Source organism: Orcinus orca, chromosome 16, assembly GCF_937001465.1.
Source record: "Orcinus orca chromosome 16, mOrcOrc1.1, whole genome shotgun sequence".
Classification (NCBI taxonomy): domain Eukaryota; kingdom Metazoa; phylum Chordata; class Mammalia; order Artiodactyla; family Delphinidae; genus Orcinus; species Orcinus orca.
Genome location: NC_064574.1, coordinates 31,647,966 through 31,720,054, shown reverse-complemented (window position 1 = coordinate 31,720,054; position 72,089 = coordinate 31,647,966). Strand labels below are relative to the sequence as shown.

At 38.9% G+C, this 72,089-nt stretch overlaps 1 protein-coding gene across 1 annotated transcript; it reads left to right on the top strand.

Moving 5' to 3' along the window:
* Window positions 1–36,625: 36,625 nt before the first annotated feature.
* Window positions 36,626–37,116, top strand: LOC101282379 (60S ribosomal protein L27-like). The gene has a single exon (XM_033415702.2). The coding sequence runs from the start codon at window positions 36,656–36,658 to the stop codon at window positions 36,989–36,991; it is 336 nt and encodes a 111-aa protein (XP_033271593.1). The 5' UTR covers window positions 36,626–36,655; the 3' UTR covers window positions 36,992–37,116.
* The last annotated feature ends 34,973 nt before the right edge of the window (window positions 37,117–72,089 follow it).

Here is a 72,089-nt window from a genome sequence, read left to right as displayed (position 1 = left end):
GATTCCAATCTACGTTATCTACTTTTCTATGATGCCAAGGGTTTCTGGAGAAAACCAGTCATTACAAATCCAAATTCTCCAAACTTAGCTGGGCCCCAGCTGCCCTGAATTAAGCAATTCTGTTATTAATCCTTGGTAGTAGAGTTCATCTCCCACTGTCCCCAACTATTCTAACATTTTTTTCCTCACAAAACCCCTACTCAACTCTTTCCCCACTTCCCACCCTCAGAAAATGACCTTGACTTCTACCTTATGGAGAAAAAATGTCATCAGACATGAACCTCAATTTCCTGGCACACTTTTCTACCTCCACAGTCAGTTTCCTTCCCCCTGTACAAGGCCATGCCCTCAATACACTCATTGCTCTTTCCCTTACACTTTCCATTTGTCTTTCTCTACTGGCAACTTCCTTTCAGACTCTAAACAAGCTGACATTGTTTAAATAATGTTTATTTCATATTGCCCTCTATCTGCTCTGTAATTCCCCTCCTTTCCCACTCATCTACACCTCCAAGAATACTTGTTACTGTTTTACCTATGAAATCAGAACCAAACCTGCTCCTACTATCCTTCCACAAAAGTCACACATTATCTCTATACCATGATCAGCCCTAAGGTTGCTAGATTTCTTTACATCTTTAGCACCCCTTCCTCCTTTAAAAGCTCCATTCTCTTCCCTTCCATATCATTGCACCCTTCTGGTAGCTTTCTGGCCCTTCCTTCTCTATTTTGGGGCACCCTTTTCCTTTGCTTTCCCCTTGAAGATCAATCCAGACCCACTGCTCTCTGTCTCCTGCAATGACCTTATACTTTTCTAGTTTTAACTGCCACCCATATGCTGATAACTTCCAGATCCATCCCTCCAGTCCTGACCTTCAACAATTCACAGCAGATTCAGAGTCCTAAGCATTTCCACTTGTATGTCCCATGGATACAGATTTTAAATGGCTCTCAGTCTTCCCCACCTCAAAATTGCTTCTTGTTCTAAATTCTCTATCTCAGTGGCTTCACAATACACCCAGTCAACAAGTTAGAAACTTGAGGGTCATCCTTGAGCCCTTAATATTTCCAACGCTCTACATTTATTCTCTGACTCCAGTCTATCAGTTTGAGTTCCTCAAAGGCATTCAACTGAACAATAGCATGAAGACATTTAAACATTGAAGGGATTTTCAAATACAGTACAATTACCTCCTTAGTAAATTAAATGAGTCCCACATCCCCAACCAGAAAGAGTGTAAAATAATGCTTTTCAAGATGAAACTAATGAGGTTCTTTCTAAATGTAGAGAAAAGATTAAACCTACAGAGGCAACATTCAAAATTTCATCCCTGATACAAAAAAATATCACACAATTACCAAGAAGCTGATAAAACCAGTTTCATAGTTTTAGCTTTCCCATTTTTGGTCTATGGTTCACATCAAATCAATTTTTATGCATAGTGTGAGGTAGGAGTTAATGGGATTTTTTTCCATATACATATGTTGTTCCAGGACTATTTTTGAAATAGACTTTCCCATTCTCCATTAGATTGTTTTCATGCCTTTGTTGAAAATTAAATGACTATATAAGTGAGGTCTATTTCTGAGTTCTTTCTTCTGTTCCATATATCTCTTTGTTGATCCTTATGTCAGCATGACACACTCTTGATTACTGTAGCTTCATAGTTAGTCTCAAAGTCATGTAGTATAAGTTCTCCAATTTGTTGTTCTCTTTCAATATTGTTTTAATATTCTAGGGCCTTTGCATCTCCACATACAACTTAACAATTTATCAGTTTCTGGAAGAAAAAAAAAGACCCTACTGGGATTATAACTGAATGATACAGGATTTCTGTGAATGTGTCAAAACTCTTGCTCCAAATTTTCAGCTGTGCCTTTAGTAAAACTAATGCCACAAGTTACATTGGGGCAGCAATGGTTCCAAGTCCACCAACCCCAACCTGTATACTTGATTTCTCATGGCATTTTGTCGAAAAACCACTCAGGATTGTCTAACACTTTGACAAAGAGTCAAAGACCAAAGGACTATAGCTGACAAAAGCCTCAGTCAGAGCCGCCTTCTCTACACACTAAATGGTTTCCTATAGGGAAAAAATAGTATTAGTTTTCAAAGGAAGAAAGTTTCATTTGTCACTATGGTAACCTATCTTCTTCAGGCATACTGAATGACCTTTTTCTTGAAATAGCTATTCTTTCAAAGTTCCCAGTCCTGAGAAGCAGGGCCTGGCTGCTCTCTGATGTTCACTGGAGGAGGCCAACACAGGACAGAATAAGGAGATATGTCTTAAGACTTTACCCACAAGGGGACCTGTTTGGGAGAGAAAGGTATCTTGGACACTCTAAGGAGGCCATGAATTGCAGGGGTTAACCTCTCAGAATTTTGAGTGTGGGATGGGTGATAATGTGCATTGGTTCAAACTCATAATTCTTACCCTAATGGACCTTTCATTCTACTTAAATAATTAAGAGAAAAACAAAGCAATCCAAATTGTTAAAAGGATACATTTTCCTTTCTGCAGAAAATCTCAGAGTCTTTAATAGATATATCTGCCTTGTGGCTCCCAAGAAGGAACATGGCATGTACAATTTCCCAAACTTATTTGACCATGGAACTGATCTATTAGAATGTTATTTGTATCATTCTCTTTCAGGAACCTCAACATCCCTGAGTGACAAATAGCCAACCTCTTTGGTAAATTCCATAGGCTGAAAAATTGTTTATAATCATGAAATAGTCTTTATTAATATTTCCTCTTGGAAGAATTCACAATATTACCTCCATTTGGTGTTACCCCAGAGGCCCACGATGACCCTTAAATGGTATGGATTTTGATGGTATTGTCCTATAGGCCTGTGTCCCTTAACATAATATTTATTTGAAGACATACAACAAAAGTATACCAAAGATGTCCCAGATGTTTAGACATGTGCCTTATATCCCAGCTAGAACTAATCTAGGCTGGAGCAGAAACTGGATCATAAAGGTTGAGAGAAGCCTTGCCAAAGGACCCATGCAGGTAGTGTCTTTCAGGGGTTGCTGGAGCATCTGTTGAGGAAGACCTAAGTTAGAGAGATTTCAAGGCTGAGTCCAAGAGAACAATTCCCATATCACATGATCTAGAGGCTGGAAGGAGAGTCCCCTTCTTAAATTTGTCCTGGGCCTTGAATGCCCTGCCATTAAATTTTGAAGAAAGTATAATTGGGACCTCAATTAGGCAAGAGGTGGAAAACATTTGTTTAACAAGGGTATTGATCCACTTAAAAGTTTTATTGAGGTTTAAAAGGAATAAAAAGCAAACTTGTTGGATTAGAAACACCCTCAAAGGAAATTGAGCCCTCATCTGTCAACGCCAGTAGTCTTGCTATAACTGTCCACCACTCTGCCTCTTTGGCCCTGCCCTGGCCCCTTAGTACCAGAACATTCCCTATATGCAGTAACTCTAGTGGGGAACAAGCTGAACCAAAAGTCTCTAATTCAATATGACAACCAGCCAGGATATTCAGGTTTTTATTTGGAAACTGCCCTGGTCCACAAAGGTGTCAAGATCTATTAGCTATCCATAGGGCCAGGATTCCCAGTCTGAGCTCCCTACCTTTGGAAATCTGAATAACAGGAAAGAAGCTTGGGTTATATGCTGGGTACTTGCATTGGAGCCATACATTCTAAATTTCCTCAGCCAATCTGATTTTCTTCTGAAAAGAATCAGTTTTTGGTGTCTGAACAGCTAGCCCACATACTGAGAACTCCCTTTACTGAGGGCACCCCTCCACACACACAAAGAGCCCTCCTTAATTATCCCAGCACCACAGTATTCCTTTCTCAAAAGCCCTGCAAAATTTGCTAGGCCCAGTTGTGTCTTAAGGCTTGAGTTTTATCTGAACTCTTCATCCTTAGTATGGACAGGTGGGGAGGAGAATCAATTCACTCTAGAGTAGGAGTGATATATATATATATATATATATATATATATATATATATATATATATATGTATATATATATAGCACCATTACCCCCATTTCCCACGTCTTTATCTGTGACAGACAATATTAATCAATCATTGTTCTTTTCTGCTGAGCCCAGATATGGCATCAAAAATCCTCTGCACAGAAATTGATAGGAGCTAGAGTCTAAGATAAAGCATATTTTCCATCCCTGTTCTAGAGATTACAGTGTGCTATTAGAATGTACCATGAAAAAGATACAGGTTATGGTTGTTCTGATGAGGGAGAGATTTATTCATTTACTTAATTCATCGGATATTTATCGAGCATTTACTTTATGCCAGACACTGTGCTCAGAAGAGGAAGGTAGAAAGTGTCATAGAAGTACAGAATAGGGGCAATCAAATCAGACTCGGGTTGGGGGGTCAGAGGAAACTTCCTAGGGGAGGTAAATTTTTTAAAATTAATTTATATGTTTTAATTTATTATTGGCTGCATTGGGTCTTCATGGCTGTGCGTGGGGGCTACTCTTCATTGCGGTGCACAGGCTTCTCATTGCAGTGGCTTCTCTTGGTGCGGAGCATGGGCTCTAGGCATGCGGGTTTCAGTAGTTGAGGCACGTGGGCTCAGTAGTGTGGCTCGCGGGCTCTAGAGCACAGGCTCAGTAGTTGTGGCACACGGGCTTAGTTGCTCCACAGCATGTGGGATCTTCCCAGACTAGGGCTCGAACCCATGTCCCCTGCATTGGCAGGTGGATTCTTAACTACTATGCCACCAGGGAAGTCCCTATGGGAGGTACATTTTTAAGGAAGAAAAGAAATTAGATAAATTTGGAACCAGGGTTGTGGAGAGTGTAGCAGACAATAAGAACAATTTATGTAAAGACACAGATATACAACAGATATCCAGAAGTTTTGATGATTAAGGTAAAGGATATCAGATAGAAACAATAGGAAATGAGTTATGTGTATTTTTCAGAACACTAAAGTCACAAAGTATAGTAGAGGGAGTGTTTAAGAAGAATTCATGCTACTGTGTATGTGGAAGTGCATTGCAGAGAGGGTGACACTCTAAAACAGCACTAAAACAGTGTGGTTTGTCAAACAATAGCATCAGCATCACCTGGGAACTTGTTAGAAATGCAGATTCTCAGGCCCCACTCCAGACCCACTGAATCAGAAACTCTGAGGAAGAATCCTAGAGATCTGGGGTTTACCATGCCCTCTGGGGATTCTGATGCACCCTAAATATCCAGAAGCACTGCTCCAAAATAATAGTTGATGTTATTACCATCACTGATCCCACCCACTTCCAAGTCCCTTCACCATCCCAAATTGGAAAAGCATTTCCCCCACTGCACTCAAATTCACCTACTCTTGATTTACCTGGCTCCATCAGCACCAGTGCTGCCCAGGATTTCAGACTACATTTCAGTATGACTTTGATTCCCTCCTCCTCCACACTACCCAACACATCCCATCTGCCCTTATGCCCTGGAAGCATATTAGTCTGACTAATAACCTGAATCCACTAAACACAGATTAAAGTTCAAGAGATGAAGTGACAGTGGGCATAATAGAAAAGGTCATGTCAATCTAGTCTACCAGCCAGACGCACTTTTCCTCAACTTCCCTCTGGGCAAGGATGGAGAGCACAGGCTTTAAGCCAGCCTACATGGCCTCACATCCTGCCTTTTCCTCTTTCTTTCTGTGTCACTTTGGGTGAATTATCTAAGATTTCTGTGCCTCAGTCCCCTCAGCTGTAAACTAGAGATAATAAGGTATTTATCTCATTGAGTTATTATGGAGATGAATGAGTTCATACAGGTAAAGTACTTTGAACAGTGTCTAGCTCAATAAGTAGTAGTAGTAGTAGTAGTAGTAGTAGTATCACCATTACATTATTCACCTATTGCACCAGTCTCCTGTCCTCCAGTCTGTCTTCACTGCTCTTGGTCTTGCATCCTGGCCCACTGGAAGTTGTTTAAATGGCAACTTCATGTTGAACATGTCATTCCCCTCATCAAAAGACTTCTGTCTTAGGCCGTCATTATCATTGATTTTAAATGCCCACCTCCTTTTTTAAAGAAATGGAATCCTTTGCTTCTAATGTGCTCTTACAGATAATAGTAGAACTGTTTTGATTGAAGTCAGGGAATAGGAAGTCCCTTCCAGCTTCTCCCTTGACCTTCATTGCACCTCAAGAGACATCCCTGTGGAACTCTGGGATATGAAGGGCCCAGCATATCCTCTGACCTGTGAAATCCAAACAGCAATCAAGTTGCCCATTTGCTACAAGATTATCTCCTCTCCAGAGAGGTACACCACAATGTGAAATTGCACCTTGTGAATTTACTCAAGCTGCTCACCTGTTCTACCCATGATGGACCAGGATGCCTTTGGCTTGAACTTCCCACGTAACTGTCTGGTTTCACTCTGCTATATGTCCTCCCGGTCAGCCTAACCCCAAGGCACCACTACTTCCTCTTGGCCCTGGCCTCTCTTGTGCTTGTCAGACACCCTACTGAAGGCAAGGAACAACAGACCCTGGGGATCCCTGAGAACAGGGAAGCCCAGGAGGAGCTATGTCTAACTTAGAATGTTTTGGCCAGTTGCCGAGGCTTTGTTCCAATTTCTGATGTTCTTTAGAATCTTCTCATTACATCACTAAGAGAAGTACAATTAAGCTCTAATCTCTCCCTCTCTTTTTAGTAAATTTTAATTTGTTTTCTGATTATGAAAGCAATATATGGCTAATATATTAGAGTAAATATGTAATATACAGAAAATTATATTTTAAAAAATGCAAATAAAAATAAACTATAATGCCTCCACACAGAAACAGGCATTGTTAATACTTTGGTAGGTTTCCTTTGACTATTTTTGTATGAATACATTCACAATCATTCACACTCTTTGGAGGATAATCGTATAACTATAGGATATACATCATTGAAAAGTCTTCAAAAACAGAATTTTAAATAGCAAAATGATATTCTTTCTATTGGATATACATTAATTCAATAAACAATAACTAACATTTATTGAACACTTATTATGTGTCAGGTCTTGTGTTTGGTATTGATATATACAGTAATGAACAGACAGGTGTTGTCCCCATGGAGCTAATAGTCTTAAGTGGGAGGTACATTTATAACAAATGAACATGAAAATTAAAATTAAAAATTACAAGAGGCTGGAGGGGAAGATGGCAGAAGAGTAAGACACGGAGATCACCTTCCTCCCCACAGATACACCAGAAATACATCTACACGTGGAACAACTCCTACAGAACACCTACTGAACGCTGGCAGAAGACCTCAGACCTCCCAAAATGCAAGAAACTCCCCACGTACCTGGGTAGGGCAAAAGAAAAAAGAATAAACAGAGACAAAAGGATAGGGATGGGACCTGCACCAGTGGGAGGGAGCCATGAAGGAGGAAAGGTTTCCACACACTAGGAAGCCCCTTCGCGGGTGGAGACGGTGGGTGGCGGATGGGAAAAGCTTCGGAGCCACGGAGGAGAGCACAGCAAAAGGGGTGCGGAGGGCAAGGCGGAGAGATTCCCGCACAGAGAATCGGTGCCAACCGGCACTCACAAGCCCGAGAGGCTTGTCTGCTCCCCCGCCGGGGCAGGCGGGGCTGGGAGCTGAAGCTCGGGCTTCGGTCGGAGCGCAGGGAAAGGACTGGGGTTGGCGGCGTGAACACAGCCTGCAGGGGGTTAGTGCACCACGGCTAGCCGTGAGGGAGTCCGGGGAAAAGTCTGGACCTGCCGAAGACACAAGAGACTTTTTCTTCCCTCTTTGTTTCCTGGTGCACAAGGAGAGGGGATTAAGAGCGCTGCTTAAAGGAGCTCCAGAGATGGGCGCGCGCTGCGGCTAAAAGCACGGACCCCAGAGACGGGCATGAGACGCTAAGGCTGCTGCTGCCGCCACCAAGAAGCCTGTGTGCAAGCACAGGTCACTCTCTACACATCCCTTCCGGGGAGCCTGTGCAGCCCGCCACTGCCAGGGTCCCGGGATCCAGGGACAACTTCCCCGGGAGAACGCATGGCGCGCCTCAGGCTGGTGCAACTTCACACTGGCCTCTGCCGCCGCAGGCTCGCCCCACACTCCGTGCCCCTCCCTCCCCCTGGCCTGAGTGAGCCAGAGTCCCCGAGCAGCTGCTCCTTTAACCCCGTCCTGTCTGAGCGAAGAACAGACGGCCTCTGGCGACCTACACGCAGAGGCGGGGCCAAATCCAAAGCTGAGCCCCTGGGAGCTGTGAGAACAAAGAAGAGAAAGGGAAATCTCTCCCAGCAGCCTCAGAAGCAGCGGATTAAAGCTCCACAATCAACGTGATGTACCCTGCATTTGTGGAATATATGAATAGACAACGAATCATCCCAAATTGAGGAGGTGGACTTTGAGAGCAAGATTTATGATTTTTTTCCCCTTTTCCTCTTTTTGTGAGTGTATATGTGTATGCTTCTGTGTGAGATTTTGTCTGTATAGCTTTGCTTCCACCATTTGTCCTAGGGTTCTATCCGTCCGCTTTTTTTTTCTTAATAATTATTTTCTATTTTAATAACTTTATTATATTTTACCTTACTTTATTTTATTATACTTTATCTTCTTTCTTTCTTTTTTCTTCCTTCCCTCCCTCCCTCCTTTCTTCTTTCATCCTTTCTTTCTACTTCTACTAATTCTTTCTTTCTACTTTTTCACCCTTTTATTCTGAGCCATGTGGATGAAAGGCTCTTGGTGCTCCAGCCAGGAGTCAGGGCTCTGCCTCTGAGGAGGGAGAGCCAACTCCAGGACACTGGTCCACAAGACACCCCCCACCTCCATGTAACATCAAATGGCGAAAATCTCCCAGAGATCTCCATCTCAACACCAGCACCCAGCTTCACTCAACGACCAGCAAGCTACAGTGATGGACACCCTATGCCAAACAACTAGCAAGACAGGAACACAGCTCCACCCATTAGCAGAGAGGTTGCCTAAAATCATAATAAGTCCACAGACACCCCAAAACACACCAACAGATGTGGACCTGCCCACCAGAAAGACAAGATCCAGCCTCATCCACCAGAACACAGGCACTAGTCCCCTCCAACAGGAAGCCTACACAACCCACTGAACCAACCTTAGCCACTGGGGAAAGACACCAAAAACAATGGGAAATATGAACCTGCAGCCTACAAAAAGGAGACCCCAAACACAGTAAGATAAGCAAAATGAGAAGACAGAAAAACACACAGCAGATGAAGGAGCAAGATAAAAACCCACCAGACCTAACAAATGAAGAGGAAATAGGCAGTCTAACTGAAAAATAATTCAGAATAATGATAATAAAGATGATCCAAAATCTTGGAAATAGAATAGACAAAATGCAAGAAACATTTAACAAGGACCTAGAAGAACTAAAGATGAAACAAACAATGGATGAACAACATAATAAATGAAATTAAAAATACTATAGATGGGATCAATAGCAGAAAAACTGAGGCAGAAGAACGGATAAGTGACCTGGAAGATAAAATAGTGGAAATAACTACTACAGAGCAGAATAAAGAAAAAAGAATGAAAAGGACTGAGGACAGTCTCAGAGACCTCTGGGAAAACATTAAATGCACCAACATTTGAATCATAGGGGTTCCAGAAAAAGAAGAGAAAAAGAAAGGGACTGAGAAAATATTTAAAGAGATTATAGTTAAAACTTCCCTAATATGGGAAAGGAAATAGTTAATCAAATCCAGGAAGCACAAGGAGTCCCATAGAGGATAAATCTAAGGATAAATACACCAAGAAACATATTAATCAAACTGTCAGAAATTAAATACAAAGAAAACATATTAAAAGCAGCAAGGGAAAAAAAACAAATAACACAAAAGGGAACCCCCATAAGATTAACAACTGATCTTTCAGCAGAAACTCTGCAAGCCAGAAGGGACTGGCAGGACATATTTAAAGTGATGAAGGAGAAAAACCTACAACCAAGATTACTCTACCCAGCAAGGATCTCATTCAGGTTTGATGGAGAAATTAAAACCTTTACAGACAAGCAAAAGCTGAGAGAATTCAGCACCACCAAACCAGCTTTACAACAAATGCTAAAGGACCTTCTCTAGGCAAGAAACACAAGAGAAGGGAAAGACCTACAATAATGAACACAAAACAATTAAGAAAATGGGAATAGGAACATACATATCAATAATTACCTTAAATGTAAATGGACTGAGAAGGCGGAAGATGGCGGAAGAGTAAGACGCGGAGATCACCTTCCTCCCCACAGATACACCAGAAATACATCTACACGTGGAACAGCTCCTACAGAACACCTACTGAAGGCTGGCAGAAGACCTCAGACCTCCCAAAAGGCAAGAAACTCCCCACATACCTGGGTAGGGCAAAAGAAAAAAAGAAAAAACAGAGACAAAAGAATAGGGACGACACCTGCACCAGCGGGAGGGAGCTGTGAAGGAGGAAAAGTTTCCACACACTAGGAAGCCCCTTTGCGGGCGGAGACTGCGGGAGGCGGGGGGGGAGCTTCGAAGCCGCGGAGGAGTGCACAGCAACGGGTGCGGAGGGCAAAGCGGGGAGATTCCCGCACAGAGGATCGGTGCCGACCGGCACTCACCAGCCCGAGAGGCTTGTCTGCTCACCCGCCGGGGCGGGCGGGGCTGCGAGCTGAGGCTCTGAGGCTCAGGTTTCGGTTTCGGACGGAGCGCAGGGAAAGGACTGGGGTTGGCGGCTTGAACATAGCCTGAAGGGGTTAGTGCACCACAGCTAGCCGGGAGGGAGTCCGGGGAAAAGTCTGCACCTGCCGAAGAGGCAGGAGACTTTTCCTTCCCTCTTTGTTTCCTGGGGCATGAGGAGAGGGGTTTAAGAGCGCTGCTTAAAGGAGCTCCAGAGACGGGCGCGAGCCGCGGCTAAAAGCTCGAACCCCAGAGACGGGCGCGAGCCGCGGCTGAAAGCGCGGACCCCAGAGGCGGGCGGGAGACGTTAAGGCGGCTGCTGCTGCCGCCACCAAGGGGCCTGTGTGCGAGCACAGGTCACTCTCCACACCCCTCTTCCGCGGAGCCTGTGCAGCCCGCCACTGCCAGGTTCCCGGGATCCAGGGACAACTTCCCCGGGAGAACGCACAGCGCGCCTCAGGCTGGTGCAAAGTCACGCCGGCCTTTGCCACCGCAGGCCCGCCCCGCACTCCGTGCCCCTCCATCCCCGCCGGCCTGAGTGCGCCAGAGCCCCCGAATCAGCGGCTCTTTTAACCCCATTCTGTCTGAGCAAAAAACAGACGCCCTCCAGCGACCTACACGCAGTGGCAGGGCCAAATCCAAAGCTGAGCCCTGGGAGCTGTGAGAACAAAGAAGAGAAAGGGAAATCTCTCCCAGCAGCCTCAGAAGCAGCGGATTAAAGCTCCACAATCAACTTGATATACCCTGCATCTGTGGAATACCTGAATAGACAACCAATCATCCCAAATTAAGGAAGTGGACTTTAGGAGCAAGATCTATGATTTTTTCCCTTTTCCTCTTTTTGTGAATGTGTATGTGTATGCTTCTGTGTGAGATCTTGTCTGTATAGTCTTGCTTCCACCATTTGTCCTACGGTTCTATCCGTCCATGTTTTTTTTAAATTTTTTTTCTTAATAATTAATTTTAATAACGTTATTATACTTTACCTTCTTTCTTTCTTTCTTTCTTTCTTTCTTTCTTTCTTTCTTTCTTTCTTTCTTTCTTTCTTTCTTTCTTTCTTTCTTTCTTTCTTTCTTTCCTTCCTTCCTTCCTTCCCTCCTTTAGACAACGAATCATCCCAAATTGAGGAGGTGGTGGTCTCTGACAGCAAGATTTATGATTTTTCCTCATTTACCTCTTTTAGTGAGGGTGTATGTGTATGCTTCTGTGTAAGATTTTGTCAGTATAGCTTTGCTTCCAAAATTTGTCCTAAGGTTCTATCCGTCCCCCTTTTTTTTTTCTAAATAAGAATTTTTTAATTCAATAACTTTATTATACTTTATTTTATTTTTACTGTATCTTCTTTCTTTCTGTCTTTTTTCCTTCTTTCCCTCTTTCCTTCCTTCCTCCCTCCCTCCCTCCCTCCTTTCTTTCCTTCTTTCCTTCTTTGCTTCTTTCTTTCTTTCTTCCTTCCTTCCTATCCTCCTTTCCTTCTTTCTTTCCTCATACTTCTACTAATTCCCTCTACTTTTTCTCCCTTTTATCCTGAGTCGTGTGGATGAAAAGCTCTTGGTGCTCCAGCCAGGAGGCAGGGCTCTGCCTCTGAGGTAGGAGAGCCAACTTCAGGACACTGGTCAACAAGAGACCTCCCAGCTCCACATAATATCAAATGGCGAAAATCTCCCAGAGACCTCCATCTTAACACCAGCACCCAGCTTCACTCAACGACCAGCAAGCCACAGTGCTGGAAAACCTATGCCAAACAAGTAGCAAAACAGGAACACAACCCCACCCATTAGCAGAGAGGCTGCCTAAAATAATAAGGCCACAGACACCCCAAAACACACCACCAGACGTGAACCTGCCCACTAGAGAGACAAGATCCAGCCTAATCCACCACAACACAGGCACTAGTCCCCTCCACCAGGAAGCCTACACAACCCACTGAACCAACCTTAGCCACTGGAGACAGACATCAAAAACAGGAGGAACTACGAACCTGCAGCCTGCAAAAAGGAGACCACACACACAGTAAGATAACCAAAATGAGAAGACAGGAAACACACAGCAGATAAAGGAGCAAGATAAAAATGCACCAGACCTAACAAATGAAGAGGAAATAGGCAGTCTACCTGAAAAAGAATTCAGAATAATGATAGTAAGGTTGATCCGAAATCTTGGAGATAGAATGGACAATAGAATGGACAAAATGCAAGAATCAGTTAACAAGGACCTAGAAGAACTAAAGATGAAACAAGCAATGATGAACAACACAATAAATGAAATTAAAAGTACTCTAGATGGGATCAATAGAGAATAACTGAGGCAGAAGAACGGATAAGTGACCTGGAAGATAAAATAGTGGAAATAACTACTGCAGAGCAGAATAAAGAAAAAAGAATGAAAAGAACTGAGGACAGTCTCAGAGACCTCTGGGACAACATTAAATGCACCAACATTCGAATTATAGGGGTTCCAGAAGAAGAAGAGAAAAAGAAAGGGACTGAGAAAATATTTGAAGAGATTATAGTTGAAAACTCCTCTAATATGGGAAAGGAAATAGTTAATCAAGTCCAGGAAGCACAGAGAGTCCCATACAGGATAAATCCAAGGAGAAATACGCCAAGACACATATTAATCAAACTGTCAAAAATTAAATACAAAGAAAGCATATTAAAAGCAGCAAGGGAAAAATAACAAATAACACATAAGGGAATCCCCATAAGGTTAACAGCTGATCTCTCAGCAGAAACCCTACAAGCCAGAAGGGAGTGGCAGGACATACTGAAAGTGATGAAGGAGAAAAACCTGCAGCCAAGACTACTCTACCCAGCAAGGATCTCATTCAGGTTTGATGGAGAAATTAAAACTTTTACAGACAGCAAAAGCTGAGAGAGTTCAGCACCACCAAACCAGCTTTACAACAAATGCTAAAGGATCTTCTCTAGGCAAGAAACACAAGAGAAGGAAAAGACCTATAATAACGAACCCAAAACAATTTAGAAAATGGGAATAGGAACATGCATATCGATAATTACCTTAAATGTAAATGGACTAAATGCTCCCACCAAAAGACACAGATTAGCTGAATGGATACAAAAAGAAGACCCTTATATATGCTGTCTACAAGAGACCCACTTCAGACCTAGAGACACATACAGACTGAAAGTAAGGGGATGGAAAAAGATATTGCATGCAAATGGAAACCAAAAGAAAGCTGGAGTAGCAATTCTCATATCAGACAAAATAGACTTTAAAATAAGGACTATTAGAAGAGACAAAGAAGGACACTACATAATGATCAAGGGATCGATCCAAGAAGAAGATATAACAATTGTAAATATTTATGCACCCAACAAAGGAGCACCTCAATACATAAGGCAAATACTAACAGCCATAAAAGGGGAAATCGACAGTAACACATTCATAGTAGGGGACTTAAACACCCCACTTTCACCCATGGACAGATCATCCAAAATGAAACTAAATAAGGAAACACAAGCTTTAAATGATACATTAAACAAGATGGACTTAATTGATATTTATAGGACACTCTATCCAAAAACAACAGAATACACATTTTTCTCAAGTGCTCATGGAACATTCTCCAGGATAGATCATATCTTAGGTCACAAATCAAGCCTTGGTAAATTTAAGAAAATTGAAATTGTATCAAGTATCTTTTCTGACCACAACGCCATGAGACTAGATATCAATTACAGGAAAAGATCTGTAAAAAATACAAACACATGGAGGCTAAACAATACACTACTTAATAATGAAGTGATCACTGAAGAAATCAAAGAGGAAATCAAAAAATACCTAGAAACAAATGACAATGGAGACACAACGACCCAAAACCTGTGGGATGCAGCAAAAGCAGTTCTAAGGGGGAAGTTTATAGCAATACAAGCCCACCTTAAGAAGCAGGAAACATCTCGAATAAACAACCTAACCTTGCACCTCAAGCAATTAGAGAAAGAAGAACAAAAATACCCCAAAGCTAGCAGAAGGAAAGAAATCATAAAAATCAGATCAGAAATAAATGAAAAAGAAATGAAGGAAACAATAACAAAGATCAATAAAACTAAAAGCTGGTTCTTTGAGAAGATAAACAAAATAGATAAACCACTAGCCAGACTCATCAAGAAAAAAAGGGAGAAGACTCAAATCAATAGAATTAGAAATGAAAAAGGAGAGGTAACAAATGACACTGAAGAAATAAAAGAGATCATGAGAGATTACTACAAGCAACTCTATGCCAATAAAATGGACAATCTGGAAGAAATGGACAAATTCTTAGAAATGCACAACCTGCCAAGACTGAATGAGGAAGAAATAGAAAATATGAACAGACCAAACACAAGCACTGAAATTGAAACTGTGATTAAAAATCTTCCAACAAAGAAAAGCCCAGGACCAGATGGCTTCACAGGCGAATTCTATCAAACATTTAGAGAAGAGCTAACACCTATCCTTCTCAAACTCTTCCAAAATATAGCAGAGGGAGGAACACTCCCAAACTCCTTCTACGAGGCCACCATCACCTTGATACCAAAACCAGACAAGGATGTCACAAAGAAAGAAAACTACAGGCCAATATCACTGATGAACATAGATGCAAAAATCCTCAACGAAATACTAGCAAACAGAATCCAACAGCACATTAAAAGGATCATACACCATGATCAAGTGGAGTTTATTCCAGGAATGCAAGGATTCTTCAATATACGCAAATCTATCAATGTGATAAACCATATTAACAAACTGAAGGAGAAAAACCATATGATCATCTTAATAGATGCAGAGAAAGCTTTTGACAAAATTCAACACCCATTTATGATAAAAACCCTGCAGAAAGTAGGCATAGAGGGAAATTTCCTCAACATAATAAAGGCCATATATGACAAGCCCACAGCCAACATCATCCTCAATGGTGAAAAACTGAAAGCATTTCCACTAAGATCAGGAACAAGACAAGGTTGCCCACTCTCACCACTCTTATTCAACATAGTTTTGGAAGTTTTAGCCACAGCAATCAGAGAAGAAAAGGAAATAAAAGGAATCCAAATCAGAAAAGAAGAAGTAAAGCTGTCACTCTTTACAGATGACATGATCCCATACATAGAGAACCCTAAAGATGCTACCAGAAAACTACTAGAGCTAATCAATGAATTTGGTAAAGTGGCAGGATACAAAATTAATGCACAGAAATCTCTGGCATTCCTATATACTAATGATGAAAAATCTGAAAGTGAAATCAAGAAAACACTCCCATTTACCATTGCAACAAAAAGAATAAAATATCTAGGAATAAACCTACCTAAGGAGACAAAAGACCTGTATGCAGAAAATTATAAGACACTGATGAAAGAAATTAAAGATGATACAAATAGATGGAGAGATATACCATGTTCTTGGATTGGAAGAATCAACATTGTGAAAATGACTCTACTACCCAAAGCAATCTATAGATTCAATGCAATCCCTATCAAACTACCACTGGTATTTTTCACAGAACTAGAACAAAAAATTTTGCAATTTGTATGGAAACACAAAACACCCCGAATATCCAAAGCAATCTTGAGAATGAAAGAAGGAACTGGAGGAATCAGGCTCCCTGACTTCAGACTATACTACAAAGCTACAGTTATCAAGACAGTATGGTACTGGCACAGAAACAGAAAGATAGATCAATGGAACAGGATAGAAAGCCCAGAGATAAACCCATGCACATATGGACACCTTATCTTTGATAAAGGTGGCAGTAATGTACAGTGGAGAAAGGAAAGCCTCTTCAATAAGTGGTGCTGGGAAAACTGGACAGGTACATGTAAAAGTATGAGATTAGATCACTCCCTAACACCATACACAAAAATAAGCTCAAAATGGATTAAAGACCTAAATGTAAGGCCAGAAACTATCAAACTCTTAGAGGAAAACATAGGCAGAACACTCTATGACATAAATCACAGCAAGATCCTTTCTGACCCACCTCCTAGAGTAATGGAAATAAAAACAAAAATAAACAAATGGGACCTATTGAAACTTCAAAGCTTTTGCACAGCAAAGGAAACCATAAACAAGACCAAAAGACAACCCTCAGAATGGGAGAAAATATTTGCAAATGAAGCAACCGACAAAGGATTAATCTCCAAAATTTACAAGCAGCTCATGCAGCTCAATAACAAGAAAACAAACAACCCAATCCAAAAATGGGCAGAAGACCTAAATAGACATTTCTCCAAAGAAGATATACAGACTGCCAACAAACACATGAAAGAATGCTCAACATCATTAATCATTAGAGAAATGCAAATCAAAACTACAATGAGATATCATCTCACACCAGTCAGAATGGCCATCATCAAAAAATCTAGAAACAATAAATGCTGGAGAGGGTGTGGAGAAAAGGGAACACTCTTGCACTGCTGGTGGGAATGTGAATTGGTTCAGCCACTATGGAGAACAGTATGGAGGTTCCTTAAAAAACTACAAATAGAGCTACCATATGACCCAGCAATCCCACTACTGGGCATATACCCTGAGAAAACCGAAATTCAAAAATAGTCATGTACCAAAATGTTCATTGTAGCTCCATTTACAATAGCCCGGAGATGGAAACAACCTAAGTGCCCATCATCGGATGAATGGATAAAGAAGATGTGGCACATATATACAATGGAATATTACTCAGCCATAAAAAGAAACGAAATTGAGCTATTTGTAATGAGGTGGATAGACCTAGAGTCTGTCATACAGAGTGAAGTAAGTCAGAAAGAAAAAGACAAATACCGTATGCTAACACATATATATGGAATTTAAGAAAAAAAAATGTCATGAAGAACCTAGGGGTAAGGCAGGAATAAAGACGCAGACCTCCTAGAGAACAGACTTGAAGATATGGGGAGGGGGAAGGGTGAGCCGTGACAGGGCGAGAGAGAGTCATGGACATATACACACTAACAAACGTAGTAAGGTAGATAGCTAGTGGGAAGCAGCCGCATGGCACAGTGATATTGGCTCGGTGCTTTGTGACAGCCTGGAGGGGTGGGATAGGGAGGGTGGGAGGGAGGGAGATGCAAGAGGGAAGAGATATGGGAACATATGTTTATGTATGACTGATTCACTTTGTTATAAAGCAGAAACTAACACACCATTGTAAAGCAATTGTACCCCAATAAAGATGTTAAAAAAAAAATAACACTGTAACATCATAAAAAAAAAAAAGTAAATGGACTAAATGCTCCCACCAAAAGACAAAGATTGGCTCAATGGATATAAAAACAAGACCCATATATATGTTGTCTACAAGAGACCCACTTCAGACCTAGAGACACATACAGACTGAAAGTAAGGGGATGGAAAAAGATATTCCATGTCAATGGAAACCAAAAGAAATCTGCAGTAGCAATTCTCATATCAGAAAAAATAGACTTTAAAATAAAGACTATTAGAAGAGATAAAGAAGGACACTACATAATGATGAAGGGATCGATCCAAATAGAAGATATAACAATTGTAAATATTTATGCACCCAACATAAGAGCACCTCACTACATCAGGCAAATACTAAGCCATAAAAGGGGAAATCGACAGTAACACATTCATAGGAGGGGACTTTAACACCCCACTTTCACCAATGGACAGATCATCCAAAATGAAAATAAATAAGGAAAGCTTTAAATGATACATTTAGCAACATGTAATTAATCGATATTTATAGGACATTCCATCCCAAAACAACAGAATACACATTTTTTCTCAAGTGCTGATGATAGATTCTCCAGGATAGATCATATCGTGGGTCACAAATCAAGCCTTGGCAAATTTAAGAAAATTGAAATTGTATCAAGTATCTTTTCTGACCACAATGCTATGAGACTAGATATCAATTACAGGAAAAGATCTGTAAAAAATACAAACACGTGGAGGCGAAACAATACACTACTTAATAACGAAGTGATCACTGAAGAAATCAAAGAGGAAATAAAAATATATCTAGAAACAAATGACAGTGGAGACAAGACGACCCAAAACCTATGGGATGCAGCAAAATCAGTTCTAAGAGGGAAGTTTATAGCAATACAAGCCCACCTTAAGAAACAGGAAACATCCCGAATAAACAACCTAACCTTGCACCTAAAGAAATAAGAGAAAGAAGAACAAAAATACCCCAAAGTTAGCAGAAGGAAAGAAATCATAAAAACAAGATGAGAAATAAATGAAAAAGAAATGAAGGAAACGATAGCAAAGATCAATAAAACTAAAAACTGATTCTTTGAGAAGATAAACAAATTGATAAAGCATTAGCCAGACTCACCAAGAAAAAAAGGGAGAAGACTCAAATCAATAGAATTAGAAATGAAAAAGGAGAAGTAACAACTGGCACTGCAGAAATACAAAAGATCATGAGAGATTACTACAAGCAACTCTATGCCCATAAAATGGACAACCTGGAAGAAATGGACAAATTCTTAGAAATGCACAACCTGCCAAGACTGAATCAGGAAGAAATAGAAAATATGAACAGACCAATCACAAGCACTGAAATTGAAACTGTGATTAAAAATCTGACAACAAACAAAAGCCCAGGACCAGATGGCTTCACAGGCGAATTCTATCAAACATTTAGAGAAGAGCTAACACCTACCCTTCTCAAACTCTTCCAAAATACAGCAGAAGGAGGAACACTCCCAAACTCATTCTACGAGGCCACCATCACCTTGATACCAAAACCAGACAAGGATGTCACATAGAAAGAAAACTACAGGCCAATATCACTGATGAACATAGATGCAAAAATCCTCAACGAAATACTATCAAACAGAATCCAACAGCACATTAAAAGGATCATACACCATGATCAAGTGGGGTTTCTTCCAGGAATGCAAGGATTCTTCAATACATGCAAATCAATCAACGTGATACACCATATTAACATATTGAAGGAGAAAAACCATATGGTCATCTCAATAGATTCAGAGAAATCTTTTGACAAAATTCAACACCCATTTATGATAAAAACCTTGCAGAAAGTAGGCATAGAGGGAACTTACCTGAACATAATAAAGGCCATATATGACAAACCCACAGCCAACATCATCCTCAATGGTGAAAAACTGAAAGCATTTCCACTAAGATCAGGAACAAGACAAGGTTGTCCACTCTCATCACTCTTATTCAACATAGTTTTGGTAGTTTTAGCCACAGCAATCAGAGAAGAAAAGGATATAAAAGGAATCCAAATCAGAAAAGAAGAAGTAAAGCTGTCACTGTTTACAGATGACATGATAATATACATAGAGAGTCGTACAGATGCTACCAGAAAACTACTAGAGCTAATCAATGAATTTGGTAAAGTAGCAGCATATAAAATTAAGGCACAGAAGTCTCTGGCATTCCTATACAATAATGATGAAAAATCTGAAAGTGAAATTAAGGAAACACTCCCATTTACCATTGCAACAAAAAGAATAAAATATCTAGGAATAAACCTACCTAAAGAGACAAAAGACCTGTATGCAGAAAATTATAAGACACTGATGAAAGAAATTAAAGACAATACAAATAGATGGAGAGATATACCATGTTCTTGGATTGGAAGAATCAACATTGTGAAAATGACTCTACTACCCAAAGCAATCTACAGATTCAGTGCAATCTGTATCAAACTACCAGTGGCATTTTTCACAGAACTAGAACCAAAAATTTCACAATTTGTATGGAAACACAAAAGACCCCGAATAGCCAAAGCAATCTTGAGAACGAAAAATGGAGCTTGAGGAATCAGGCTCCCTGACTTCTGACTATGCTATAAAGCTACAGTAATCAAGCCAGTATGGTACTGGCACAAAAACAGAAATATATATAGATCAATAGAACAGGATAGAAAGCCCAGATATAAACCCATGCACATATGGTCACCTTATCTTTGATAAAGGAGGCAGGAATGTACAGTGGAGAAAGGACAGCCTCTTCAATAAATGGTGCTGGGAAAACTGGACAGGTACATGTAAAAGTATGAGACTAGAACACTCCATAACACCATACACAAAAATAAGCTCAAAATGGATTAAAGACCTAAATGTAAGGCCATACACTATAAAACTCTTAGAGGAAAAAATAGGTAGAAAACTCTATGACATAAATCACAGCAAGATACTTTTTGACCCACCACCTAGAGAAATGGAAATAAAAACAAAAATAAACAAATGGGACCTAATGAAACTTAAAAGCCTTTGCACAGCAAAGGAAACCATAAACAAGACCAAAAGACAATCCTCAGAATTTGAGAAAATATTTGCAAATGAAGCAACTGACAAAGGGTTAATCTCCAATTTACAAGCAGCTCATACATCTCAATAACAAAAAAATAAACAATCCAATCCAAAACTGGGCAGAAGACCTAAATAGACATTTCTCCAAAGAAGATATACAGACTGCCAACAAACACATGAAAGAATGCTCAACATCATTAATCATTAGAGAAATGCAAATCAAAACTACAATGAGATATCATCTCACACCAGTCAGAATGGCCATCATCAAAAAATCTAGAAACAATAAATGCTGGAGAGGGTGTGGAGAAAAGGGAACACTCTTGCACTGTTGGTGGGAATGTGAATTGGTTCAGCCACTATGGAGAACAGTATGGAGGTTCCTTAAAACACTACAAATAGAAGTATCATATGACCCAGCAATCCCACTACTGGGCATATACCCTGAGAAAACCAAAATTCAAAAAGAGTCATGTACCAAAATGTTCATTGTATCTCTACTTACAATAGCCCAGAGATAGAAACAACCTAAGTGTCCATCATCGGATGAATGGATAAAGAAGATGTGGCACATATATACAATGGAATATTACTCAGCCATAAAAAGAAACGAAATTGAGCTATTTGTAATGAAGTGGATAGACCTAGAGTCTGTCATACAGAGTGAAGTAAGTCAGTAAGAGAAAGACCAATACCATATGCTAACATATATATATGGAATTTAAGGGAAAAAAATGTCATGAAGAACCTAGGGGTAAGACAGGAATAAAGACACAGACCTACTGGAGAATGGAATTGAGGATATGGGGAGGGGGAAGGGTGAGCTGTGACAGGGCTAGAGAGAGGCATGGACATATATACACTACCAAACGTAAGGTAGATAGCTAGTGGGAAGCAGCCACGTGGCACAGGGATATCGGCTCGGTGCTTTGTAACCACCTGGATGGGTGGGATAGGGAGGGTGTGAGCGAGGGAGATGCAAGAGGGAAGAGATATGGGAACATATGTATATGTATAACTGATTCACTTTGTTGTAAAACAGAAACTAACACACCATTGTAAAGCAATTATACCCCAATAAAGATGCTAAAAAAAAAAAGAACACAAATGACAAACATTGGTGAGGATGTGGAGAAAAGGGAATACTTGTACACTGTTGGTGGGAATGTAAATTGGTGCAGCCACTGTGGAAAACAGTATGGAGGTTTGTAAAAAAACTAAAAATAGAACTACTATATGACTCAGTAATTCCACTCTTGGGTATATATCCAAAAAAACCCCACAAAATCCCAAAACACTAATTCAAAAACATACATGCACCCCAATGTTCACAGCAGCATTATTTACAATTGCCAAGATATGGGAGCAATCTAAGTGTCTAACAACAGATGAATCACTAAAGAAGATATGGTGTATATATACAATGGAATACTATTCAGCCATAAAAAAGAACAAAATTTTGCCATTTGCAACAACATAGATGGACTTGGAAGACATTATGCTAAGTGAAACAAGTCAGACAGAGAAAGACAAATACTGTGTATTACTTGTATGTGGAATCTAAAAAGTTCAACAAACTAGTGAACATAACAAAAAAAGCAGCAATCTCCAGGTAGGGAGAACAAACTAGTGGTTACCAGTGGGGAGGGGTAGGGAGGGTCAATATAGGGGTGGAGGAGTGGGAGGCACAAACTATTGGGTGTAAGATAATCTCAAGGATATATTGTACAACACAGGGAATATAGCCAATATTTTATAATAATTGTAAATGGAAAGTAATCTTTAAAAACTGTATAAATATTTTTAATGTTTTTGAAAAAAAGACTTCATGCTGTATGGATCCATTTATGTGACATTCTCAAGAACATAAAATTACAGGTACAGATAACACATCAGTTCTTGCCAGGATCTGAGAGTGGGAATGATTACAAAAGGGTATCATGAAGGAATTTTGAGATTGCAGTAAAACCATTTTTTTTCCCCCCGGTATGCAGGCCTCTCACTGTTGTGACCTCTCCCGTTGCGGAGCACAGGCTCCGGACACGCAGGCCCAGCGGCCATGGCTCACGGGCCCAGCCACTCCGCGGCATGTGGGATCCTCCCGGACCAGGGCATGAACCCGTGTGCCCTGCATCGGCAGGCAGACTCTCAACCACTGCGCCACCAGGGAAGCCCGTAAAACCATTTTATATCTTGACTAGTGTGTTGAAAATAAAGCCATCCATGATAGATGACTCCATGCATCTGTCCAACAGAACTATACACTTAAAAGGATGAGTTAATTTAACCTTAATTGTAAAAATGAGGAGAAATATAAATTTAAAATGCCCAGTGAATCCAGCCATATGGAAGTCAGTGATGACTTTCAGAAGAGCATTTTGCGGGGGATGACAGGACTGGAAACCAGCCTGAAGAGGCACATGGGTGAGTGGGGGGTGAAGAAGCAAAGACACAGAGTGCAGACACCCAGATATGAAAGGGAGGTAGAGGAAGGGCAGGAGCTGAAGAAGAAGATGGAGAAGAGGTATTTCTTAACCTCAAGAACCAAAGGTTGAATTGACCATAGTCCTTGGTTCATAGTCCACTTTCATCATCAGTTTGTGCAAGGCTGATATCTTGTCATTTCCCTTTAATTCCTGACCCACACAGGCTCCCAAGCCAATGTTTTTGATCATGTACTAGAATATGTATACATGCATCTTTGTAAAATATGAAATGTTACTCTACTAGTACTTGCGATTTCATTTACATAAATGGCATTATGCAGTTGGCCTCATTCTGTTTCTTCTTTCACTCAACACTTCTTTAAAAAGATCTCTTCTCTGGACTCAGATATAGAGAACAAACTAGTGGTAACCAGTGGGGAGAGGGAAGGGGCAATATTAGGAGGGAGGAGTGGGAGGAACACATTATTGGGTGTAAGATAGCCTCAAGGACATATTGTACAACTTGGGGAACACAGCCAATATTTTGTAGTAACTGTAAATGGAAAGTAACCTTAAAAATTGTATAAAAATTTTTTTTAATTTAAATAAAGTGATCCCAATTTCAGCAGTAATATTATTTTTTAAAGAGTCTAGGTAAAGACTATTGTGATTTTAAAAAATAGAAGTATAAAAATTATCATCTCCAAGTAAATATTAAGGTTTGATATAATACCATAGAATAATATATAATTTTATAGGCAGAACCCACATTTTCTTCCAATATTATTAGGCTGAATAATGAGTGCTTTAATCAAAATCAGTATGTATAAAATATAATTTTAGCATATCATATAGACTCTCAAGTGCTTTTAATCACCACTTTCCACCTAAATGAGAGCTAGATATTCAGGATCCTAAAATCAAGAGTAATATTTGTTGTAAATATTATCAAACACCAAAGCTAGCCTAGATGTATTCGATTCAAATACAGAGTGAGAGACTATATACAGAGAAAGAACTATATGAGGACTGAAAAAATACAGAAGTGAACGTTTAACTTATTACAAATGGTTTTAAAAGAGGATTGTAGTAGGCTAAATAATGGCCACCAAAAGATACCAGGTCCTAATCTCTAGAACATGTATATGTCATCTCTGGAACAGATGACCCCAAACTGCAAGAAAGACAGAAAAATATATAGAATGCTGAATAAGTCTATAACAACCTGGAAAATGAGACTAACATCACTTGATTAAAAATGTTGACTAGACACTTAGGTTCATCATTGGATGAATGGATAAAGAAGATGTGGCACATATATACAATGGAATATTACTCAGCCATAAAAAGAAACGAAATTGAGCTATTTGTAATGAGGTGGATAGACCTAGAGTCTGTCATACAGAGTGAAGTAAGTCAGAAAGAAAAAGACAAATACCATATGCTAACACATATATATGGAATTTAAGAAAAAAAATATCATGAAGAACCTAGGGGTAAAGCAGGAATAAAGACGCAGACCTCCTAGAGAACGGACTTGAGGTTATGGGGAGGGGGAAGGGTGAGCTGTGACAGGGCGAGAGAGAGTCATGGGCATATACACACTAACAAACGTAGTAAGGTAGATAGCTAGTGGGAAGCAGCCGCATGGCACAGGGATATTGGCTCGGTGCTTTGTGACAGCCTGGAGGGGTGGGATAGGGAGGGTGGGAGGGAGACGCAAGAGGGAAGAGATATGGGAACATATGTTTATGTATGACTGATTCACTTTGTTATAAAGCAGAAACTAACACACCATTGTAAAGCAATTATACCCCCAATAAAGATGTTAAAAAAAGAAAAAAAAAAAAAAAGAAGATGTGGCACATATATACAATGGAATATTACTCAGCCATAAAAAGAAACGAAATTGAGTTATTTGTAATGAGGTAGATGGACCTAGAGTCTGTCATACAGAGTGAAGTAAGTCAGTAAGAGAAAGACCAATACCGTATGCTAACACATATATATGGAATTTAAGAAAAAAAATGTCATGAAGAACCTAGGGGTAAGAAAGGAATAAAGACACAGACCTACTAAAGAATAGACTTGAGGATATGTGGAGGGGGAAGGGTAAGCTGTGACAAAGCGAGAGAGTGGCATGGACATATATACACTACCAAACGTAAAATAGATAGCTAGTGGGAAGCAGCCGCATAGCACAGGGAGATCAGCTCAGTGCTTTGTGACCACCTAGAGGGGTGGGATGGGGAAGGTGGGAGGGAGGGAGACATGGGAGGGAGGATATATGGGAACATATGTATATGTGTAGCTGATTCACTTTGTTATAAAGCAGAGACTAACACACCATTGTAAAGCAATTATACTCCAATAAAGATGTAAAAAAAAAAAATGTTGACTAGAGAGATAATGAGTCATATCTATGAAGGAAAAAAATGATTGGAAGCAACATGAACCAACAACACAGGCAGAGAAAACACTACAGAAGTAGAAGTTTTAGGAAACTCCAAGCTAAGAATTAATAGACACAGGAATGAGCAAGCGTTCTCAAGCATTTGCCAGTGTGATTATTTTGAGGAAAAGGATATACTCGCTTCCTAGGGCTGCCATAAGCTCCACAAAATGGATGGTTTAAACAAGAGAAATTTTTTGCCTTACAGTTCTGGAGGTTAGAAGAACAAGATCTAGAGTTCAACAAGGTTGGTTCCCTCTGAGACTGGTGAGGAAGAATCTGTTCTGTGCCTCTCCCCTAGCTTCTGGTGATTTTCCAGCAATAGTTGGTGTTTCTGACTTGTAGAATGATCACCCTGATCTCTGCCTTCATCTTCATGTGGCATTTTCCCTGGGTGCATGTCTACGTCCAAATTTCCCTTTTATAAGAATGCCAAACATATTGGATAGGGGCCCACTCTAATGACCTCATCTTAACTAATTGTATCTGAAATTAACCTATTTCCAAACAAGGTCACATTCAGAGTTACTGGAGGTTAGGGCTTCAACACATGAATTCTGGGTGGACACAATTTAACACATAACAGGGAGTCACTCAGCTGTTGGACCCTTCTTTTCCTCTACCTGTGCTAAGTAGCAGGAACAAGGTACCTACTTTTGCACCAAAGCAGGAAATTACACACTACAGCCAGAGGAAGCACAAAGTCCCAGGTGGCTACCTATTTTCAGTGAAATGGGAAATTCTCATTCCCATGAAACAAACTTTTACCAGCCCCTACCCAGAAGTGCGTCCTATCTTCCCTTTTTCCACAATCATGAGTGAAAAACTATTAATCATAGGAGTAATTTTAGAAAATCAAAACCAATCACTTAATTATAACAATAATAATGGATTAAGACAAGCAGGGTTTATTCCAGGATTGTAAGGATGTTTCAACAATTGAAAATCTATTAATATAATTACATAACATACTAGGGTTGGACATAGAATCTATAAATATCTCAATGGATGCATGTGATCTATTGCATTCTTCTTCCCAGTTTTGTATGCATACCTGTATCCACACTTCTTGTTATGTGACTTTGAGTTCCTTCCTCCAGAGGCAATGTGCACCTCTCCCATCTTCATTGTTGGTCTCAACCATGTGACTTGTTTTAGCAAATGGGAATTGGACAGATGTAGGAGTGTTCCAAGCCTAGGTCTTATGGGGTATCACTTGTTTCTGCTTCTCCCCTCTTATACTATTGCCATCATCATAGAAGAATATACCCTGTCTAGACTGCTGGCCTTAGAAGAATAAGAGACATTTGGAACAGTCCTGGATTGAGCCTTAAGCTTAGTCAAGCCACAACCAAGCTGGATTGTGTGTGAATGAGAAATATATTTGTTCTATTAAGCCATTGAATCCAGTGGTGGTTGTTATGCAATAACTGACTGATGCAATACAGAAAAGGCCCTTGGGAAAATTCAACACTGGTCTCTGATCTAAAACATACCCTGCACATGTCACACAACTACCTGCAAACTATGGTCAGCTAATAGTACAAAAAAGCTCCCTTAATCTAAAAAACTAAACTAAAATAAAAATTCTACAAGTAACTTAAAACAAGCATTATACTGAATGGAAAAACATTAGAAGTAGTCATATAAAAGTCAGGAACAAGAAAAATTTGCCAGTCTTCAAGTATATTTTGCAGTAATAAGTCCTAGACAATAAATAAAACAAGAAAAACAAGAGGTGTAAATATTGGAAGGAAGAGAAAAATGTTCTTGTTTACAATAATACAATTGTTCGTCAAAAAAATATAAATCAATCAAAAACTTTTAGAACAAATATAAGAGTTCAGTAAATGACAAGACATAAGTTCTACATGAGAAATAACCAAATAGAAAATTAGAAAGTTTAATGGTTAAAAAAAAAGACCCCATTTATGATAGTAACCAAAAAAAGAAAGAAATAGCAGTCATTACCTAGGAACAAATCTAAGAAGAAATGTGCAATACTTTTGAAGAAAAAGAACATATTGAGGCATAAAGGGACCTACAGAAACAGAGAGGCACACATGGACCCAACATGAAGCTGAGGAGCAAATACCTGCCAAGTCCATGCCAATGGATTTCACAGGACCCAGAGATGCACAGAGAATCAATATTGATGACAGTTCTTCCACACACTGATCTCTACATTCAGTTCACTCTCAGCCACAGCCCCAAAATGATACTTATTTTTTAGACACCCTAACAAGCTGATACTAAAATATATGTGAAAGAAAAAAATGTGTGTAAAACGACAAAGTAATGAATGTATAGGGGGGAGGAATAAAGCAGTAATACATACCCCAAAACATATTTTTAAATTACTTTAATTACAGGTATACCACACTTTATTGCACTTTTCTTTATCACACTTCACAGATGTTGTGCTTTTCTACAAATTGAAGTTTTGCGGTAACCCAGCATACAACAAATCATTGATGTCATTTTTACAACAGCATTTGTTCACTTCATGTTTCTGTATCACATTTTGGTAATTCTTGAAATATTTCAAGCTTTTTCATTATTATTATATTTGTTATGGTGATCTGTGATCAGTGATCTTTGATGTTACTACTACAACTTGCTAAGGCTCAGAGGATGACTAGCATTTTTTAGCAATAAAGTATTTTTAAATTAATATATGTACATTCTTTTGGACATAATGCTGTTGCACACTCTTAATAGACTAAAGCATTGTGTAAACATAACTTTTACATGTACTGGGAAACCTAAAAATTTGTATGAATCACTTTATTGTGGTGATCTGGAAACCATACTACCTCTGAAGTATGTCTGTATAATTCTATAGTAAACAATGAAGGCAAAATAAGAATGTCCAGATAAAAATGAGCTTAGAACATGCACTACCAGTAGATATTCATTAAAAGAACTTTTCAAGGACACACTTCCAATAGAAGGAAATGATCCCTGGAGGAAGGTCTGCAATGCAAGAAGAATGAAAGCACAAGGAGAAAGAAAAAAACAATGTGGGCAAATCTAAGCAGAAATTGATGTAAAAAAAAGCAATAATCATATTAACTCCTGAGTTTTGTGCCAAATAAGAATACAGAACTAAATTGCTGGATAAGTAGGGAGGCAAATGTCAGAGTTAAAGTGCTCAAAGATAACTGTATTGCTCAGAAGGAGTGTAAAGTTCATGATTAATTGCAGATATTGTTGAGGTAATATGCATGTTAAAATTTCTATAAGAAGGATAAAAGAATAGAACATATAACTTCAAAACTGAGGGGAAAATAAAATAAAGGGAAGTAAAAACCCCTACCAAGCCAAAAGTTGACAAGAATGAGAAAAGAATAGAAAAATTGGAATAAATAAAATGGCCCAAATAAAAAAGGTAGAAAAATGCAATTATACAAATAAAATAATAAATGAACATAAAGTAAAAATATATTATGTAAAGAAAAAGCTGGATTGAGCAGAAGCAACAAGAACTACAATAATGCAGCCTGTGGAATAAAAACCACATTCATAGAAAGATAGACAAGATGAAAAGGCAGAGGGCTATGTACCAGTTGAAGGATCAAGGTAAAACCCCAGATAAAAAATGAAATGAAGTGGAGATAGGCAACCTTCCAGAAAAAAAATTCAGAATAATGATAGTGAAGATAATCCAGGACCTCAGAAAAAGAATGGAGGCAAAGATTGAGAAGATGCAAGAAATGTTTAACAAAGATCTAGAAAAATTACAGAACAAACAAACAGATGAACAATACAATAACTGAAATGAAAATACACTAGAAGGAACCAATAGCTGAATAACTGAGGCAGAAGAATGGATAAGTGACCTGGAGGCAGAATGGTGGAATTCACTGCTGCAAAAAAGAATAAAGAAAAAAGAAGGAAAAGAAATGAAGAGAGCCTAAGAGACCTCTGGGACAATATTAAATGCAACAACATTCACATTATAAGGGTCCCAGCAAGAGAAGAGAGACATAAAGGACCTGAAAAAATATTTGAAGAGATTATAGTCAAAAAATTCCCTAACATGAGAAAGGAAATAGCTACCCAAGTCCAGGAAGCTAAGAGAGTCCCAGATACACCCAAGGAGAAAAATGCCAGGACACGTAGTAATCAAATCAGCAAAAATTAAAAACCAAGAAAAAATATTGAAAACAGCAAGGGAAAAATGACAACATACAAAGGAACTCCCTTAAGGTTAACAGCTGATTTCTCAGCAGAAACTCTACAAGCCAGAAGGGAGTGGCATGATATACTTAAAGTGATGAAAGGGTAGAACCTACAACCAACATTATTCTACCCAGCAAGGATCTCATTCAGATTCGATGGAGAAATCAATAGCTTTACAGACAAGCAACAGCTAAGAGAATTCAGCACCAACAAACCAGTGCTACAACAAATGCTAAAGGAACTTTTCTAAGTGGGAAACACAAGAGAAGAAAAAGACCTACAAAAACAAACCCAAAACAATTAAGAAAATAGTAATAGGAACATCCATATAGATAATTACCTTAAACGTGAGTGGATTAAATGCTCCAACCAAAAGACACAGGCTCACTGAATGGATTAAAAAACAAGACCCATATATATGCTGTCTACAAGAGATCCACTTCAGACCTAGGGACACATACAGACTGAAAGTGAGGGGATGGCAAAAGATATTCCATGCAAAAGGAAATCAAAAGAAAGCTGGAGTAGCAATACTCATATCAGATAAAACAGACTTCAAAATAAAGAATGTTACAAGAGACAAGGAAGGACACTACATAATGATCAAGGGCTCAATTCAAAAAGAAGATATAACAATTATAAGTATATATGCACCCAACATAGGAGCACTTCAATACATAAGGCAACTGCTAACAGCTATAAAAGAGGATATCGACAGTAACACAGTAATAATGGGGGACTTTAACACCTGACTTACACCAATGTACAGATCATCCAAACAGAAAATTACTAAGGAAACACAAGCTTTAAATGACATGATAGACCAGATAGACTTAATGATATTCATAGGATATTCCATCCAAAAACAGCAGATTACACTTTCTTCTCAAGTGCGCACGGAACATTCTCCAGGATAGATCACATATTGGATCACAAATCAAGCCTAAATAAATTCAAGAAAATTGAAATCATATCAAGCATCTTTTCTGACTACAACACTATTGGATTAGAAATCAATTACAGGGGGAAAAACGTAAAAAACACGAACACATGGAGGATAAACAATATGATATTAATAACCAAGAGATCACTGAAGAAATCAAAGTGGAAATCAAAAAATACCTAGAGACAAATGACAATGAAAACACGATGATCCAAAACCTATGGGATGCGGCAAAAGCAGTTCTAGGAGGAAAGTTTATAGCTATACAAAGCTACCTCAAGAAACAAGAAAAATCTCAAATAAACGATCTAACCTTACACCTAAAGGAACTAGAGAAAGAAGAGCAAACAAAACCCAAAGTTAGCAGAAGGAAAGAAATCATAAACCTCAGAGCAGAAATAAATGAAATAGAAACAAAGAAAACAATAGCAAAGATCAATAAAACTAAAAGCTGGTTCTTTGAGAAGACAAGCAAAATTGATAAACCATTATCCAGACTCCTCAAGAAAAAGAGGGAGAGGACTCAAATCAATAAAATTAGAAATGAAAAATGAGAAGTTACAACAGACACTGCAGAAACATAAAGCATCCTAAGAGACTACTACAAGCAACACTATGCCAATAAAATGGACAACCTGGAAGAAATGGACAAACTCTTAGAAAGGTATAACCTTCCAAGACTGAACCAGGAAGAAATACAAAATATGAACAGACCAATCACAGGTAATGAAATTGAAACTGTGTTATAAGATCTTCCAACAAACAAAAGTCCAGGATCAGATGGCTTCACAGGTGAATTCTATCAAACATTTAGAGAAGAGCTAACACCCATCCTTCTCAAAACCTTCCAAAAAACTGCAGAGGAAGGAACACTCCCAAACTAATTTTATGAGGCCACCATCGCCCTGACTCCAAAACCAAAGATACTACAAAAAAAGAAAATTACAGATCAATATCACTGATGAATATAGATGCAAAAATCCTCAACAGAATACTAGCAAACAGAATCCAACAACACCTTAAAAGAATCATACAACATGATCAAGTGGGATTTATCCCAGGGATTGAATGATTCTTCAATATATGCAAATCAATCAATGTGATACACCATATTAACAAATTGAAGAAGAAAAACCATATGATCATCTCAATAGATGCAGGAAAAGCTTCTGACAAAATTCAACACCGATTTATGATAAAAATTCTCCAGAAAGTGGACCTAGAAGGAACCTACCTCAACATAATAAAGGCCATATACAACAAACCCAAAGCAAATATCATTCTCAATGGTGTAAAACTGAAAGCGTTTCCTCTAAGATCAGTAACAAGACAAGGATGTCCACTCTCACCACTATTATTCAACATAATTTTGTAAGTCCTGGCCACAGAAATCAGAGAAGAAAAAGAAATAAAAGGAATACAAATTGGAAAAGAAGTAAAACTGTCACTGTTTGCAGATGACATGATACTATACATAAAGAATCCTGAAAATGCCACCAGAAAGCTACTAGAGCTAATCAATGAATTTGGTAAAGTTGCAGGGTACAAAATTAATGCACAGAAATCTCTTGCCTTTCTATACACTAATGATGAAAAATATGAAAGAGAAATTAAGGAAACACTCCATTTACCACTGAACAAAAAGACTAAGATACCTAGGAATAAACATACCTATGGAGACAAAAGACCTGTATGCAGAAAACTATAAGACACTGATGAAAGAAATTAAAGATGATACTAACAGATAGAGAGATATACCATGTTCTTGACTTGGAAGAATCAATATTGTGAAAATGACTATACTACCCAAAGCAATCTACAGATTCAATGCAATCCCTATCAAATTACCAATGGCATTTTTTTTGGAACTAGAACAAAAAATCTTAAAATTTATATGGAGACACAAAAGACCCCGAATAGCCAAGGCATTCTTGAGGGAAAAAAACGGAGTTGGAGGAATCAGACTCCCTGACTTCAGACTATACTACAGACCTACAGTAATCAAGACAATATGGTACTGGCACAAAAACAGAAACATAAATCAATGGAACAAGACAGAAAGCCCAGAGGTAAATCTATGCACCTATGGTCAACTAATCTATGACAAAGGAGGTAAGGATATACAATGGAGAAAAGACAGTCCCTTCAATAAGTTGTGCTGAGAAAACTGGAGAGCTACATGTAAAAGAATGAAATTAGAACACTCCCTAACACCATACACAAAAATAAACTCAAAATGGATTAGAGATCTAAATGTAAGACCAGACACTGTAAAACTATTAGAGGAAAACATAGGAAGAACACTCTTTGACGTAAATCACACGATCTTTCTTGATCCACGTCCTAGAGTAATGGAAATAAAAACAAAAATAAACAAATGGGACCTAATGAAACTTAAAAGCTTTTTCACAGCAAAGGAAACCATAAAGAAGATGAAAGGACAGCCCTCAGAATGGGAGCAAATATTTGCAAATGAATCAACAGACAAAGAATTAATCTCCAAAATATATAAACAGCTCATGCAGCTCAATATTTAAAAAACAAACAGCCCAATCCAAAAATGGGCAGAGGACCTAAATGGACATTTCTTCAAAGAAGACATACAGATGGCCAAGAGGCACATGAAAAGCTGCTCACCATCACTTATTATTAGAGAAATGCAAATCAAAACTGCAATGAGGTATCACCTCACACCAGTTAGAATGGGCATCATCAGAAAATCTACAAACAACAAATGCTGGAGAGGGTGTGGGCAAAAGGGAACCCTCTTGCACTTTTGCTGGGAATATAAATTGATACAGCCACTATGGAGAACAGTATGGAGGTTTCTTTAAAAACTAGAAATAGAATTACCATATGACCCAGCAATCCTGCTACTTGCATATACCCAGAGAAAACCATAATTCAAAAAGACACATGCACACCAATGTTCATTGCAGCACTGTTTACAAAAGCCAGGTCATGAGAGCAACCTAAATGCCCATCAACAGACAAATAGATAAAGAAGATGTGGTACATATATGCAGTGGAATATTACTCAGCCATAAAAAGGAATGAAATTGGGTCATTTGTAGAGACATGGATGGATCTAGAGACTGTCATACAGAATGAAGTAAGTCAGAAAGAGAAAAACAAATATCGTATATTAACGCATATATGTGGAACGTAGAAAAATGGTACAGATGAACCAGTTTGCAGGGCAGATATTGAGACACAGATGTAGAGAAGAGTATGGACACCAAGGGAGGAAAGCAGTGAGGGGTGGGGGTGGGGGTGTGATGAATTGGGAGATTGGGATTGACATGTATACACTGATGTGTATAAAATGGATGACTAATAAGAGCCTGCTGTATAAAGAAATAAATAAAATACAATGGGATAATAATAAAAAAACAAAACTGGATTGTTTTCCAATCCAACATATTAGTTACACCCAATATGTAAGGCACAAAAATATTGTAATGAAAGTATAGAAAAAGATACCCCAGCCAAATAACAACTAAAGTGTTAGTATTCCTAGCTCTGTAGTTTTAATAAAAGACTAAACACAATACAGTTCCAGGCAGATAATTTTACTGGAAATAGACGGGCTTAGTTTGTACTGATGCAAGGTTCATTTCACCTGGAAGTTGAGTTCATATGCCTCTATAACATAGCTTCATAATGGATATGCTTGCGGTGCCCATGTCACATCCTCTCTCCCACCTTTGATCTCTGCTCCAGGGGTACTGGACAGCTCTGTTCAAGTTCAGACTTACATTGTCAGCATCCTAGCTCAAGCCCACCCCCACCCACAGGGCCAACACTTGGGGCCTTCATCAGAGCCTCAGAAGTCTGTGGGCAAATGTAGTCCAGATGTTTGGGGTAGTCAAGGTCCCCGGGAATAATCCCTGCAGAAGTTGAAGGATAAGTTCTCCCATCTCCTGTCCTTTGGATGGATGGTCTGGGAGATTTCTGCATGCTTATTGGTGAAATGGAGCCTCATTTCTCACAAGAGCAACCTTAAAAGAATTTTATATGGCTTTTCCTCCTTCCTTACCACCTCCCATTTCCCCAAGTCCTGCTTCCTGGGATTGATTGTCTCCAAAATAAGCCACCTGCACCCAAGCATGTTCAGGCTCTGCTTTCAGGGAACCCAGCCAGGCAAAGCCAGCTTGGATGAGTGCTTTAGGAAATGTGCCTGAGGAGGTGGGACATAGCCCAGAGAAGTTTGGATAGGGCCTGGGAAGAGTAATTAAGACTCAGTGCTCTCAATCAGAGCATGCACTGGAGCTTAGGCCCTGGGGAAGAGGCCTCAGGCAGCTGGGGAAACAGTTCAGGTCAGAGGATGTTTGGGGAAAAGGAGAGGAGAGGATGGGCCCTCAGAAAAGGAGAAGGGCCACCAAGACCACCTCTGGCATCCTCCCTTCCTGTCAACCCTGGTACTCCTGAGGCCCAGGCATTCAGCAGAAATTCCCATCTCCTCTCTTTCTGGCTCTTACCCCACCTCACATTCCAGCAAAAGCTCAGTCTGGTGCAGAAATGCAACCCTTGCTCCTGGGCACAGGTATCACAAAATCAGAGGCCTCCTCATTTTAGTGAGTTTTTTTTTTAATTGAAGTACAGTTGATTTACAACATTGTGTTAGTTTTAGGAGGACAGCAAAGTGATACATATTTAATGTATATATCTATATTCTTTCTTTTTATTCTTTTCCATTATAAGTTATTACAAGATAAACACAAAGATTTATTGTATAGCACAGGAAACTATATTCACATCATATTTTGATTTGTTAACAAAATAATTGGAGTTTTTCACAGCCAACATAAACTAACAGTAAGTTCTCCCATGTGGAAAACCCAGCCTCCAGGCTCTGCAGTTCTCATGCAGCCTCCAAGTGAGAAAGGTCTTGGGCAGAGAGGCCTGGGTTCCAGACCCAGCTGGAGACAGCCTCCTGGCTTGATGACTTCAGGATAGTCACCAACCCTCTCATGTCACAATTTCTTAGCTGTGTAGTGGGAATAAGACTATTCAGGTCCCTTCCTACCCGGCAGGTACATGGTCCTGGGGTTTGAAAGCAAAGTGCTCTGTGGGGAGCCTCAAGTTATAAACTGGGCGGATGTCTTTTTCAATCGAAAAAAAATTGATGCCCACCAGATGTTAGGTTGTGTGCTAGGCGTTGTATAAAATACAAAATGCCAAAGCCAACTAACCAAGAGCCTGTCAACTCTCCCTTTTTTACCTGAATTACCTGGATTCTCACCCAACCCCTGTCCTTCCATCTTTTCCCCAAGCTCTTCCATCATGATGAAATGGAGCTGGGCTCTGTGGGGCCCTCCTGGGTACAAATATTTTAGTGTCCCCACTTCTTGTTTGTAGGAAATAAGCTTCATTCAGCTTCCTTGACCTTCCCTGAGTTCCAAAGGGCAGATTCAAACAGTTGCTAATCAGGGAAGGGAAAGGGTGGAGAAACAAAGGAGAAGCAGTCCAGAAACTAGTGCAGCAATAAAGCAAGGTCCTGGTTCCTACTCAAGGAATATACATAACAATACCTTTGAGCTCTTCTGCAGGAACTAAGGCTCCCACCCATGTGGAGGATGGTAACTTCAGGCTGAGCACAAGATTCCTGGAACACTGCCCTGTTACCTCATCATCAACCAACGAGAAGAAAGTCTGCACACAGTGGAAGATAATGTAGACCCTGACCCCTTCCTTAAATAATTCTTCCTTTAAAAATTTTCATGGTAGCTTCCTCTGCTGTAGGCCCAAGAGGTTGCTGCCGACATGGGCAAGTTCATGAAACCCAGGAAGGTGGTGCTGGTCCTGGCCGGTCACTACTCTGGACGCAAAGCGGTCATCGTAAAGAACATTGATGATGGCACCACAGACCGACCCTACAGGCATGCTCTGGTGGCTGGAATTGATCGCTATCCCCGCAAAGTGACAGCTGCCATGGGCAAAAAGAAAATTGCCAGGAGGTCAAAGATCAAGTCTTTTGTGAAAGTTTATAATTATAATCACCTCATGCCTACGTGGTACTCTGTGGATATCCCCTTGGACAAAACTGTTGTCAACAAGGATGTCTTCAGAGACCCTGCTCTCAAACACAAGGCCCGATGAGAGGCCAAGGTCAAGTTTGAGGAGAGATACAAGACTGGCAAGAACAAATGGTTCTTTCAGAAGCTGCGGTTTTAGGTCTGTCTTGTTTCAGTCATTAAAAATACAAAAATACAAAAAAAAAAAAACTTTCATGGTAGAGCAAATCTTGGGATTTAGCTTTTAGACATGAGTCCACCTTCTCCCCAGGTTGCCAGCCTCCTGAATAAAGCAATCTTTCCTTTCCAACCAACACTTGCCACTCGAGTTTTGGTTTTTGAGTGGCAAGCAGTCGAACCTGAGTTCAGTAACACTGACTCCATGCTGCTTCTCCCCCAGGATCTCATCCTGCCTTTCTTCCTATCAGTGTCTCCCTCAGTACTGGTCCTTGCCTTTTATCCTTCAGTACTCTCATATTTTTCACATTCTGAAGAAAAGATCATCTTTACCTTTTCTTTGTCAATGTCTCCGCAGTATTGTCAACTGAACTGTGCTTTCAGCTCTTAACCCAATCCAAACCAGGAGATAGCAAACTTTTCCTGCAAAGGGTGAGATATTTTATGCTTTTCAGGCCATGTGGTCTCTGTTACAGTTACTTAACTCTGGCACTGTAGTCCAGGGGCAGCCATAGATAATACATAAACATGTAGGCATGTCTGTGTTCCAATAAAACTTTATTTACAAAGACAGGCTAGATTTGGTCCACAGGGTATAGTTTGTGGGCTCCTGACCTAGGCAGTGCTTCTTAAATGTTAGTGTGCACATGAATAACCTGGAAATCTTGTTAAAATGCAGTCTCTGATTCAGTAGATCTAAGCTAGGGCTCAGCAGTCTGCATTTCTAACAAGCTCTCAGGTGATGCTGATGTGGTTGGTCTCAGGAGTGATACTCTCAATGACTTCTGTGACAGGTACAGCTGACTCAACCACCATTCCAAGTCTCTTCTCTCTTTCTGCCTCCCAACAGAAAGGCTGGAAAAGCCCCCCAAAAGCACTTTCTCATCTACCCCTGTTGCCAGGGTGGCCATATGGGTCAGTTCTGGCAAATATGATGAAAGCAAAATTCTGGAGGTCTTTCAAGAAGCTCATGAATTGCACCTTTCTCTCCCTCCTGAGTTCTCAACAATTTGAGAATTAAGACAAAGGAGTAGCATTTGAAGGCCTGAAATATCACCCTTATTACTTAAAAAGGCTAAGTTATTGTAGAACACAGTTTATTGTGAAATGGACCTGTTAACTGAATTACAGAAGTCTGACTAACTCCTCCCAGGTTGACTAGAATAGGTTTCCCTATCTGGATAGAGAGGTGTGGCTAAGACTTATGGCTCAAAGGAGCAGAGGAGAACTGGTAGCTGCAGGCAGGCTCTCTCCCTAGAGGAAAACTAGAGGTGCTTAGTTGAGCAAGCCCAGTTTATTCTTCCCAAATTTAGCAACCAGCCACATCATTCCATCTCCCCTGGGATAGGGTAAATACAGGGGTAGAGAGAAGCTGGAAGTGTATCAAAAAGAAGGAAACCATTTCAAGTGAGACAGCCACATCACTCCCCCTCCAATGATCTCTACTTTTTTGTTCTCTTAACATATTTGGTTTAACTACTAAACCGTCAGTCAAGAGGTGATGTGCAGAGTGATAGGGAAGTCCCACACCCACCTGCCTGAGACTGTAACAACAAATTTTTTTGCCTTTGGTATTTTTCTGGGAACACCAATGGGCAATTCCCACTTTTCCCACACCAAGCATCTGAAATGTGTCCTAAGACTACATTAAGTAAACCCCAAATTTATTTTGAACACAGGACCAAAATTCATCCCCTATCTTACTTATTGCTCAAATTATATTCAGCCATGTTGTCCACATAACTAATCAGAATTTGTGAATGTATTCATTCAACAAATATTTTATGAGCATCTGCTTTGTTCCAGGCAGTGTTCCAAGTGCTAAAGATGCAACAGTGTACAAAGATAAACATTCCTGCCCTAATGTAGCTCATAGTCCAATGAGGGGAATAGATAAGAAACAATCATTATAATAAATAAGTGATATTCCATGTTTGAAATGGTAAGCATCATGGAAAAAAAGTAGAGCAGGGAAGAAGGATCAGGAGTGCTGCGGGGGAAGGTGGATGTTACAGTGTAAAAGGTTGTCAGAATAGGTCTCTTCATGAAGATTGCATTGAGAAATTACTTGAAGTGGGGGGTTAGCAAAGCAGATCATTGGAGGAGTGTTAGTGAGGGGTAGATTGCCTGAAGTGGAGTGAACAAAAGAAGGGGAGATCAGAGATGTAATGCAGGGTCAGATCAAGAGGAGTCCTTGCAGAGGAATGGCTTGATCTAATTTGTACTTTTATTTTTTTAATATTTTTTTACATTTTTTTAAAAATTGAGGTAACATTGGTTTATAACACTATATAAGTTTCATGTGTACATTATATTTAGACTTCTATATACATTACAGTGTGCTCACCACCAAAATTTACTTTCTATCCATCACCATACATCTGATACCCTTTACCCATTTCTCCACCCCCGCCCACTCTGGAGTCACCACTCTGTTCTTTGTATCTATGTGTTTGCTTTTATTTAGTTTTGTTTGTTCATTTATTTGAGTTTTTTGTTTGTTTGTTTGTTTGGTTGGTTGGTTGGTTTTGTTTTTTATATTCCACATATGAGTGAAGCCATATGGTATTTGTATTTCTCTGTCTGATTTATTTCACTGAGCAAGGACCCTCAAGTTCCATCCATCTTGTCACAAATGGCAAGATTTCATCTTTTTAATGGCTGAGTAGTATTCTATTGTGTGTGTGTATATATGTGTGTATCACTTCTTTATCCATTCATCAATTGATTGTTTCCATATCTTGGCGATTGTAAATAAAGCTACAATGAACATAGGGGTGCATATACCTTTTCAAATTACTGTTTTAATATTCATCAGATAAATACCCAGAATTGGAATAGCTGGATCATATGTTAGTTCTATTCTTAATTTTTTGAGGAATCTCTATACTGCTGTCCATAGTGGCTGCACCAATTTACATTCCCACCAACAGTGTATGAGGATTCCCTTTTCTCCACATTCTCTCCAACCCTTGTAATTTCTTGCCTTTTTAAAATTGAGGTATAGTTGACTTACCATGTTGTGTTAGTTTCTGGTGTACAGCAAAGTCATATATATATATCCTTTTCCATATACTTTTCCTCTATGGTTTATTATGGGATGTTGAATATAGTTCCCTGTGCTATACAGGAGGAGCTGGTTGTTTACCTATTTTATATATAGTAGTTTGTATCTTTGAATCCCAAACTCCTAATTTATCCCTCCCCCATCCCCTTTCCCCTTTGGTAAACATAAGTTTGTTTTCTATGTCTGTGAGTTTGTTTCTGTATTGTAAATAAGTTCATTTGTATCACATTTTAGATTCCACATGTAAGTGATAGCATATGGTATTTGTCTTTCTCTTTCTGACTTACTTCACTTAGTATGATAATCTCTAGGTCCATCCATGTTGCTGAAAATGGCATTATTTCATTCTTTTTCATGGTTAATACTCTATTGTGTGTGTGTGTGTATATATGTGTATATATATATATATATATATATGTACCCCACATCTTCTTTACCCATTCATCTGTCGATAGGCTGCTTCCATGTCTTGGCTATTGTAAATAGTGCTGCTATAGACATTAGGGTGCATGTATATGTTCAAATTAGTTTTCTCTAGATATATGCCCAGAAGTAGGATTTCTGGAGCATATGGTATCTCTATTTTCAGTTTTTAAAGTAACCTCCATACTGTTTTCCATAGTGGCTGCACCAATTTACATTCTCACCAACAGTGTAGGAGGCTTCCCTTTCCTCCACACCCTCTCCAGAATTTGTTATGTGTAGATTTTTAATGACAGCTATTCTGACTGGTGTGAGGTGATACCTCATTTTAGTTTTGATTTGTGCTTCTCTAATAGTGATGCTGAGCATCTTTTAATGTGCCTATTGGCCATATGTATGTCTTCTTTGGAGAAATGTCTATTTAGGCTTTCTGCCCATTTTTTGATAGGGTTGTTTATTTTTTTATTATTAAGTTGTATGAGCTGTGTGTATATTTTGAAAATTAAGCCCTTGTTGGCCACATCATTTGCAAAAGTTTTCTTCCAGTCCATAGGTTGCTTTTTCAGTTTGTTTATACTTTCCTTTGCTGTGCAAAAGCTCATAAGTTTGATTAGGTCCCATTTGTTTAGTTTTGGTTTTATTTCTATTGCCTTGGGCAACTGACCAAAGAAAACATTGGTACAATTTATGTCAGATAATGTTTTCCCTATGTTCTCTTCTAGGAGTTTTATGGTGTCATGTCTTACATTTAAGTTTTTAAGCCATTTTGAGTTTATTTTTTGTGCACAGTGTGAGGGAGTGTTCCTTGCCTTTTTGACAATAGCCATTCTAACCTGCATGAGGTGATATCTCATTGTGGTTTTTATTTGCATTTTCCTAATAATTAGTGATGTTGAACGTCTTTTCATGTGTCTGTTGGTCATCTGTGTATCTTCTTTTGAAAAATGTCTATTCAGCTCCTCTGATAATTTATGCTTCTAAAGGATCACCCTGGTTACTGTGTCAAGAACAGAAAGCAGGAAAGAAAGAGTAGAAACAACTCAAAGGAGGAGGTTCTGACAGGTGAGAGGAGGTGGTGGCTTGGATAAGAATGATAGTAGTGGAGGAGGTGAGAAGAGGTTGAATCCTCAATAAATCTTCAAGGTAGAACCAAAAGGATTTCTTGGCCATTTGGGTATGAGAAAGAAAAGAGTCAAGGATTTCATGATCATGCTTGCATTAAGATTGATAATATAAGATACTTGATCTTAGGGACTTCAGGAATGGCAGAGTAAAGAGCTTAGCAGACCCTCTCCACAGAAAAACAGCAAGTTAAGTGGCAAGAATTATTTTTTAAAAACATTTCGCAGTCTCTGGAATTGTCTTTAGGGCATACAGTAAGTGGAGAAAGATTCACTGAGAAAAATCAATAAAATCTCAGTAAGAACAGCAAGAGCCATGACCTGCTCCCTCTTTCCTCATCTCTTTGTATGGAAACTCTACTCCAGGTGAATGTGGTCAAAAGATAGGGGTTTCCTTTTCCTTCAGTTCCTAAAGTTTCACTCTGGATAGGGCAAGTCTCCAGTGTTTCTCATGTTCTTCTAGCCCTCATGTTCCTCCAGCCCCATATTCTAGGTGAGTGTGGATGAAAGGACTGAGATGCTCTTCCCCCCACCCAGACCCTATTTGTATAGTGGAAGCTTTAGGTGTGGCAAGCTGAAAATACTGAGGCTTTAATTACCCTTGCCCCTGCTCATTCATCAGGTAGAGGTTCCATGCTGAGAGGGGAAATCTAAGAATACAAAAGGCTACCACCCCTCCTGATACTACTTACATAGAAAGAGTATCATTCCAAAAGAAATAGGCCACTCTCCCTACTCCAGGTCCTGTGCAGTGGTGCAAAATTTCTTTCCAGGGGAAGAGACAGGAGAAGAGAAACTCCATAGTATGGCCCAAGAGGACTACTTGGAAGATAATAGGGAAAAATGCATGCGTAAGAGTGTTGTTGAAAACAAGGAGACCTTTGTGAAGGCTAATTGAGTGGGGGCTGGCAGCTCCACAATACTGGTAGCAACAAGTGAAGTGGCAGAGTGACTAGAAGTCTAACAGAAAGTTTAACAGAAGTTTAACAGGGTAAAACAGCCAAGAAGAACACTCCTGGGGTCAAAGTTGTCTCTGGAGGTCAGGAGGCTGTGCACATGTCATGGTCTACATGCACTGGAGAGCAATCAAAGGTAGACATGGATCAAACTTGTAAGCATTCCCCAAGCCACACACAGATTAATTAACAAAGGGCAGAAGACTCACAGGCACAGTGTGTTTAAGCACAACCTCTTATGAAACAGTGGCTATACAATAACCTACTCTGACTCAAAGGAAATTCTAAGCAGCCAGGATTAAAAATAAAACCACACACATCCCTAGAAGTCTTGACAAACGTATTTAAGCTAAGGCTGTGTTCTTTCAGGAGTGATAAATAAAGAACTTCCAAGCAGCTAGCCTCTGGCTAAATATGGGATCAAAACATAAATTCCCTGGACAGTGATAGCAACCTCCAACCTACACACATATACAAAAAAAAGAGAGAGAGAGAAAGAAAAATCTAACTGGCTGAAGGGGCCTAAGCACAAGCTTTGACTGATAAGTAACTTATGTGGATTCAAGGCTAACCCTTCGGTAGCCATAAAAAAATCTGAGCAGGGACATCAAATGCTGCCCACTGCAAGGGAAATCTACCACAAAATTAGCCCAGCCAAGTCACTAAACAAATAAATGAACTATCAAAGCAAACAACAATGTTAACCCCAGAGGAAGAAAGGAGTCAGTATCCAGAGTTGCTATATAATCTAAAATATCTACTTTAAAAAAAAAAGTATGAGACATACAAAGGAAATTGTGGCCTATACATAAGGAAGAAAGCAACTGCAAATAGAAATTACCTTTGAACAGGCCCAGATGATGGACAAAGCAGACAAAGACTCCAAAGTAACTATTATAAATATGTTGAAAGAATTGAAAGGAGCCATGCCTAAAGAACCAGAGGAACATGTGAAAAAATAATGCCCCATCAAATAGAGAACATGAATAAAAAATAGAAATTATAAAATAGAACCAAGTGGAAATTGTGAGGGTAAAAATTACAATAACCAAAATGAAAAATTCACTAAAAGGTTTCAACCATAGATTTGAGCTGGTAAAATAAAGAATCAGAAAACCAGAAGATAGATTAGTAGATACTACATAATCTGAAGAACAGAGAGGGAAAAAAATATTGAAGAAAAATTTACAGAGCTTTGGAGAAATGTAGAATACCAACAAGTGCATCCACATACATGTAATGGGAGTACCAGAAGAGGAAGCAAAAAGTGGGGTGGGCAGAAAAAACATTCAAAGTGGCTGAATACTGACCAAATTTGATGAAATATATTAATCTACACATCCAAGAGTCTCAACAAACTCCTGTAGGACAAACCTAAACAAATCTATACCCAGATATATCACAGTCAAATTGTTGAAATCCAAATATAAAGAAAAAATTTTCAAAACAGTAAGAAAAAATGACTCATCACATAAAACAGGATGCCAATAAGATTAACAGCTGACTTCTCATCAGAAAGAGTGGAGGCCAGAAGTTAGTGAGATAAAGTATTCAATGTGCTGAAAGTTAAAACCTTCAACCAAAAATATTATAGCCAGCAAAACTATCTTTCAAAAATGGTGGCAAAAGAAAGACATGACCAGATAAACAAAAGCAGAGAATTCATTGATAGCAAACCTACCTTATAAGAAATACTAAAGGCAGTTCTTCAGGATGAAGCTTATAATTCTAGACAGTAATTTAAAGCCATAGCAAAAAACATAGAGTGCCAGTAAAGGTAATTGTATAGATAATTATAAAAGACATTATAATAGCATATTTATTCTCTTATCTTTCTTTTAAAGAGTGATTGCATAAAGCAATATGTATATAATTGTATTAGTGAATGTGTAAAATGTAGAAATGTGATATATTTAACAATAACAGCAAACAGAAGGCAGGTAGAAACAAGATGCATTAGGGTGAAAAAATTAATTAAACCAGATGGTAACTGGAATCCATAGGACTAAATTAAGAAAACCAGAAATGGAAAATAAGAAGATTAATACAACAAACATAAATACGTTTGTTTTCCTTTCTTGTCTTGGTTTCTATAAAAGACATACAATTATATAAATTAATAATTATAGCAATGTATTTTTAGATGTAATTTGTGCAACAATAAAAGGGGAGAGGGTATGGAGCTATATAGGGCAACATTTTTTGAATTCATTGGAATTATGCTAATGAAATCTGAAGTAAATTTAATAAGTAAGCTGTATATTGTAAGCCCTGGAGCAACTGCTATCTCCCCATCTCCCCTACACTCAAACCCCTGGTAATTACATTCTACTTTCTATTCCTAAGAGTTCAACTTTTTTTTTCTTTTAGATTTCACATATAAGTGAGATCATACAGTGTTTGTCTTTCTCTGTCAGGCTAATTTCACACTGGGAAAAGAATAGTCCTTTTAACAAACGGTCCTGAAACTATTGGAATCCACATGCAAAAGAATGCATTTGGACCCTTACCTCACACCATACACAAAAATTAACATGAAATGGATCATAGACCTAAATGTAAGAGCTAAAATTGTAAAAATCTTAGAAAAAAATCATAGGTGTAAATTTTTGTGACCTTGGAAATTATTCCTTAGGTATGACACCAAAAGCATAAGCAATGAAAGAAAAAATACATAAATTGGACTACATCAATAAAAGAAAAACACAACTTCTGTGCTGCAAATGAATGCTGCCACCAACAAAGTGAAATGATAATTCACAATATGGGGGGGATTATCAAATCATATGTCTGATAAGGGACTTATATCCAGAATATATAAAGAATACTTCAATAATAAAATACAACACAATTTTTAAATTGGCAAACAATTTGAAGAGATATTTCTCCAAAGAAGATATATAAATAGCCAATAAACACATAAAAAGACACGACAGCATTACTCATTAGAGAAATGCAAATAAAAACTACAATGAAATGACACTTCATGCCCCCTAGGATGGCTATAATAAAAAGAGCAGGCAATAAAATGTGTTGGCAAAGATGTGAAGAATTTGGAACACTTGCACACTATTGGTGGGAATTTTAAATGGTGCAGCCACTTTGGAAACAATTTTTTCCTCAAAATGTGAAACATAGAATCAGCATATCCCCCAGCAATTCCACTCCATATACACTTGAGGTATATACTCAAGAGAAATGAAAACATTTACATCCTCACAAAAACTTGTACATGAATGTTTATAGCAGCATTATTCATAATAGTCAAAAAGTGGAAACAACCTAAATGTCCATCAACTGATGTATGGAGAAGCAAAATATGTTTATTTTCAAACAGTGTAACATTATTCAGCAATAAAAAGGAGTTAAGTATGATACATGCTACAACATTGTTGAACCTTGAAAATATGCTAAACGAAAGAAGCCAGTCACAAAATACCACATATTGTATTATTCTATTTATATGAAAAGTCCAGAATAGGCAAACCTATAGAGACAGAAAGTAAATTAGTGGTTGCCTTGGACTGGGGGGCATGGAATGGAGGAATGGGGAATGACTGCTAATGGGCATAGATTTTCTTTTAGAGGTAATGAATACAATCTAAATTTATATGGTATTAAAATAGATAGCTAGTGGGAAGCAGTGGCATAGCACAGAGAGATCAGCTTGGTGCTTTGTGACCACCTAGAAGGGTGGGATAGGAAGGGTGGGAGGGAGATGCAAGAGGGAGGGTATATGGGGATATATGTATACATACAGCTGATTCACTTCGTTATACAGCAGAAACTAACACAACATTGTAAAGCAATTATACTCCAATAAAGATGTTAAAAATTTTTTTTACATGGTGTTGATGTTTGCACAACCTTGTGAATAAACCAGAAAACACTTTAAGTGGGTGAAATTTATGGTGCATGTAATAAGTCTCAGCAAAGATGTATTTAAATGTTCATATTAAGATGTTCCAATAATTAAATGCATAGCCGTTTCAGTAGTAAAATGCTAACATATAGTGTTGCCCCAAATTTGAAAATAAACCCACTTTCTTCAAATATTTATTCTTCAAATATATTTTCTTCAAAAAATACATCCAGCCCTGACCTCTTTCTGAATTCCAGTCCACATTTTCTACTGCATGTAGGGCTCCCATCTGGATTTCATTGGACTCTCATGCTCACAAATTTCCCCCAAATCTGGTCTACCTCTTAGGTGCTTCTCTCTAATGATAGCCCCACCATTTTTGCAATCTTCTACACTGAAAATCTCAGTGCCATCTCTGATTACTACATCTCCCTTGTTCATAAGCCCAGGTGATTTCACTTCTGCCCAAGTTCACCCATTCTCTACCTCACCTCCATGCCAGCTATTGCTGCCTTAGTTCAGACTCTTAGGTTTGCTCCTGAATTAGTGAGACCTCTACTTTCACCAACCAACCTGTGCTAAAGCCAGATTAACATTCTCAAGAAGAGCACTGGTCATGTCACACTAAAGCTCAACAGCTCTCAGTGGTTTCCTGTGCTTGTTGAACAAAGTCCAAATTCCTTCTTCTGGAAAATCAGAATTTGGGGATATTTTATCCCCAAGCTATCTTTATCTGACTCTGATGATTCCCTTCAAAAATACTTTACATTAAAAACTATCTACTCTTTCCTTTGAGTGTCACTAAATGTCCCCACTTCCTTGCCTTTGCCTTATACATCATTTCTTCTTGTCCAAGAATCTCCAAAATTCCTGGTCAGGCTCCTCCATGAAGTTTTTCCCAAGCTGGAAGTGATTTCTCCTTCTACTAAACTCTCTTCAAACTCTATCACACACCAGCATGCCACAGATTACTCTCTATCAGATATTATAACTCTCTAGGTCCATTATGTATTTTGTTGTTATCTCTAACCTTCTTCTTCACTTCATCTCTTTTCTTTCTTCAATATTGCATCCAGCCCTTGTTATGGGATTCTTAAGTGCCTAATTTGTGCTTGACTTGTAATTCTCAGAGCCTCTAGCCCAGTGCCAGACACTTAAGAGGTACTCAGTAAATGCTCATGGAAACAAAGGAGGGAGGAGAAACAGAAGGTGTGCTTCCTGACTTTAAGGAACTTAGCTCATGTAGAAGCTGAACAAAAATTTTTTGATGCTTGACAGGATGAGGAAAGTATGACAATAAACATGTCTCACAAAGGTGACATTTAACGACACTGAGAGGAACTAGAAGAGGTTACTGATTGGGGTGAGATTTTAATACATGGATATGGAATGAAGAACATTCCAGGTTAAGGGAATAGCACCAACAAATAGCCAAGTTCACACATTTGCAAGAGGTGAACTGTGAAATATGATTGATGAGTAAGGTGCATGCTTGTATGAAAGAGGGAAGGGTTCTGTAGTTGGACATAAGCCTTGAAAATTACATTGGAGACTGATCATAGAAAGTGTTGGATTGCAGGGTAGAGAATTTGGACTTTATTCTGCACGCAATGAGTAACCCTTAAGATATTTATTTAACCAATGAAAGAGCTCAGGGTTTAAAGGAGGCAGAAAGGTAACTTCCTATAAAACAGCTTAGTGACCAGCTGCCAATTTGTCTTATTTGTAAATTCAGCTATGGGTGCCTGGAAATATAGGGTATGATGGGATTACATTTTAAAGGGACATCAAAAAATTCAGCTTCACTTTTTAAAAAATTATAAAAACCTCTATTTTCTTAAAGTACATGCAAGTTAACCAAAGTCTCCAGGGTCTGTTTGGATCATGTTTACTTTGGTACCTTGGAAGCTTGGCAGTTGTTTAGAAACTCAACTACAACTCACTTTTAAACAAAATCACCCTTGAGAATGGTGGGTTTGAGCTATCTCAATATATTAACTTGACATTGTGAGGCAGTTATGCTGCAGGTTCAGAGGGCTGATTAAATCTTAAAACGAGCACAGAACAGGTGCCAAAAAGCACACACTTTAATTGGATCCTTCAATAGAAGAGACAAAGAGGAAAAAGCAGCAACATAAATGGAGGCTATTTTATTGGTTAAAAGGAGACCTCCTCTGTGTCAGACAGGAAAATCTAGCATCAGATCCCATGTCTTTTCTTTAAGACTGTGGATATACAGAGAAAAGCACAAATTGACAGTCAGGGATAGAAGGAAACTGAGGCTCCAAGCTACATGTAAACCATTTGGAAGGAAGAAAGGAATGTTAAATACTAACAAAGGATTCAGTGAGAATTTCAATCTGCTATAGAAATTAATCATTGTATATATAATTTTTAATCAAATTCAACAGTTTTAACCTATAAGGCAGAGATACTTTTGCTCATTGGTAATAATCACATGCTTCTCCAAATTTCACACCCTCCCTGTTAGTTAGGTAGAGGCTAGGTGCCTGGTTCTGGCCAAGGGGCGGAGAGCAGAAATGATGTATGTTACTTGTAAGCTGAGGCATTTAGGAGCTGGTGTCCTCCCCTCCATGCTTTCTCTTCCCTTGTTACAACTGTCTTGGAGGCCCTAGGTTCTAAATAAATCAGCTGAGAAATAGTGGCCTATCTATTAACCTAGGCTCTGGAGTGAAAAATAGTTATGTTAAGCCACTGAGATATTAAGGTTTATTTGTACCATATCATAGCCTAGTCTATTCTACTAATTCATTCTACTAATTCATCCACCATTTCTTTCATTGTGTTAAGTCCCCTAATTTGGGGCTGGACACGTGACTACCCAAAATGAAGATTATATTTCTCAACCTCCCTAATGGCTGAGAGAAGCAATATGTTTAAAATCCAGCCAAAGGTCTGTAAGTGAATGTACTGTCTCTTCCTTAAAAGCAGCTGTAATATACCTTTTGCTCTTCTTCTTTGTCCTCTTCTTTATCTTGCTACCTGGAATGTAGATACTGCTATCTTGGACTAGAAGTCAAGGCCACAAGTACAGCAGCAACAGTAAAAGAAGCCAGAGTCCCTGATAGCATGGAGCACCATACCAACTGTGGACAGCCTGCCCAAAAATTTATGTGAGTAAGAAATAAATTTTTACCTTATTTAAGCCATTGTTGTTTCCAGAATCTTCCATATATTCAGATGTGTGACCATGTCAACCAGACCTATATCCAGTGGATTATCTGGCTTTTTCACTTCTGCAAGAGAGTGGCAAAAGGCCAGAATCAGCGCCAGCACTGCTCAGTCAAGAGGATAGTTTAAATAGATCCCTCAGGTTGCTTAGGAAAGCTCGACAACCCTTCAAGCAAAAAGATCCAGAAGCAGAGGATATTTGAGGATGTAGGTATGGTTAGCACAGAAGAGAGTCTCTGATTTACTTAGAAAGACAGTCCTACCTAGGAGGAAGAGGCCATAATTATTAATAACAATTTAGAGTCCATTCCTCTTCATCTTCTTGTCCCTGAGGTCAAATCCCAGAAGAAATAAAAACCTACACCCTCTCCCTGATTTGATTTTATTTTTATATTTTTAGGTTTCCCACTTCTCAGAAGAAATTCTTCCCCCATTTTGATTGAAACTCATTGCTACTTATTTCCCAGGCTTGCATTCATTTCTTAGTTTTTCCCTTCATGGTAAATGGTCCCTTCTACATAGTAAAATCTCAGTGGGTATGATATTTCCTTATTCTTTGTGTCCATTTCATTCCCATAATCCATGGTTTGATATTGAGAATATTATTCTGCTATGGAATGAAATGACCCCTGTATCTAATGAACAACCTAGAAGGAAGGAAAGCTCCACAAAGACAGGGATTCTTATCTGTGTATTTCTAGTACCTAGAAAAGTACCTTGCATATCATAGGAATTCTACAAATATTTGTTGAATTTAATATCTACTAGTCTTCTCTACTTAGCCTCACCACTATCCTACTATTTATCTCTAAGTTATATCACCTTATGCGTGTTCAATGTACAGAAATATCCTGAGTGGCCAACTGCCAGAATCTAGAAAAAATAAATTTTGGACTTAAATAAACTATTAGACATCTCTTTTTTTAGAGTAAACTTCATATACAGAATTTTAAGCAGTAGATAAATTAAAATATGAGCTTATTTTAAATTATAAAGCCTTGAAAATATATTTCTAAGTGTATTATTCAGCCCAATCTAGAATCAACCTGCAAAAAAGACAATCTCCCAAATTCAGTAGCATATAACAATAAGCATTGATTCTCATATACATCTGCATGTTGACTTATCTAAGCCAGCCTCAGCTGAGCATGGTTCCAAGCTATAGGCCAGGTCTAGATCTGCTCTATGTGTCGCCATATCTTCTGTGTCTAGTGGTTACCCAGGAAATGTTCTTCTCATGGCAAAGGCAGGAGCACAGATATAACTCCAACTACAAATGCACATTTCAAGCTTCTGCCTGTGTCCTGTCTGCTAACATCCCATTGGCCACAGCAAGTCACAATATCATGCTCAAAATCAAGGGGTCAGGAAACAACTCTGGCTACCATAAAGCTTTAGCAAGGGAATGAATGCATAAAACAGGTACTGTATAAATGTATAAAAACAGATATTGAGGAGAGGGGGAAGATGGCAGAAGAGTAAGACGTGGAGATCAACTTTCTCCCCACAGATACACCAGAAAGACATCTATACGTAGAACAACTCCTATAGAACACCTACTGAATGCTGGCAGAAGACCTCAGACATCCCAAAAGGCAAGAAATCCCCCCACGTACCTGGGTAGGGCAAAAGAAAAAAGAATAAAGAGAGACAAAAGAATAGGGACGGGACCTGCACAAGTGGGAGGGAGCTGTGAAGGAGGAAAAGGTTCCACACACTAGGAAGCCCCTTCGCGGGCGGAGACTGTGGGTGGCGGAGGTGGGGAGCTTCGGAGCCGCAGAGGAGAGCACAGCAACAGGGGTGCGGAGGGCAAAGCAGAGAGATTCCCGTACAGATGATCCATGCCGACCGGCACTCACCAGCCCAAGAGGCTACTCTGCTCACCCGCCGGGTCAGGCAGGGCTGGGAGCTGAGGATCGGGCTTCGGTCGGAGCGCAGGGAGAGGACTGGGGTTGGCGGCGTGAACACAGCCTGCAGGGGATTAGTACACCACGGCTAGCTGGGAGGGAGTCCGGGGAAAAGTCTGGACCTGCCGAAGACACAAGAGACTTTTTCTTCCCTCGGTTTCCTGGTGCGCAAGGAGAGGGGATTAAGAGTGCTGCTTAAAGGAGCTCCAGAGACAGGCGCGAGCCGCGGCTAACAGCGCAGACCCCAGAGATAAGCATCAGACACTAAGGCTGCTGCTGCCGCCACCAAGAAACCTGTGTGCAAGCACAGGTCACTATCCACACATCCCTTCCGGGGAGCCTGTGCAGCCCGCCACTGCCAGGGTCCCGGGATCCAGGGACAACTTCCCCAGGAGGACGCATGGCGTGCCTCAGGATGGTGCAACGTCCCGCCGGCCTCTGCCGCTGTAGGCTCGCCCCGCATCCGCACCCGTCCCTCCCCACGACCTGAGTGAGCCAGAGCCCCCGAAGCAGGTGCTCCTTTAACCCCGTCCTGTCTGAGCGAAGAACAGACGTCCTCCTGTAACCTACAAGCAGAGGCGGGGCCAAATCTAAAGCTGAGCCCTGGGAGCTGTGCGAACAAAGAAGAGAAAGGGAAATCTCTCCCAGAAGCCTCAGCAGCAGCGTATTAAAGCTCCACAATCAACTTGATGTACCCTGCATCTGTGGAATACATGAATAGTCAACGAATCATCCCAAATTGAGGAGGTGGACTTTGAGAGCAAGATTTATGAGTGTTTCCTGTTTTCCTCTTTTTCTGAGTGTGTATGTGTATGCTTCTGTGTGAGAATTTGTCTGTATAGCTTTGCTTTCACCATTTGTCTTAGGGTTCTATCCGTGCTTTTTTTTTTTTTAAACAAATTTTCTTAATAATTATTTTTTATTTTAATAACTTTATTTTATCTTACTTTATTTTATTTTATATTATCCTCTTTCTTTCTTTCCTTCCACTTTTTCTCCAATATATTCTGAGCTGTGTGAATGAAAAGTTCTTGGTGCTGCAGCCAGGAATCAGTGCTGTGCCTCTGAGGTGGGAGAGCCAACTTCAGGACACTGGTCCACAAGAGACCTCCCAGTTCCACATAATATCAAATGGTGAAAATCTCCCAGAGATCTCCATCTCAACACCAGCACCCAGCTTCACTCAACGACCAGCAAGCTACAGTGATGGACACCCTATGCCAAACAACTAGCAAGACAGGAACACAACACAACCCATTAGCAGAGAGGCTGCCTAAAATCATAATAAGTCAACAGACACCCTGAAACACACCACCAGATGTGGACCTGCCCAGCAGAAAGACAAGATCCAGCCTCATCCAGCAGAACACAAGCACTAGTCCCCTCCACCAGGAAGCCTACACAACCCACTGAACCAACTTTAGCCACTGCGGACAGACACCAAAAACAATGGGAACTACGAACCTGAAGCCTGCAAAAAGGAGACCCCAAACACAGTAAGATAAGCAAAATGAGAAGACAGAAAAACACAGAGCAGATGAAGGAGCAAGATAAAAACCCACCAGACCTAACAAACGAAGAGGAACTAGGCAGTCTACCTGAAAAAGAATTCAGAATAATGATAGTAAGGTTGATCCGAAATCTTGGAAATAGAACAGAGAAAATGCAAGAAACATTTAACAAGGACCTACAAGAACAAAAGATGAAACAAGCAATGATGAACAACACAATAAATGAAATTGAAAATACTCTAGAAGGGATAATTGCAGGATAACTGAGGCAGAAGACCAGAAAAGTGACCTGGAAGATAAAATAGTGGAAATAACTACTGCAGAGAAGAATAAAGAAAAGAGAATGAAAAGAACTGAGGACAGTCTCAGAGACCTCTGGGAAACATTAAATGCACCAACATTCAAATTATAGGGATTCCAGAAGAAGGAAAGAAAAAGAAAAGGACTGAGAAAATATTTGAAGAGATTATAGTTGAAAACTTCCATAATATGGGAAAGGAATTGGTTAATCAAGTCCAGGAAGCACAGAGAATCCCATACAGGATAAATCCAAGGAGAAACACACCAAGACAAATAGTAATCAAACTGTCAAAAATTAAATACAAAGAAAACATATTAAAAGCAGCAAGGGAAAAATAACACACAAGGGAATCCCCATAAGGTTAACAACTGATCTTTCAGTAGAAACTCTGCAAGCCAGAAGGGACTGGCAGGACATATTTAAAGTGATGAAGGAGAAAAACCTACAACCAAGATTACTCTACCCAGCAAGGATCTCATTCAAGTTTGATGGAGAAATTAAAACCTTTACAGATGAGCAAAAGCTGACAGAGTTCAGCACCACCAAACCAGCTTTACAACAAATGCTAAAGGACCTTCTCTAGGCAAGAAACACAAGAGAAGGAAAAGACCTACAATAACAAACCCAAAACAATTAAGAAAATGGGAATAGGAAAATACATATCGATAATTACCTTAAATGTAAATGGATTAAATGCTCCCACCAAAAGACACAGATTGGCTGAATGGATACAAAAACAAGACCCATATATATGTTGTCTACAAGAACCCATTTCAGAGCTAGAGACACATACAGACTGAAAGTAAGGGGATGGAAAAAGATATTCCATGCAAATGGAAATCAAAAGGAAGCTGGAGTAGCAATTCTCATATCAGACAAAATAGACTTTAAAATAAAGACTATTAGAAGAGATAAAGAAGGACACTACATAATGATGAAGGGATCGATCCAAATAGAAGATATAACAATTGTAAATATTTATGCACCCAACATAGGAGCACCTCACTACATCAGGCAAATACTAACAGCCATAAAAGGGGAAATCGACCGTAACACATTCATAATAGGGGACTTTAACACCCCACTTTCACCAGTGGACACATCATCCAAAATAAAAATAAATAAGGAAACAAAAGATTTAAATGATACATTAAACAAGATGGACTTAATTGCTATTTATAGAACATTCCATCCAAAAATAACAGAATACATATTTTTCTCAAGTGCTCATGGAACATTCTCCATGGTAGATCATATCTTGGGTCACAAATCAAGCCTTGGCAAGTTTAAGAAAATTGAAATTGTATCAAGTATCTTTTCTGACCACAATGCTATGAGACTAGATATCAATTACAGGAAAAGATCTGTAAAAAATACAAACACATGGAGGCTAAACAATACACAACTTAATAACGAAGTGATCACTGAAGGAATCAAAGAAGAAATCAAAAAATACCTAGAAAAAAATGACAATGGAGATACGACGACCCAATACCTATGGAATGCAGCAAAAGCAGTTCTAAGAGAGAATTTATAGCAATACAATCCTACCTGAAGAAACAGGAAACATCTCGAATAAAAAACCTAACCATGCACCTAAAGCAATTAGACAAAGAAGAACAAAAAACCCCCCAAAGTTAGCAGAAGGAAAGAAAGCATAAAGATCATATCAGAAATAAATGAAAAAGAAATGAAGGAAATGATCGCAAACATCAATACAACTAAAAGCTGGTTCTTTGAGAAGATAAACAAAATTGATAAACCATTAGTCACACTCATCAAGAAAAAATGGGAGAAGACTCAAATCAATAGAAAAAGGAGAAGTGGGGCTTCCCTGGTGGTGCAGTGGTTGAGAGTCCACCTGCCAATGCAGGAGACACGGGTTCATGCCCCAGTCCAGGAGGATCCCACAAGTCACGGAGTGGCTATGCCCGTGAGTCATGGCCACTAAGCCTGCGCGTCTGGAGCCTGTGCTCCACAATAGGAGAGGCCACAACAGTGAGAAGCCCGCGTACCGCAAAAAAAAAAAAAAAAAAAAAAAGAACAGAAAAATGAGAAGTAAAAACTGACACTGCAAAACTAGAAAATATCATGAGAGATTACTAAAAGCAACCCTATGCCAATAAAGTGGAAAACCTGGAAGAAATGTACAAATTCTTAGAAATGCACAACCTGCCGAGACTGAATCAGGAAGAAATAGAAAATATGAACAGACCAATCACAAGCACTGAAATTGAAAATGTGATTAACAATCATCCAACAACCAAAGCCCAGGACCAGATGGCTTCACAGGCGAATTCTATCAAATATTTAGAGAAGAGCTAACACCTAACCTTCTCAAACTCCTCCAAAATATAGCAGAAGGAGGAACACTCCCAAACTCATTCTATGAGGCCACCATCACCCTGATACCAAAACCAGACAAGGATGTCACATAGAAAGAAAACTACAGGCCAATATCACTGATGAAAATAGATACAAAAATCCTCAACAAAATACTAGCAAACAGAATCCAACAGCACATTAAAAGGATCATACACCATGATCAAGTGGGGTTTATCCCAGGAATGCAAGGATTCTTCAATATATGCAAATCAATCAACGTGACACACCATATTAACAATTTGAAGGAGAAAAACCATATGGTCATGTAAATAGATGCAGAGAAAGATTTTGACAAAATTCAACACCCATTTATGATAAAAACCCTACAGAAAGTAGGCATAGGGGGAACTTTCCTCAACATACTAAAGGCCATATATGACAAAACCACAGCAAACATCATCCTCAATGGTGAAAAACTGAAAGCATTTCCACTAAGATCAGGAACAAGACAAGATTGCCCACTCTCACCACTCCTATTCAACATAGTTTTGGTAGTTCCAGCCACAGCAATCAGAAAAGAAAAAGAAATAAAATGAATCCAAATCGGAAAAGAAGAAGTAAAGCTGTCACTGTTTGCAGATGACATGATACTATACACAGATCATCCAAAAGATGCTACCAGAAAACTACTAGAGCTAATCAATGAATTTGGTAAAGTAACAGTATACAAAATTAATGCACAGAAATCTCTGGCATTCCTATACACTAATGATGAAAAATCTGAAAGTGAAATTAAGAAAACACTCCCATTTACCATTGCAACAAAAAGAATAAAATACCTAGGAATACACCTACCTAAGGATACAAAAGACCTGTATGCAGAAAATTATAAGACACTGATGAAAGAAATTAAAGATGATAGAAATAGATGGAGAGATATACCATGTTCTTGTATTGGAAGATTCAACATTGTGAAAATGACCCTACTACCCAAAGCAATCTACAGTTTCAATGCAATCTGTATCCAAATACCACTGGCATTTTTCACAGAACTAGAACAAAAAATTTCACAATTTGTATGGAAACAAAAAAGACTCCGAATGGCCAAAGCAATCTTGAAAACGAAAAACAGAGCTGGAGGAATCAGGCTCCCTGACCTCAGACTATACTACAAAGCTACAGTAATGAAGTCAGTATGGTACTGGCACAAAAACAGAAAGATAGATCAGTGGAACAGGATAGAAAGCCCAGAGATAAACCAACGCATATATGGTCACCTTATCTCTGATAAAGGAGGCAGGAATGTACAGTGGAGAAAGGACAGCCTCTTCAATAAGTGGTGCTGGGAAAACTGGACAGGTACATGAAAATGTATGACATTAGATTACTCCCTAACACCATACACAAAAATAAGCTCAAAATGGATTAAAGACCTAAATGTAAGGCCATACACTACAAAACTCATAGAGGAAAAAATAGGCAGAAAACTCTATGACATAAATCACAGCAAGATACTTTTTGACCCACCGCCTAGAGAAATGGAAATAAAAACAAAAATAAACAAATGGGACCTAATGAAACTTAAAAGCTTTTGCACAGCAAAGGAAACCATAAACAAGACCAAAAGACAACCCTCAGAATGGGAGAAAATATTTGCAAATGAAGCAACTGACAAAGGATTAATCTCCAAAATTTAGAAGCAGGTCATACAGCTCAATAACATAAAACAAACAACCCAATCCAAAAATGGGCAGAAGACCTAAAAAGACATTTCTCCAAAGAAGATATACAGATTGTCAACAAATACATGAAAGAATGCTCAACATCATTAATCATTAGGGAAATTCAAATCAAAACTGCAATGAGATATCATCTCACACCGGTCAGAATGGCCATCATCAAAAAATCTAGAAACAATAAATGCTGGAGAGGGTGTGGAGAAAAGGGAATACTCTTGCACTACTGGTGGGAATGTGAATTGGTACAGTCACTATGGAGAACAGTATGGAGGTTCCTTAAAAAACTACAAATAGAACTACCATATGACCCAGCAATCCCACTACTGGGCATATACCCTGAGAAAACTATAATTCAAAAAGAGTCATGTACCAAAATGTTCATTGCAGCACTATTTACAATAGCCAGGAGATGGAAACAACCTAAGTGTCCATCATCAGATGAATGGATAAAGAATAAGTGGCACATATATACAATGGAATATTACTCAGCCATAAAAAGAAGCAAAATTGAGTTATTTGTAGTGAGGTGGATGGACCTAGAATCTGTCATGCAGAGTGAAGTAAATCAGAAAGAGAAAGACAAATAACGTATGCTAATACATATATATGGAATGTAAGGAAAAAAATGTCATGAAAAACCTAGGGGTAAGAAGGGAATAAAGGCACAGACCTACTAGAGAATGGACTTGAGGATATGGGGACGGGAAGGGTAAGCTCTGACAAAGTGAGAGAGTGGCATGGACATATATACACTACCAAACATAAAATAGATAGCTAGTGGCAAAGAGCCGCATAGCACAGGGAGATCAGCTCGGTGTTTTGTGACCACCTGGATGCATGGGATAGGGAGCATGGGAGGGAGGGAGACGTGGGAGGGAGGAGATATGGGAACATATGTATATGTATAACTGATTCACTTTGTTATAAAGCAGAAACTAACACACCATTGTAAAGCAATTATACTCCAATATAGATGTAAGAAAAAACAAACAAAAAACAAAAAAACAGGTATTGAGATGCTTCCCTGGTGGTGCAGTGGTTGAGAGTCCGCCTGCCTATGCAGAGGACACGGGTTCGTGCCCCGGTCCAGGAAGATCCCACTTGCCGCGGAGCAGCTAGGCACGTGAGCCATGGCCACTGAGCCTGGGCGTCTGGAGCCTGTGCTCCATAACGGGAGAGCCCACAACAGTGAGAGGCCCGTGTACCACACACACACACACACACACACACACACAAAAAAAAAAAAAAAAAACAGGTATTGAGACTAAGGATTCACTCTATCACACTATCACACTAGGTGTGAAAAATATCAAATGCAAATTTGGGCCATTTTCTGATATCAGTTCTACTCTGATAAACATTGTAAACTGTCACAAGAAAGGAAAGTGGGGCATGAAATCCCCAGAACTTAACTCGGGTCCCTATGTCTGGAAAACATTCCTTTGTTTCTGAATGAACAACACTTGCTGGGTAAATGTGGTGGAGAATGCACCTTAGGTTCACACCCTCTCTCAAGCCTACAGTGTTCCAGAACTCAGTCCTAACTCCATCCGTGCTCAAAGATTTTCTCTCTTCTAGTAGAAACTCTCCTAGTAGAATGGTTCTCCAGGTCAATAATAGTAGTAAATGGCAGGGAAAATTTTAAGTCAAGAAATTTTGTTTACTACCATCAATCTCTCTGGGATGATGGTTTCATGTCAGATTAAAAAGAAAGTGCATTGAATGCCAGAGCAGTTATGGAAGGTAGGGAATATCATATACTCTCACCAGACCCCAATCTATAACATGAGTCATTTAATATCTGATTTAATTAGTGGTCCCCAGCCCCCACCTACTCCCTACTGTGTACTCCCTACTGTGGTCACTCAAGGGATCCTTACTAGTCTTCCTCTTACTGGTCTTCCTTAACCTGGGGTCCTTAGACTGCATGTGTGTAGAATTTAGGGGATCCTTGAATTTGTGTGGGGAAAATGTTTACTAATGTTTAACTAAATATTTAGTTAACTAACATTTAGCACTTCCTTCAATTATGAATGTAAGCAACAAACCACGATAGTACTAGCAATACCTATGTCTTTGTCACAAATAGAAATCACATTTTTTTCTTATTATTGATGCTTGTAGATATCTTTTGTAACACCGTTAGAGGTAATAATTTGTGTTTAACACTACTTTGAAAATGAAGTAGTTATTAGATCCACTGCTAGAGCTGGTTCTTTAATGTGTCATACTATCAATATATCACAGATTTGTTTTTCTAATATTTTGATAACAGTTTTCATAATCTAAGTATTTTGTTTTGTGCATGTAAAAACATACTGAAAAAAGTCTATAGGCTTCACTAGACTGTTAATTGGCTCCACTGAACAAGTAAGGTTAAAACTTGCTCCCTAGAGTTTCCGTCCATGGGTGAATTTTTAGACTTTCAGGAAACACATCGTGGGGTCATCATGTGCTTATATACAACAGCAGGTCATGTGCCCAAAAATATCTTGGACATATGGGATCAGTTCATTCCCTTTTATCCATATCTCAAACACTTCCCCTTTTGATTCCTGTGACTATCTTCTGCAGACACTCTCCCAATCCCATTCTGGTTTCTTCTTCTGTCTTATAGTTTCCAGAAAATCTGTAAAAATCTCTTCTTTATCATTCCTTTATCATATCTTAGTCTCCAACTATAAGGTAAGGTCAAGGTAAGTTTAACCTAGCAATGTCTCCTGATTTAATTTTTAAAGTTTCCTCCTGATCATGTAACCTCTCTTAAGCCATTGCCAGGGAAGAAAAGTTCACTACCCCCCTCCCTTGTCTAGTAATTCTTACCTTAGAAACTATTGCCTGATACTAACATGACGTTTTCCTTTCATTGAGGTTGGTTCTGCCTTTTTCTCTAGATCCATTTTAAGACAGTTTCCATGTCTCCCCTCTCTCTTCTTCTCTACACCAAGTAGCCATTGACTCCTCAGCCATGGTAAAGATCTGCCTGGTTTCCAGACTTTGCCTCATACTTGTCCACTCTTCAGGCCACTCTCAGTGTGGGGGTCCCAGATGGGTGAGTGATGCATTGAGCATCTGCCAAAGTCAAGACTGCTCATTTCACTACAAATATGTCATGTCTCTCTGGGCAGTCAAAGATGAGTTAATTTTAAAAGTGCCTCACTGATGATCAGTAAGGATGATCCAATCAACTAACCACTTATTGATTCACTTCACATTTAGGATCTTGTACAGAATGACCCTATCCAGCCATATTTTTCATCACTAATTGCCATGGTTTGAATGTTTGCATCCCTCTAAAATTTGTGTGTTAAAATCCTTATGCCAAGGTAATGGTATTAGAGGTGGGGCCTTTGGAGGTTATTAGGTCCTGAGAATGGAGCCCTCATGAACAGGATTAGGGCTCTTATAAAAGAGACCCCAAAAAGATGCCTCAACCCGTTCCACCACTGCAGAACTTGGTAGTTTGCAACCAATAAGAGGACCACTACCATGTTGGCACTCTGATCTTAGACTTCCAGATTCAAGAATTGTAAGAAATAAGTTTCTGTTGTTTATAAGCTTCCCAGTCTGTAGTTTTTCATTATAGCAGGCGAAGCAGACTAAGATACTACTTGTACATGTAGTGGACACTGTGATGCAAATCTCTGGTTCAGTTTTGGGAGATTGTACCTTTCTAAGAATTTGTCCATTTCTTCTGGGTTGTCCATTTTATTGGCATATAGTTGCTTGTAGTAGTCTCTTATGATCCTTTGCATTTTTGTGGTGTCAATTGTAACTTCTCCTTTTTCATTTCTAATTTTATTGATTTGGTCCCTCTCCCTTTTTTCTGGCTAAAGGTTTATCAATTTTGTTTATCTTCTCAAAGAACTAGCTTTTTGCTTTATTGATCTTTTCTATTGTTTTTTAAGTCTTTATTTCATTTATTTCTGCTCTGATCTTTATGATTTTTTTCCTTGTGCTAACTTTGGATTTTGTTTGTTCTTCTTTCTCTAGTTGCTCTAGGTGTAAGGTTAGGTTGTTTATTGGGGATTTTCTTGTTTCCTGAGATAAGATTGTATTGCTATAAACTTTCCTTTTAGAGCTGCTTTTGCTGCATCCCATTTTCTCTAGGTATTCTTTGGTTTCCTGTTTAATTTTTTCAGTGATCCATTGGTTGTTTAGTATCACGTGTTTTTGTTTTCTACAATTTTTTCTTGTAGTTGATTTCTAATCTCAGAACATTGTGCTTGGAATAGATGCTTGATATGATTTCAATATTCTTTAATTTATTGAGGCTTGCTTTATAGCCCAGCATGTGATCTATCCTGGAGACTGCTCCATATGCATTTGAAAAGAATGTGTATTCTGCCTTTTTCAGATGGAATGCTCTATACATTTCAATTAGGTCCAGCTGGCTTAATGTGTCATTTAAGGCCTGCATTTACTTATTGATTTTCTGTCTAGATGTTCTGTCCATTGATGTAAGTCGGGTGTTAAAGTTCTCCACTATTATTGTGTTACTATTGATTTCTCCTTTATGGCTGTTCTCCTTATATATTGGGGTGTTCCTCTGTTGGGTGTATATATATTTACAACTGTTATATCTTCTTCTTGGATTGATCTCTTGATCATTATGTAGTGTCCTTCTTTGTCTCTTGTACCAGTCTTTATTTTAAAGTCTATTTTGCCAGAGTATTGCTACTCCAGCTTTCTTTTGATTTCCATTTGCATGGAATACCTTTTTTCATCCCCTCACTTGCTGTATGTGCCCCTACACATGAAGTGGGTCTGTATGTATCCCTAGATCTGAAGTGGGTCTTTTGTAGAGTGCATATATATGTTTTTGTAGGTCATTTTTCTTCCCTTCCTCTTTTGTTCTCTTCTCTTGTGATTTGATTACTAACTTTACTGTTGTGTTTGGATTCTTTTTTCTCTTTTGTGTGTACATCTATTGTAGATTTTTGGTTTGAGGTTTTGACATAGCAATCTATATATATATACAAGATTGTATAGATAGATATAGATATAGATATAGATATATAGATATAGAGATGTCTATATCTATAATTGTTTTAAGTTATTGGTCTCAATTTCAAATGCATTTCTGATATCCTGCATTTGTACTCTCCTCTTCTCATGATTGCTGGTTTTGATAATCTTTTGTGTGGATGACCTCCTACATTTACTGTATGTTTGCCTTTAACAGCGTGCTTTCCCATTCATAATTTTCTTGTTCCTAGTTGTGGCCTTTTCTTTTCCGCCTAGAGAAGTACAATTTGCTATAAAGCTGGTTTGGTGGTGCTGAATTCTCTTAGCTTTTGCTTGTCTGTAAAGCTTTTGATTTCTCCACTGAATCTGAATAAGAGCTTTGCTGGGTAGATTATTATTGGTTGTAGGTTTTCCCCTTTCATCACTTTAAATATATCAGGCCACTCTTTCCTGATCTGCATTTTCTGCTGAAAAATCAGTTGATAACTGTATGAGGGTTCCCTTGTATGTTATTTGTTGCTTTTCCTTGTTGCTTTTAATATTTTCTCTTTAATTTTTGTCAATTTGATTAATATGTATCTTGGTGTTTCCCTCCTTGGGTTTATCCTGTATGAGACTCCGTGCTTCCTGGACTTGGGTGACTGTTTCCTTTCTCATGTTTGAGAAGTTTTCAGCTATTATCTCTTCAAATATTTTCTCAGGCCTTTCTCTCTCTCTTCTCCTTCCAGGACTGCTATAATCTGAATATTGGTGCATTTAATGTTGTCCCAGAGGTCTCTTAAACTGTCCTCATTTCTTTTCATTATTTTTTCTTTATTCTGTTCTGTGGTGATTGCCACCATTCTGTCTTCCAGCTCACTTATCCGTTCTTCTGCCTCATTTAGTCTGCTATTGATTCCTTCTAGTGTATTTTTCATTGCAGTTATTGTATTGTTCAGCTCTGTTTGTTTGTTCTTTAAATGTTCTAGCTCTTTTTAAATTTCTTGTATCTTCTTGGTCTGTGCTTCCATTCTTTTTCCAGGATCATCTTTACTATCATTACTCTGAATTCTTTTTCAGGTAGATTTCCTATCTCCACTTCACTTAGTTGTTCTTTTGGGATTTTATCTTGTTCCTTTGTCTAGAACATATTCCTCTGTCATCTTATTTTGTCTAAATTTCTGTGTTTGTGGTCCCATAGGCTGCAGAATTGTAGTTCCTCTTGCTCCTGTTGTACGCTCCCTGGTGGATGAGGCTGGTCTAAGAGGCTTGTGCAGGCTTCCTGGTGGAAGTGACTGGTGCCTACCCACTGATGGGTGGATCTAGGTCTTTTCCCTCTGGTGGGCAGGGCCATGTCAAGGGGTGTGTTTAGAGGCAGCCGTGGGCTCAGGAAGACTTTTGGCAGCCTGTCTGCTGATGGGTGGCACTGTGTTCCTGCCCTGTCTGTTGTTTGGCTTGAAGTGTCCCACACTGGAGCCTAAGGGCTGTGGGTGAGGCCAGGCCTTGGCATCAAAATGGAGGTATCCAGGATAGCTCACACCAATGAGTACTCCCCAGTTCCTCTGTCACCACATGTCGTTATCCCTGCAGTGAGCCAAAGCTAACCCCGCCTCCCAGGAGACCCTCCAAGATCAGCAGGTAGGTCTGGCCCAGGTTCCTATGAAGTCACTGCTATTTCCCCTGGTTCCTGGCACACCTGACACTTTGCTTGCAACATCCAAGAGTGGCGTCTCTCTTTCCCCCAGTCCTGTGGAGTTCCTGTGATCAAGCCCCACTGGTCTTCAAATCCAAATGCTCCGGGGGCTCCTCTTCTTAATGCCAGACCCCCAGCTAAGGACCATGACATGTGGCTCAGAACTCTCACTCCTGTGAGAGAAGCTCTGCAATATAATTATTTTCAAGCTTGTGGGTCGTACACCTGGTGACCATTGGATTTGATGGTATCTTGAATGTGACCCTCCTACTGTCTCACTGTGTCCTCTTCTTTGTCTTTGGAAATACAGTATCTTTTTTGATAGGTTCCAGTCTTTTTTGGTCAGTGGGGTTGTTCAGAAGTTAATTGTGTTTTTCGTGTTTTTGTGAGAGGAGGTGAGCTCAAGTTCTTCTATTTCTCCATCTTCTCAGCAAACTCTGTTCCATCTATTACTTGTTTAATTTAAAAGAAAAAAATGTTTTAATTTTTGAATTTTATTTTATTTATTTTTTTATACAGCAGGTTCTTATTGCTTTTCCATTTTATACATATTAGTGTATATATGTCAATCCCAATCTCCCAATTCATCCCACCACCACCATTCCCCACCGCCACTTTCCCCTCTTGGTGTCCATATGTTTGTTCTCTACATCTGTGTCTCAATTTCTGCCCTGCAAATGAGTTCAGCTGTACAATTTTTCTAGGTTCCACACATATGCATTAATATATGATATTTGTTTTTCTCTTACTGACTTACTTCACTCTGTATGACAGTCTCTAGATCCATCCATGTCTCTACAAATGACCAAATTTCCTTCCTTTCTATGGCTGAATACTATTCCATTGTATATATGTGCCATATCTTCTTTATCCATTCGTCTGTCGATGAGCATTTACGTTGCTTCCATGATCTGGCTGTTGTAAATAGTGCTGCAATGAACATTGGGGTGCATGTGTCTTTTGACTTATGGTTTTCTGAGGGTATATATGCCCAGTAGTGGGATTGCTGGGTCATATGGTTATACGATTTTTAGATTTTTAAGGAACCTCCATACTGTTCACCATAGTGGCTGTGTCAATTTACATTCCCACCAACAGTGCAAGAGGGTTCACTTTTCTCCACACCCTCTCCAGCATTTGTTGTTTGTAGATTTTCTGATGATGCCCATTCTAACTGGGGTCAGGTGATACCTCCTTGTAGTTATGATTTGCGTTTGTCTAATAATTAGTGATGTTGAGCAGCTTTCATCTGCTTCTGGACCATCTGTATGTCTTCTTGGGAGAAATGTCTATTTAGGTCTTCTGCCCATTTTTGGATTGGGTTGTTTATTTTTTAAATATTGAGCTGCATGTGCTGTTTATATATTTTGGAGATTAATCCTTTGTTCACTGATTCGTCTGCAAATATTTTCCCCCATTCTGAGGGCTGTCTTTTCGTCTTGTTTATGGTTTCCTTTGCTGTCCAAAAGCTTTTAAGTTTCATTAGGTCCCATTTGTTTATTTTTGTTTTTATTTTCATTACTCTAGGAGGTGGATCAAAAAGATCTTGCTGTGATTTTTGTCACAGAGTGTTCTTCCTATGTTTTCCTCTAAGAGTTTTATAGTATCTGGTCTTACATTTAGGTCTCTAATCCATTTTTAGTTTATTTTGGTGCATGGTGTTAGGGAGTGTTCTAATTTCATTCTTTTACATGTAGCTGTCCAGTTTTCCCAGCACCACTTATTGAAGAGACTGTCTTTTCTCCATTGTATATCCTTGCCTCCTTTGTCATAGATTAGTTGACCACAGGTACATGGGTTTATCTCTAGAATTTCCATGCTGTTCCATTGATGTATATTTCTGTTTTTGTGCCAGTACATATTGTCTTGATTACTGTAGCTTTGTAGAATAGTCTGAAGTCAGGGAGTCTGATTCTTCCAGCTCTGTTTTTTTTCCCTCAAGACTGCTTTGGCTATTCGGGGTCTTTTTTGTCTCCATACAAATTCTAAGATTTTTTGTTCTAGTTCTGTTAAAAATGCCATTGGTGATTTGATAGGGATTGCATTGAATCTGTAGATTGCTTTGGGTAGTATAGTCATTTTACAATATTGATTCTTCCAGTCCAAGAACATGGTACACCTCTCCATCTGTTTGTATCAATTTTAATTTCTTTCATCAGTGTCTTATAATTTTCTGCATTCAGCTCTTTTGTCTCCCTAGGTAAGTTTATTCCTAGGTATTTTATTCTTTTTGTTGCAGTGGTAAATGGGAGTGTTTCATTAATTTCTTTTTCAGATTTTTCATCATTAGTGTATAAGAATGCAAGAGATTTCTGTGCATTAATTTTGTATCCTGAAACGTTACCAAATTCATTGATTAGCTCTAGAAGTTTTCTGGTAGCATCTTTAGGATTCTCTATGTATAGTATCATGTCATCTTCAAACACTAACAGTTTTACTTCCTCTTTTCCAATTTGTATTCCTTTTATTTCTTTTTCTTCTCTGATTGCTGTGGCTAGGACTTCCAAAACTATGTTGAATAACAGTGGTGAGAGTGGACATACTTGTCTTGTTCCTGATCTTAGAGGAAATGCTTTCAGTTTTTCACCATTGAGAATATTTGCTGTGGTTTGTCATATATGGCCTTTATTATATTGAGGTAGGTTCCCTCTATACCCACTTTCTGGAGAGTTTTTATCATAAATCGGTGCTGAATTTTGCCAAAAGCTTTTTCTGCATCTATTGAGATGATCATATGGTTTTTCTTCTTCAATTTTGTTAATATGGTGTATCACATTGATTGATTTGCATACATTGAAGAATGCTTGCATCCCTGGGATAAATCCCACTTGATCATGGTGTATGATCCTTTTAATGTGTTGTTGGATTCTGTTTGCTAGTAGTTTGTTGAGGAATTTTGTTTCTATATTCATCAGTGATATTGGTCTGTAGTTTTCTTTTTTGTAGTATCTTTGCCTGCTTTGGGTACCAGGGTGATGGTGGCCTCATAGAATGAGTTTGGGAGTGTTCTTTCCTCTGAAATTTTTTGGAAGAGCTTGAGAAGGATGAGTGTTAGCTCTTCTCTAAATGTATGATAGAATTCACCTGTGAAGCCATCTGGTCCTGGACTTTTGTTTGCTGGAAGACTTTTAATTTCAGTTTCAATTTCATTACTTGTGATTGGTCTGTTCATATTTTCTACTTCTTCCTGGTTCATTCTTGGAAAGTTATACTTTTCTAAGAATTTTTCCGTTTCTTAGAGGTTGTCCATTTTATTGGCCTAGAGTCACTTGTAGTAGTCTCAGGATGCTTTGTATTTCTGCGGTGTCTGTTGTAACTTCTCCTTGTTCATTTATAATTTTATTGAGTCCTCTCCCTCATTTTTTTGATGAATCTGGCTAATGGTTTATCAATTTTCTTTATCTTCTCAAAGAACCAGCTTTTACTTTTATTGATCTTTGCTCCTGTTTTCTTGTTTCTCTTTCATTTATTTCTGCTCTGAGGTTTATGATTTCTTTCCTTCTGCTAACTTCGCATTTTGTTTGCTTTTCTTTCTCTAGTTCTTTTAGGTGTAAGGTTAGATTTTTTATTTGAGATTTTTGTTTCTTGAGGTAGGCTTGTATTGCTATAAACTTCCCTCTTAGAACTGCTTTTGCTGAACCCCATAGGTTTTGGATCATTGTGTTTTCATTGTCATTTTTCTCTAGGTATTTTTTGATTTCCTCTTTGATTTCTTTAGTGATCTCTTGGTTATGTAGTAATGTATTGTTTAGCCTCCATGTGTCTGTGTTTTTTACGTTTTTTTCCCCTGTAATTGATTTCTAATCTCATAGCATTGTGGTCAGTAAAAACGCTTGATATGATTTCAATTTTCTTAAATTTACTGAGGCTTTATTTGTGACCCAAGATGTGATCTATCCTGGAGAATGTTCTGTGTGCACTTGAGAAGTAAGTGTAATCTGCTGGTTTTGGATGGAATGTCCTATGAATATCAATTAAATCTCTCTGGTCTATTGTGGTTAAAGCTTGTGTTTCCTTATTAATTTTCTGTTTGGATGATTTGTCCACTGGTGTAAGTGAGGTGTTAAAGTCCCCCACTAGTATTGTTTCTGTTGAGTTCCTCTTTTACAGCTGTTATCAGTTGCCTTATGTATTGAGGTACTCCTATGTTGGGTGCATATATATTTATAACTGTTATATCTTCTTGGATTGATCCCTTGATCATTATGTAGTGTCCTTCCTTGTCTCTTGTAGCATTCTTTATTTTAATGTCTATTTTGTCTGATATGAGTATTGCTACTCCAGCTTTCTTTTGTTTTCTATTTGCATGGAATATCTTTTTCCATCCCCTCACTTCAGTCTGTATGTGTCCCTAGGTCTGAAGTGGGTCTCTTATAGACAGCATATATATGGGTCTTCTTTTTGTATCCATTCAGTGAGCCTGTATCTTTTGGTTGTAGCATTTAATCCATTCACGTTTAAGGTAATTATCAATATGTATGTTCCTATTACCATTTTCTTAATTGTTTTGGGTTTGTTTTTGTAGGTCCTTTTCTTCTCTGTGTTTCCCACCTAGAGAAGTTCCTTTAGCATTTGTTATATAGCTGGTTTGGTGGTGCTGAATTCTCTTAGCTTTTGCTTGTCTGTAAAGCTTTTGATTTCCCCATCAAATCTGAATAAGATTCTTGTCAGGTAGAGTAATCTTGGTTGTAGTTTCTTCCCATACATCATTTTAAATATGTCATGCCACTTCCTTCTGTCTTGTAGAGTTTCTGCTAAGAAATCAGCTGTTAACCTTACGGGAGTTCCCTTGCATGTTATTTCTCTTTTCTCCCTTGTTGCTTTCAGTAATTTTTCTTTTCTTTAATTTTTGCCAATTTGATTACTATGTGTCTTGGAGTGTTTCTCCCTGGGTTTATCCTGTATGGGACTCTCTGCACTTCCTGGACCTGGGTGGCTATTTCCTTTTCCATGTTAGGGAAGTTTTTGGCTATAATCTCTTTAAATATTTTCTCAGGTCCTTTCTCTGTCTCTTCTCCTTCTGGGACTCCTATAATGCAAATGTTGTTGCATTTAATGTTGTCCCAGAGGTCTCTTCAGCTGTCTTCATTTCTTTTCATTCTTTTTTCTTTATTCTGTTCTCCAGCAGTGAATTCCACCATCCTGTCATCCAGTTCACTTATCCGTTCTTCTGCCTCAGTTATTCTGCTATTGATTCCTTCTAGTGTAGTTTTCATTTCAGTTATTGTGTTGTTCATCTCTGTTTGTTTGTTCTTTAATTCTTCTAGGTCTTTGTTAAACATTTCTTGAATCTTCTTGATCTTTGCCTCCATTCTTTTTCTGAGGTCCTGGATCATCTTCACTATCATTATTCTGAATTCTTTTTCTGGAAGGTTGCCTATCTCCACTTCATTTAGTTTTTTTTTTCTTTTCTGGGGTTTTATCTTGTTGTTTCATCTGGTACATAGCCCTCTGCCTTTTCATCTTGTCTATCTATCTGTGAATGTGGTTTTTGTTCCACAGGCTGCAGGATTGTAGCTCTTTTTGCTTCTGCTGTCTGCCCTCTGGTGGTTGAGGTTATCTACAAGTCTTGTGCAAGTTTCCTGATGAGAGGGACTTGTGGTTGGTAGAGATGGCTGTTGCTCTGGTGGGCAGAGTTCAGTAAAACTTTAATCCACTTGTCTGCTGATGCATGGGGTTGGGTTCCCTCCCTGTTGGTTGTTTGAGGGGACCCAACACTGGAACCTACCCAACTCTTTGTTAGGACTAATGGCGGACTCTGGGAGGACTCACACTAAGGAGTACTTCCCAGAGCTTCTGCTGCCAGTGTCCTTGTCCTCAAGGTGATACACAGCCACCCCCCGCCTCTGCAGAAGACCTTCCAACTCTAGCAGGTAGGTCTGTTCAGTCTCCTACGGGGTCACTGCTCCTTCCCCTGGGTCCTGATGCCCACACTACTTTGTGTGTGCCCTCCAAGAGTGGAGTCTCTGTTTCCCCCAGTCCTGTCAAAGTCCTGCAATCGAACCCCACTAGCCTTCAACGTCTGATTCTCTAGGAATTTCTCCTCCTGTTGCTGGACCCCCAGGTTGGGAAGCCTGATGTGGGGCTCAGAACCTTCACTCCAGTGGGTGGACTTCCATGGTATAAGTGTTCTCCATTTTGTGAGTCACCAACCGAGCAGTTATGGGATTGGATTTTATTGTGATTGCGCCCCGCCTACCATTTCATTGTGACTTCTCCTTTGTCTTTGAATATGGGGTATAATTTTTGGTGAGTTCCAGTGTCTTCCTGTCAATGATTGTTCAGAAGTTAATTGTGATTCTGGTGCTCTCACAAGAAGGAGTCTAAAAATTTTTTTAAAACTCTCATTTACTTTCCTCTGAACAGTTCAATTTACTGGCTATTCAAGCAGTAGTTCAACTGTAGCACTGAGGCTTAAGAATATATTGTCTTCTTCTTCTCTCAATATCTTCCCAGAAATGATATATGAGGGGCACACACACTTCCATGGTGACTACAATAGCCAGCCATCACATACCTTTCCTGGTGACCACAGCTGTCACTGCCAAGCAACTGACTAACATTTATTCTTATTATACCTAATTTATCCTAAAATTTCCTTTTTTTAAATATTAAGAGTGCCATTTTTAACCACTTTTCTTATCCTTTTTTTTTTAACTTTAGCTCATTTTGCCATTTTTTTGATTAACATATCCTTTTAAGCTGGCTTTAAAGAACATGGCTATTTACTGTCACTACCACAATCAAAAAAACAGGTTCTTACATGGTTCTCCCCAGAACCCTTGAGGACTGATAGGAATGTGACAACTGTTCTTACCTTTAAGAAGGGATTGTGCCCTTAGAGGAAAACATAGGCAGAACACTCTTTGACATAAATCACAGCAAGATCTTTTTTGACCCACCTCCTAGAGTAATGAAAATAAAAACAAACTAATGGGGTCTAATTAAACTTAAAATCTTTTGCACAACAAAGGAAACCATAAACAAAACAAAAAGGCAACCCACAGAATGGGAGAAAATATTTGCAAATGAAGCAACAAACAAGTGATTAATTTCCAAAATATACAAACAGCTCATGCAGCTCAATATCAAAAAAAAAAAAAAACCTAATCAAAAAATGGGTGGAAGACCTAAATAGACATTTCTCCAAAGAAGACATACAGATGGCCAGCAAACACATGGAAAGGTGCTCAACAGCACTAATTATTAGAGAAATGCAGATCAAAACTACAATGAAGTATCACCTCACACTGGTCAGAATGGCCATCATCAAAAAATCTACAAACAGTAAATCCTGGAGAGGATGTGGAGAAAAGGGGACCTTCTTGCACTGTTGGTGGGAATGTAGATTGATACAGCCACTATGGAGAACAGTATGGAGGTTCCTCAAAACACTAAAAATAGAACTACCATGTGACCCAGCAATCCCACTACTGGGTGTTTACCTAGAGAAAGCCAGAATTCAAAATGATACATGCACCCCATTATTCATAACAGCACTATTTACAAATAACCAGGACATGGAAGCAATCTAAATGTCCATCAACAGAGGAATGGATACAGAAGTTGTGGTACATATATACAATGGAATATTACTCAGCAATAAAAAGGAATGAAATAGTGTCATTTACAGAGATGTGGATAGACTTAGAGACTGTCATACAGAGTGAAGTAAGTTAGAAAGGGAAAAACAAATATCATATAATATTGCTTATATGTGAAATCTAGAAAAATGGTACAGATGAACTTATTTTCAAAGCAGAAATAGAGACACAGATGTAGAGAACAACTTATGGATAGCCAGGGGGGAAGGGGGGCATGGGATGAATTGGGAGATTGGGATTGACATATATACACTACTATGTATAAAATATGTAACTAATGAGTACCTACTGTATAACACAGGGAACTCTATAATGTTTGTACCTTCTCTAAGCTTTCTCATTCAATGAAACTGATCAC

Coding starts and splice junctions, on each gene's coding strand:
- LOC101282379 (XM_033415702.2), top strand. CDS start 36,656: ATGGGCAAGTTCATGAAACCCAGGAAGGTGGTGCTGGTCCTGGCCGGT.